This window comes from Entelurus aequoreus, linkage group LG12 (assembly GCF_033978785.1).
Source record: "Entelurus aequoreus isolate RoL-2023_Sb linkage group LG12, RoL_Eaeq_v1.1, whole genome shotgun sequence".
NCBI classification, from domain to species: Eukaryota; Metazoa; Chordata; class Actinopteri; order Syngnathiformes; family Syngnathidae; genus Entelurus; species Entelurus aequoreus.
In genome coordinates, this window is record NC_084742.1 from 5,586,162 (window position 1) to 5,639,849 (window position 53,688).

At 39.1% G+C, this 53,688-nt stretch overlaps 3 protein-coding genes across 3 annotated transcripts; all 3 read left to right on the forward strand.

Moving 5' to 3' along the window:
• The first annotated feature begins 14,896 nt into the window (after positions 1 to 14,896).
• Positions 14,897 to 19,620, forward strand: LOC133662569 (H-2 class I histocompatibility antigen, Q9 alpha chain-like). The gene is given in 7 exon segments (XM_062066683.1): positions 14,897 to 14,915; positions 15,835 to 16,081; positions 16,083 to 16,099; positions 16,272 to 16,550; positions 18,259 to 18,567; positions 18,770 to 18,862; positions 19,571 to 19,620. Coding segments are annotated over 7 exon segments (1,014 nt in total).
• Positions 19,621 to 35,423: 15,803 nt separating this feature from the next.
• Positions 35,424 to 43,022, forward strand: LOC133662570 (class I histocompatibility antigen, F10 alpha chain-like). Its single transcript, XM_062066684.1, has 8 exons — positions 35,424 to 35,478; positions 36,396 to 36,662; positions 36,835 to 37,113; positions 39,011 to 39,319; positions 39,522 to 39,614; positions 39,786 to 39,895; positions 40,314 to 40,373; positions 42,948 to 43,022. The coding sequence occupies exons 1-8, from the start codon at positions 35,424 to 35,426 to the stop codon at positions 43,020 to 43,022; spliced, it is 1,248 nt and encodes a 415-aa protein (XP_061922668.1).
• A 5,260-nt stretch (positions 43,023 to 48,282) lies between these two features.
• LOC133662571 (class I histocompatibility antigen, F10 alpha chain-like) lies at positions 48,283 to 53,125 on the forward strand. Its single transcript, XM_062066685.1, has 6 exons — positions 48,283 to 48,337; positions 49,249 to 49,515; positions 49,688 to 49,966; positions 51,775 to 52,083; positions 52,267 to 52,359; positions 53,076 to 53,125. Exons 1-6 carry the CDS (start codon positions 48,283 to 48,285, stop codon positions 53,123 to 53,125), a joined length of 1,053 nt encoding a protein of 350 aa, XP_061922669.1.
• The last annotated feature ends 563 nt before the right edge of the window (positions 53,126 to 53,688 follow it).

Sequence of the window (53,688 nt, forward strand, 5' to 3'; positions counted from 1 at the left end):
ACAACAACGCTGTCGGATCTCGAGTGTGGAATTACATAACTTGCTGTTAAAGTCGGTATACAAATAAAACGAGTAATAATGACACATTAAATAAATTATTAAAACTTTAATAAAACAAATATGTATTTAATTCCAATTATGTATTGACACATTTAATGACTTATTTAAATATATATTTATTCGTGTCCCATTTCAGTGCATCTTCCGGCTGAAAAAATGTTGAGTGAATTTGTGCAACATCGCCCTCTGCTGGACTCCAGCATTATTTTTCAATGCCGTTAACTCCACTTTCAATGAGAAGTTTAAACCGGCAACTGCAGTGTGTCACGTGTTTCAGTAAAACGTATTGTCTTCTCTCAGAAAATGTAACTTTTATGGCAAACGTGCGTCCCATTTCGCCTTTGCTGGCCCTAAAAGCCACACAAGTCACCATTCTCTCTAATTGAGTCTAAAGTTAAATATCTCTCTCTCGTCACCACTAAACATGAAAAATTCGAACTTTCTAACTCGCTCAAACTCGGCCATTTCTCCACCAATTTGAAATCTAAGAACACCAGAACGTTCCCCAAAGCCTTCAGGCGCTGGCAGTGTTGTCTAGAAGTGGATATTTCGAAGCGTCTGGCCACGATCTGACTTTGCTTGACATGATGGTTTTCTAAAATCACACAGGAGATGATTTGTCCTGAGGAAGATGGCTACCCACCAGCTGCAGCCAATGAGGTGAACTCCTTTGAAGTCACATGACAGTCCCTCCCAGCCAGAACACTTACTCATTCTCCACCAATCACCTTTCAGACACGGTACGTTCACGAACATGGGACCTCTGAAGTTAAATGTCGTTATAATACTGTAACATGTCTTTATAATATTATCCCTACGTCAAAGATGAAACGTTAAAGATGAAGTAAATGTGTGGTTGATGCTAGAACATTTAGAGTTGTGTTCTCAGATTAAGCAGTGGCTAGTAGCGTTATAATCGTTGCAGGGGGAACGATTTAAGTGAGACACACAACAGAACGCTGTCAGATCTCGAGTGTGGAATGACATAACTTGCTGTTGAAGTCGGTATAAAAATAACACGAGTAACTTTACAGATCTTCTATTTAAAGTTAATTTTGTAATGGATGAGAGTGCAACAGTACGATCTTTAAACAGTAACTGAACGTAGATTTGTTTTTAAATTAAAAAAAAAACTTTGTTACCATATTTTGTGCTTACTCATTTATTTTTGATTGTGTTTAAAGTGTACACATATTACTTCCTTTTACTAAAATAGGGACGTTTGTCGAAGATGGAACACATTATCCATAATTCCAACATTTATTATGGGTGTTCCAAAAAACAATTTTCTCCAATTGCGAACCCATTTCAAGAACCAATTAGATGTGTAATTGGAGGGTCCACTCAGGCTGTACTTGGTACTTATTTAAGTTTATTACATTACGCTGTCATTAATTTGGAAGGAAACAATTTGTACTTGTATACCTTTCTTTTATTACTTTATGAACTATTTTTTTCATCAGGAAACAACATTTCGTACTCTTGTGTCTTTTTATTACTTTTATATATTAATGACATTTATTTCCTTCTGTTTCTATTTTGCAGCAAATTGGATTAACCACACAATTTTCCCTTTGGGAATTAATAAAGTAGTTAAATAAATGTTTTACCATCTTATTAAACAAACAATTAAACATAAATAAATGAATAAATATGTTATTTATATTTTGTTGTGTTGGACAAGCTGCAACTCTGACTAATGTCAGTGCCGCGTATGGAGATTGAAGTGCAACATAGGTGGTAAAAACATGTTTTTGCACTTGATAACATTGAATATGTCCACTTTTCCTTTTTTATGTGGTGTGGATTGTCATCAAATCTGCCACTTTTGGGATGTAGTCTAATAATAGGAGGCAAATAATCAGTTATTTGGGCGTAGATTGTATCCAGTTGTAGATTTATTATTGACATGCTGTCATAAAAAGGCAGTTTATTTTAAATGCAGGTCTATTAGCTGCCCGGTAAACTGCCTGACCCAAACAGACTCAACTTGAGTCAAGTCAAGTCAAGTCAAGTCAAGTCAAGTCAAGTCAACTTTATTTATATAACACGTTTACAACAACTTTTAAATTGAACCAAAGTGCAGGTTAAAAAGCATAGAGAAAAACAAAAAACAAAGAACATAAACAATAAATGAGCCAAACAAGATAGTGCAAAAGCAATACGGCAAAAGGGGTCGAATAAAAAGTATACGAGCAGCGAGTAGGCACTGAGATGGCCTAAACATTGATTCTTAAAAAAATATATGCATATGTTTGAAAATGATGAATCGATTCTGAATCAGAATAAATTAGAATTGCGATTCGAATATGTAACTAATTTTTTCAGCACCCTTATTAATAAATACTATAACACCACAAATACTGTATACATATAATAAAAACAAAGCAAGGTCATGCTAAATAAAACAAATAAAATAAAAAAACAATATTCAGTATAAAAATAAAATACAAAACAATTCTGGAAAAAAATAATAATTATTATTTTTATAATAATGACAATAATTATTATAATTCAATTGAATAAACATAAATAAAACATTGCTATTATTAAATATGAACTTCATATATTATACATTTTAACAGAAGCATTTAAAATATGGAAATGCATTTAAAATCCTCTAGTATATAACAGAATAAAAATACAATTCAAGATAAGAAAGGTTGTGCCAAAATGTACAAATATTTCATAAATATAATTTAAAAGAAAAAATGAGGTCAGCTTATAACATAATTGTTATTTAATGTAATGATATGATGACATTGTAAATCACTAGAAAATTTAGAATTATTCAATGAAGTATTGTATAAATATTAAAAAGACTGAACTATGGGTCCCCAAACTTTTTTATATATATTCTATATTCCTCGCGCACTAATTGACTGAAAGAGTGCGCACTTGATGTCACGTTATCGACGGAAAATTTATTTTTAGACAATATGATTTGCCTGAGCGCCTAGGAGACACCGAGGGTAACAAGCGGTAGAAAATGGATTAGAAAGGACAGATTAAAAAAATTATAATGTACTCAGTGTACCATACCATACCATACCATACCATACCATACTACTTTATTTGTAGAGCCCTTTAAAAACAGCCACAGTTGAGAAACAAAAGGTTGTACACCACAAACAAGTAAAAATGTAGGAAAGCATAAAGACAAAACCTAAAACACATTTAAACATATAATTTCAAACAAAAGTCAATAATACATTTAGGAATTTAAAAATGATTTAAAAAAAACAATGAATCAAATAAAAGTGAGTTAAAATAAAAAAAATAAGATAAAACAATGTAATATCATAGTGTATGAAATAATATTATTGTTTTGTTTTAGTTTAGTGCAGGCAATCAGTCTTGGATCAGTTGTCCTTTTGTCGGGAGATTCCAAGGTTGGACTTTTTCTTGCTACATCAATTATCATAATTATGTTACATAATGAATGATCAAATGTTTGTGGTTTATTTTCCTGCTGAACGACGACTGTTCATGCTCTTTATTTCCAGCGTGGGATGTGACTGTGGTGCAATATGTGGATCACAAAGAGGCAAAACTAATGTCGCACATCAACGCCACTTTCTCCGTGCACACGTGTACGCCGTCGCCAGGCTCTGCCGTGTGCCGCAGTCCGGAGACCCACGCCGTGATCCACGCGGTACGTATTAAACCCAGCGTCATTTCCTCATCATAAACCACGGCAACCGATTTTATTCATTTTTTTAGATAGAGCATACATCTGTTGGCTTCAACGTGACTGACGCTCACTCTTGTTTTTATGTGAGTTCTATTATATTCATAGAAATGCAAATTAGCAGATATCTAAATATGTTTTTATTGTGCAGGTGAGGAGAATGGATGTGAAATATGCTCCCACAATCTTTCACTGTCTCACCGAGAGACGCAGTAAGTATTGTTATTATATTGTATTTTCAATCCAATCCAATCCACTTTATTTATATAGCACATTTAAACAACAAAAATGTATCCAAAGTTCTGCACAACAATATTAAAAACAATATTAAAAAACAATAACCAAATATTATCCTCAGCTCCACCAATGACTGAATAAAAACAAAAAATAAATAAATATAGAACCAATATAAAAACAATATAAAAATATGATTAAAAACGATTTTAAAGTGAAAAACCAATTAAAACAGTAAATAGAAATCAAAATTTATGAAAAAAAACAAAAAAAAACACAGAGGACAACAGAGGACAGAGGACCACACAACTCGCATAGTGTTAAAAGCCAAAGAATAAAAGTGGGTCTTAAGACGAGACTTTTGAACATGGAGGGGCAGAGTGTTCCAGAGCTTAGGGCCGACCACAGAGAATCAATCAATCAATCAATGAATGTTTATTTATATAGCCCTAAATAGACTTAGACTTAGACTTAGACAAACTTTAATGATCCACAAGGGAAATTGTTCAACACAGTAGCTCAGTTACAATGATGGAAAGGACAATGCAGGTATAAATAGACTAATATAGCTCTATGTAATAGAGAAGGAGGGGGGAGGTGGAGGTGTGAGAACAGGAGTAGTGGGGGGAGGGCCAGTAAGGGGTGCGTTGCTAAATCTGTTGAAAAACAAATTCAGCTCGTTGGCTCTATCTGCACCCCCATCCAGCAGTTTGGCTTTATTGTTGAAGCCTGTGATGGCCTTCATACCCTTCCAAACCTCACGAGTGTTGTTTTGTTGGAGTTTAGCTTCAAGCTTCCTTCTATAGGCATCTTTCCCTTCTTGAAGATTAACTTTGAGCTGCCACTGAATCCTCTTCAACTCGTCCCGATCACCGGATCTGAAGGCTCGCTTCTTTTTATTTAGCAGCACCTTTAGCTGGCTGGTGATCCAGGGCTTGTTATTCGGGTAACAGTGGACAGTTTTTGTCGGGATGATGGAGTCCTCACAGAAATCACAAGTGTCTCAAAGGGCTGTACAAGCCACAACGACATCCTCGGTACAGAGCCCACATACGGGCAAGGAAAACTCACCCCAGTGGGACGTCAATGTGAATGACTATGAGAAACCTTGGAGAGGACCGCATATGTGGGTAACCCCCCCCCCCCCCCCCCTCTAGGGGAGACCGAAAGCAATGGATGTCGAGTGGGTCTGACATAATATTGTGAAAGAGAAGGCCCTGTCTCCCCTGGATTTAAGTCTGGTCTTGGGCACCACGAGCTGGAGCTGGCTCTCGGACCTCAGAGCGCGCGCAGGAGTGTAAATTTGGATGAGGTCCGAGATATACTGAGGTGCCAGTCCATGTAAAGCTTTAAAAACAAACAGCAAGGTTTTAAAATCAATTCTAAAATAAACAGGGAGCCAGTGCAAACTCTGAAGAATTGGGGTTATATGCTGGCGTTTCCTGGCCCCTGTTAAAAGTCGTGCTGCCGCGTTCTGGACTAAATGCAACCGGGAGAGAGCTTTTTGGCTAATGCCAGCATAAAGTGCATTGCAGTAGTCCAGGCCACTTGAAATAAAAGCATGCACGACTTGTTCAAAAAGGTTAAAAGATAAGAATGGTTTTACCTTTACTGAAAGACGAAGATGATAAAAACACGATTTTAAAACGCCATTGACTTGTTTGTCAAGTTTAAAACCGCTGTCAATTTTAAAACGCTTTCAAACGCCTCAATCTCCCCACAGGTGAGCCATCGTCTCTCCTCGTCACGCCAGCCAATCAGAAGTTGATCAGAGTCGTCGTCGTCCCGGTCGGCCTTTTCGTCTGCGTTGTCATCGTTGTCACCTTCTTGCTGCATGTCCTGCTGACTGGTAGGTACTGGTCCTAATATTGTGTCCCTCTGGCGCTTATGGGGGCGGTATGGCGTAGTCTGGGGGCGGTACGGTATGGCGTAGTGGGTAGAGCGGCCGTGCCAGAAACCTGAGGGTTGCAGGTTCGCTGCCCGCCTCTTGACATCCAAACCGCTGCGGTTGTGTCCTTGGGCAGGACACTTCACCCTTTCCCCCGGTGCCGCTCACACTGGTGAATGATGAATGATAGGTGGTGGTCGGAGGGGCTGTTGGCGCAAACTGGCAGCCTCACTTCCGTCAGTCTACCCCAGGGCAGCTGTGGCTACAAATGTAGCTTACCACCACCAGGTGTGAATGAATGATGGGTTCCCACTTCTCTGTGAGCGCTTTGAGTATCTAACAATAGAAAAGCGCCATATAAAATCTAATCCATTATTATTATTATTATTATTAATTCCTCATCCCGCTCTTTGCCTTTGTAGTTCATCAGAGGAGAAAAGATACCGAAAAAGCAACAAAGTGAGCAGTCATCTTTTTTCAACAAGCACTTTTTGAATGATGTTTTAACTTCATTATTTTTCTTGTTTTTTTTCGTCAGATTGACCTCTTATTTGTGACGTCTCACAACACGAAGACCGACTGACCTTTCACCTTTTGTCCGTGTCAGGTGCTTTTAAACACTAATAAATATTTCTAAAACCGATTTTCTTAGCTTTGTCAGTAGCGATCCAAACAAACTTTTTGCTGCTCATTCAAACATTGCAATTAATCTCGGACCCCTCTGAAATTATTCTAATTCAGTTTAAGTCCAGTTTGCTGCACTTGAGCAATGTGTCCCCTTTAAGAAAACAATGAAGATTAGTCTTTTTTTCTTTTTTTTTCTTTAAAAACATTCTGCTTGTAAACCCTCTGTCAGGTTTAAACATCGATGACGTCCATTAAAACAGACAAGAAGCAAAGAATCAAACAGAGACAGAACTCAAGTTGTCTCAGTGAGGAGAAACGTGTACATTTGTACCCTTGTACAGTATCATTACGCTCTGCCAAAAGATTGCACGCCTCCTTCTTTTATTTGGACCTTCCCTGACCACATGGCAACAGCTGCTTCCAAAGGGACAATAAATAAACTAAATTAATAATATGATTTTTTAAATAAACTGTCAACTATAAACTGTTTTTATAGATTTTTATAGATACTGTATGCATGCTGGTTTTAGCTATTGGTCTGTTTCTAGTTTTATATTTTATTTATTTTTATTATCTTTTATTATTATTATTACAATTTTTTTTGTTTTTCTTTTTTTTTAACACTGTAGCACTTTGAGGTTGTTTGCTCAACGTAAAGTGCTTTTTACAAATAAAATCTATTATTATTATTACTATTATTAAAATTAAATTGAAAATGATAATACAGCTTGATCACTTTAGTCATATTTTTTGCACTTAATCTTCTCTATGACTTTAGCTCCAGACTCCCTATGTTTGTTTGAGATTGTCATCACTGCCACACATGGTGGAAATGTGTAAATAGATGGATAGATGAATTGATTTTTTTTTTGGCGGCCCAGGCCCTATGGTTAAGAAACACTGTTTTAAAGGACCCATTGATTTGTTTACAAAGTGACTTGAACATTCTTCCCTTCCTTATTATGTATTCTTCAGTCATTTTGTTTATTTTGTTGTTAAGCTCCTTGCTATTTACATACTGTATCTCTCATATCTCTCGCGCACTGATACACACACACACCAGGAACTTGTTGAAAGAAAAGTCTGAGTCACGTTCGCTGGTGCGGTCTCAATTTGCACCGTAAGGAAGCATCAGCTGATTTAGACAATAGAACAACACAACATCCGCTTTTGGAAGTTCACAGAGAACATGAAAGAACACTTCCTCCTCATTATAGTCTGTTGTTATTCAGCTGAAATGCTCGTGACCTTTCTTCCTCGTTGATTTTCTACATCATCCTCTTTAACTAGCAGATGACACATCATTTTCATTCGTGGTGACAAAGCAATAAAACATTGAAGACACAATAACATACATGTCACCATCTTGTACACGTACACACACACGCAGGATATGGTTAATTTTTAACATATTAAGGTTTTTTTCTGTAGGGAGTACGTTTACTCAACTATTGTCTAATATTATCACCTTGTCTAATCTTATTTTGTCAGACAATACTTGCTACTTTTGTATTTTATTAGAAAATACTGAATATTTTATTACTTTGTAACTATATTTTGTCTGGAGATACTTTTGTAACTTTGTTTTATTACGTTCTAACGTTTTTGAAGGTGAAAACAAAGTCCAAAACAATATACAACAGAAGTACGATGAAATGGAAGTTTGCTATTGAGGGCCAAATGGGACAAAATTGGATAAATAACTACATATTTAAGTAATTACCTAAATGTGTCATTCATTAATTAACATTAGAATTAAACACTGTCATTGTTGTACTCAATATTAAATTACATTTAATCATTGAATTCATTATTCATATCATTATTGCATGATTTCACAATTCAATAATTATTGACTTTAATGTTTTCATTTTTTTTTATTCATTAATGACACATTTATGTATTTATTTAAAGACATAATTATTTATTTATTTTGTCCCATTTGGCCCTTTGTAGTTAGCATGCTACTATGTAAGCCCTACTAGTGGTGCCAGGCAGGGGGGGAGCACCAAATTCTGAGCCCCCATACACAAGACCCCTATCGGGCCCTCTATATATCGGGAGAGTATTGTGGGTGGATGGTTGAGAGGTCGAAATCGGGTTTTAAAAATAAGTTTTGAATTTAGGGCATCGTATAAATACGTCCATTCAATAGAATAGGAATGTCCTGGAAATGTGGGAATTTCAGAAAATATTGATACTAGCACAATTATCCTAGATTATATGAATGGGGTTGGTATTGGATTTTTCAGAATCGGTTGAAAATTGTTGACGTGGCAACGGTTTGAATTGAGAATGGGTATTTCGGAATTCTTAGAATTTCGGGAAAACTGGGAATTTGTGCGAAAAGAAAAATGGTGATGTTGTTGTTCCAGCTCAGAAGAATGTTTTGAAGGCTGAATGGTCAAAAACGGTTGAAAAATGCGGTCTGAGAAAACTTTCCAGCAAGAGGTGAAAATATAGGGCTTTTGAAAATTGGGAATTCTGGGACTTCCTGGAATTTTTTTTAACTCGGATGAGGTAATTACAGCCTGAAAAAGGTCAATAATTCATAACGCTGATTTTGATGTATTTTTTTTTTTTGGAACAAAGACAGTTTTATTGAAAAACTCACACTATCCCTCCTTGCTGAAAAATGGACAAACTCATACATAAAAGTGTTCTAAAAGTTAAATCACACACACACTAGGTGTGGTGAAATTACCCTCCGCATTTGACCCATCCCCTTGTTCCACCCCCTGGGAGGTGAGGGGAGCAGTGAGCAGCAGCGGTGGCCACGCCCGTGAATCATTTTGGTGATTTAACCCCCAATTCCAACCCTTGATGCTGAGTGCCAAGCAGGGAGGTAATGGGTCCCATTTTTATAGTCTTTGGTATGACTCTCGACCTACCAATCTCAGGGCAGACACTCTAACCACAAGGCCACTGAGCAGGTACAAGTAAGTAAGATATTGTTGTTGTTTTTGTACTTTAAACACTTCAAATCTTTCAGCAGCTTCAGATCTGTCCATAGATTTTAGTTTTCGTTTTTCTTTTTTACGTCTTTTTTTTTTGTTTTGTTTGAAAAAATAAAAAAAGCATTAACTATTTTTTTTAAATGAGCAATATTTTCCTAAAGAATTGCTTCAAAGTGGAATATTTGATATTAGGTTTTGGCACGGGGCAGCATGGTGACGCAGTGGCTCGCGCTTGTTCCTCACTGTGAAAAAGTCCCAGGTTTGACTCCCTAGGGCAGGGGTGTCCAAAGTGCGGCCCGGGGGCCATTTGAGGCCCGCAGCTAATAGTTTACCGGCCCGCCACACGTTCTGGAAATGCTATTGCAAAAATTAAAAAAAACATTAAAAAAAGTGGAATGAGGTGAAATCTGACTAGAAAAAGTTGCAATGTTGACACAAAGCTGCCATGCAGGCTGTTTTTTTTCTTTTTTTGCCATTTCTTAAAAAAAAAGAAAAAAAGAACTCAATGTTATAATGAATTATTGACCTATTCAAGGCTCCAATTATTTCAAATATTTAACTTTAAAATGTTTTATGTGGAAAATATTGTGTGGTTGCCATACAAAAACATCAATGTTTTCTTTGACAAAAGAGCATAAAACAGACAAAATAATAGTTCAAACGTAAAATCGACAGATATATCTGAAGTTGATCTCGTAACTTAAGTGTTGAAAGTTTTAAAAAAAATTAATAAAAATGTATCACTTTATGATACAAACCTTTTTGGTCCCAAATATATTTAATGGGATTTTATTTGTCTTTTCACTGTGATTACTCAAAAAGTAATAATGAACATCAAACATTGCTTATTGAATGTTTTGGGCAGTGGGGGAAATACTGCATATTTCAGTTGTATTATAAAAAACAAAGTTGTCTTTGACAGAAAAGGCATAAAACCTTTTTTTTTTTTTTTTTTTAACTTTATTTCAACCTGAAGTTGATATACTGTAGAGATTTACTGTAAGTGTTTAAAAAAAAAATATATATATATATATATATATATATATATATATATATATATATATATATATATATATATATATATATATATATATATATATAATAATTCGACTTTTTTTTTTTTTTTTTACATTTTAATGACTTAGACCCCTTATGGTCCCCGGGAGCCCTAAAGGTAAAAAAAAAAAAAATCCATATATTTTGTTATGGTTTGAAAATGAAAAATATCAAAATGGCCCCCGCATGCTTGAATTTTTCCGTTTGCGGCCCTCAGTGGAAAAGGTTTGGACACCCCTGCCCTAGGACATGCATGCACCTGGGGATAGGCTGATTGGCAACTTAAATTGACCCTAGTGTGTGAATGTTGTCTATCTGTGTTGGCCCTGTGATGAGGTGGTGACTTGTCCAGGGTGTACCCCGCCTTCCGCCCAAATGCAGCTGGGATGGGCTCCTGAGACCCCAAGAGGGACACGTGGTAGAAAATAGATGGATGGATGGAAACTGAGCGTTTGTTTTAACGTCAATAACGTTGAAGTTACATAACCACGTGATTTGTCGACATCTAGTGGTTTAAAGGTGTCATTGCACATATAAAACCCACATTTACACACCTCTGTGAAATAAAAACCCACCACGATCATTATTAAAGAACCATGTGGATAAACCGATGTTGTTGTTGTGCTGGGACTCTTCACCCGTGAGCGTACTCCGGTTAACGTTTTTACGTTCCAACTTCTTCTTTTTGTGTAACTTTTTCAGCAGCTCTCACATTTGTTCAACAACCCTGACTCAAGGACCCCGGCACGTAAACATAGCTGCCCGGTAAACTGCCTGACTCAAACAGACTCAACTTAAAGGTGCATGACTAAATTATTAACTTGTTTACGTCAACAATAATGTAATAAATTATATTCAACAATTAACATATTAAATAGGGATCTTTGTCTTCTATTTTCATCACTGACAAAGGGAATTTATAACAATGTTTATTGCATTTAAGTCGTTTGTTAGTCAATGTTTACATTTGAATGAACAACCACACTGTATGTCCCTCGCATTAAACAGAGATTTCGCAAGTAATTACAACCACATCTATTTTTATCCTTCTATTTCGAAGGGAGATGCTTGGATCCATTCAGTATTTTTGGGGAAAGCATTATGTCAGGTTTTCAGGGTATGGAAAATATGCGTTTCAGTGGAAGTCATTGTGCGACCAAAATGTATGTAAGTGTATACTAAAGGAATACCACTGTCCACGCATGCGCGAAGAGCAGGTCACTTCCGAGACTTGCAATATTTTACGACGGACCTTCTGCTACATCATCCATTCATCCATCCATTTTCTACCGCTTGTCCCTTTTTAGGGTCGCGGGCTGCTATACATCATGTTTTGTGACATTTATGTTTTGTCAATGTTTTGTATAAAAAATAATATCTTCCCTGGGAGTATAAAGGAACAAAAATATAAACATGAACAAGGGGTAGATTTAACAAATTTAGGGAGTTTTATCGCCACATTTTCCATCACTTTTACTTTTCTGTTGTTGCAATAAATAAATCAATCAAAGTTTATTTATATAGCCTGTCAGAATAATTGTATCTAAGTTATCACAAAACTTTGTGTTGCCATGAGTTCCCGCGAGAGGACAAAAGCTGTCTTTGATCCTACCAAGCAGAAGTAAAACTCCACTGTGTACGATGAGAAGCGACATGAAGGTGTTGGTTTCTTTCTTCTATTGTAATCCACAGGAAGATTTTGTCTTGACCCGAGATCTACAAAGCGGAGAGGAAGCAGGACCTGACGCAAGCTCCAGGCATCTTTTCTTTGAACTGTTTTGTGACCGAGGGCAACGGCTGTTTACGACCCCCCTCTCCCCTTAGAAACAGCTGTTGCCATGTAATCAGGGAAAGTCCAGATAAAAGAGGAGGCGTGCAATCTTTCGTCAGAGCGTGGTGGAAGACTGTACAAAGAGTACAGCCCAGACGTTTCTCCTCAATGAGCTAAATTGAATTCTGTCTCTGTTTAATTCCTTGCTTCTTGTCTGTTTAATAGAAGTCATCCGTGTTTGAACCTGACATAGCCCTTAATCACAAATGACGCACAGTTTCCAAAATAAATACTGTATTCCTAAGTAACTTTTGTTTTGTATGTAATCTTTTTTATAATATATTGTTATTCAAATAAAGATTACAAAAGAGAAAACCATGGTAACTGGGATGGCGGGCACGATCGTAACTGCCGTAAAACCATTTGACGGAAGTGACGTGGTCTTTGCGCGTTTGTGGACCGATCGTGTCGTGACAGTCACAGGCCATCGTGAATTTCGACCCACCGACCAAACAAAACTGTTTCCACATAACACTCGCCACACGCATAAGGTGCCGTGACGAACATCGGGATTTTGAATATCAAACAAATTCTAGCGTCCAGACAGTCACACGGAATCCGATGCGCTTTGAACTTTTAATCGCCAAACTTACCCCAACAGCGGGCTCAATTTCAACAATTTAATTCCTCTCCAACTCTCAATTTTCTGTCCTCAGGCTGGTATACTTTTCGGCCACCGGGTGGCGGTAGAGACTCCATGTTTTACCTGAAGAAACCTTACTTCTGACCTTTTCACCTTATTGATCTCATCTTTACTGCTGCTTGGCTGACTTCAGTTCAGAGACGACGTGAGCTCCATTTTCAAATTTTTTATTTCATAACGGATTAAAAAACAAAGAACGTTGTTATTGTGAGAATGCTGCAGAGCATTGGCCATCCATCCATCCATTTTCTTCCGCTTATCCGAGGTCAGGTCGCGGGGGCAGCAGCCTAAGCAGGGAAGCCCAGACTACCCTCTCCCCAGCCACTTCGTCCAGCTCCTCCCGGGGGATCCCGAGGCGTTCCCAGGCCAGCCGGGAGAGATAGTCTTCCCAACCTGTCCTGGGTCTTCCCCCGTGGCCTCCTACCGGTCGAACTTGTCCGAAACACCTCCCTAGGGAGGCGTTCGGGTGGCATCCTGACCAGATGCCCAAACCACCTCATCTGGCTCCTCTCGATGTGGAGGAGCAGCGGCTTTACTTTGAGCTCCCCCCGGATGACAGAGCTACCCGGCGGAGGAAACTCATTTCGGCCGCTTGTACCCGTGATCTTGTCCTTTCGGTCATAACCCAAAGCTCATGACCATAGGTGAGGATGGGAACGTAGATCGACCGGTAAATTGAGAGCTTTGCCTTCCGGCTCAGCTCCTTCTTCACCACAACAGATCGATACAGCGTCCGTATTACTGAAGACGCCGCACCGATCCACCTTTCGATCTCACGATGCACTCTTCCCTCACTCGTGAACAAGACTCCGAGGTACTTGAACTCCTCCACTTGGGGCAAGATCTGCGGACGACCCGCAGAGCATTGTTGTTATTATTATTATTAATACTGCATCATTTTTTTCCACTCAACTACTTTCACATTTCTCAACTTATTAAAACTATTCCAGGATGAAAACATTCAGTATATTCAGACAAACAATATTACACATCCCCAAACGTATTACTTTATTATTGTATTAATAAAATATATGTATTATTATATTAAATAGTCCACATTTTCAAAACATTAATTGGGTCAAAGTCAAATAAGCTTGTACCGGTAAGTGTTTTTTGCCAACATTTCCTTACTTGACAGTGGCATAAAGATAACATCAGTCAATGTTTGGCTTCACCGTGACTCATTTTACTTTCACTTTCCTTTTCTTTGATGATTTGCCCACCAAAAGCGTCTGCCTCACACTTTTCCCCACTTTCAGCACTTTGATCAATCGCATGAATGCTTTCAAGTTAGTTATAAGAGCGGTTGCCCTTCTCGATGCAACACTGTCCGGGAATCGAACCCATGCAAGGCAGAAGCGTGTCCCGTTACTCCACCAGGGACGCCTTACGCTTGGAAGACATAATGGAGGTTCAAATTCAGAAGTGAAATAAAAAGAAGAAAAGTGGGGACGCACTTTCTGCCCTGTCAATCATTATTTGTATGCTTTCTTGAGAGGACTATAATACGATTTAAATTTCATCTTCCTTCCTCTTTCTTTCTTTTTCTTTCTATCCAATAAATAAGTGGGTGAACATTAGAAGAAAACAAACCTCTGATAGGGAAATTTGGCTGCAAACTTGACGCGCCGGTTGTTCTTGTCAGGTCACGTGATCTCCCAGAAAACGCTACTCAAGCATTTACCTGACATGGCCACAAGGGGCGCTCTCTATCGACGATGACGTCACAGAATGCTGACTCCTCATTGGCTCAGGTGGCGCATTCTTAAAAGAGCCTCGACACTTCCTTGTTGGTGTTTCCTGGTTGTTAGTCAGTTTGTCTTTCTCTGCGGGATTAAAAGTGGAAAACATCTTTTTATTTTGTGCTGACATCATGAACTTGTTTTTATTCTGTCTTTTGGTCGTGCAAATGCACAGCGGGGCGCCTGGTAAGTCCTCCTTCTTTTTTTTTTTTAATATAAATTTATAAACATTATTCATAAATCCTCTTTGTGCTTTCACTTATTCTGTGAGTTTCTACTTATTAATTCTACTCGTTCTTATCTTAATCAAGCTTATTATTACCTTATCATGATTCGTTTGAAACATATTTATTTACAAAATATAACCTGTCATTTATTTTTAATCCTAACATTTTTTACTTTGAGATAACAAGAATAACGTCATTGTTTTCATCTTCATTGTTGTTCAACTTGAACAAATTCCCTCACTTTCCTGTCATCTTTAATTGAACTGTGACTGAGGAAATTCTCCTGAAATACATCAATATTATTTTTGTGTTTTATCATTTGTTTAAACTTTGAATGGGATTTATTGAACATATCTTTTCCCACCAAAAAAGCTCATACAAATGATGTGAAAATATTTGATGTTTTATTTTTAAATGAGGACAAACAAAATGCCTAAACAAATGTTTAAATATATAAAAATAATTTTGAAAAATACAAGCTTGTTATTAAAGGTTAAACAATTTATTTAACCTCCTGTGACATAAATGTAAAATATTTATTGAGAAATGAAAGTAGTTATTAGTCTGTGTGTTGAGGTTGTGTACAACTTTGGGCGTCTACACATTTGTACTTGACATTATTCATCCTCCATTGGAGAAAAAAAATACGTTTATTTTCAAAATGTACAAACTGTCAACAGATGGCTTATTAAAATAAATGTTAGTAATATTATTATTGTGTTGTATTTTTCATAGACACCATGTGACTGTAGACTGTGATGTCTGGCAGTGTTTGATGTTCACTTTAAGACCCGACTGAAGACTGAATGACATCAAATATTCACACTGCAAGATTGTTGAACATGACACAAAATAATAAAAAGTTGCTCTTCTTTCAGTGATTCACACGCTGAAGTATTTCTACACTTCGTCCTCTCAAGTTCCAAACTTCCCAGAGTTTGTGATGGTTGGTTATGTTGATGAAGTCCAGGTGGTTCACTATGACAGCGAGAGCAGGAAAGCAGAAGCCAAACAGGACTGGATGAACCAAATCACAGAAGAGGATCCAAACTACTGGCAGAGAAACACAGAGATCTGTGTTGTTCAGGAGCAAGTCGACAAAGTCAGCATTGAAAATCTTAAGAAGTTTCAACCAAACTGGAGGTTTGTTTATCTTGAACTTTCTACTATTCAAATATATTTGAAGTACTCTTTTTATACTGTAGTAAAAACACACATTACTGCACTGACACTTGTCTCTGTCCATCCCATAATATTGTACATAAAACACATTGTGTGTGTTTCACTCTGCTTTACAACACTTTGTGTCTCTCAGGTGTTCACATTGTCCAGTGGATGTCAGGATGTGAATGGAATGATGAGACTGATGAAGTTAAAGGTTGGCATCAGCGTGGTTATGATGGAGAAGATTTCATATCGTTGGACATGAAGACATGGACATGGACTGCAGCAAAACAACAAGCTTTCCCCACCAAACTCAAGAGGGACCAGGACATACTTGGACTAGACTACCTAAAGTATTACTTCACTGAGGAATGTCCTTCTTACTTGAAGAAGTATGTGAACAATGGCAAGGAGGTCCTAATGAGAACAGGTAAAAACACACCTTGTACTTTCACCTTTTAACATGTTAGCACGCCCCCTATATGAACATTACTGACATTACACTCTGTCTCTTTATACTTTTCTTTCTCACTTTCTCTCCATCCTCTTCTTTCTCTCCATCTTTACCTTCATTCTCTTCTTTCTCTCCATCTTTACCTTTATTCTCTTCTTTCTTTCCATCTTTACCTTTATTCTCACCTTTTTTCCATCTTTACCTTAATTTTCTATTTTTCTCCATATTCACTTTCATTCTCACCTTCTCTCCATCTTTACCTTCATTCTTTTTTCTCAATCTTTACCTTTATTCTCTTCTTTCTTTCCATCTTTACCTTTATTCTCTTCTTTCTTTCCATCTTTACCTTCATTCTCTTAATCTTTACCTTTATTCTCTTCTTTCTTTCCATCTTTACCTTTATTCTGACCTTTTCTCCATCTTTACCTTCATTCTCTTTCTCTCTATCATTACCTTCATTCTTTTTTTCTCAATCTTTACCTTTATTTTCTTCTTTCTTTCCATCTTTACCTTCATTCTCTTAATGTTTAACTTTATTCTCTTCTTTCTTTCCATCTTTACCTTTATTCTCTTCTTTCTTTCCATCTTTACATTCATTCTTTTAATCTTTACCTTTATTCTCTTCTTTCTTTCCATCTTTACCTTTATTCTCTTCTTTCTTTCCATCTTTACCTTTATTTTCACCTTTTCTCTATCTTTACTTTTATTCTCACCTTCCCTCCATCTTTACCTTCATTCTCTTTCTCTCCATCTTTACCTTCATTCTTTTTTTCTCAATCTTTACCTTTATTCTCTTCTTTCTTTCCATCTTTACCTTCATTCTCTTAATCTTTACCTTTATTCTCTTCTTTCTTTCCATCGTTACCTTTATTCTCACTTTTTCTCCATCTTTACCTTCATTCTCTTTCTCTCCATCATTACCTTCATTCTTTTTTTCTCAATCTTTACCTTTATTCTCTTCTTTCTTTCCATCTTTACCTTCATTCTCTTAATCTTTACCTTTATTCTCACCTTTTCCCCATCTTTACTTTCATTCTCACCTTCTCTCCATCTTTACCTTCATTCTCTTTATCTCCATCTTTACCTTCATTCTTTTTTTCTCAATCTTTACATTTATTCTCTTCTTTCTTTCCATCTTTACTTTCATTCACTTTTTTCTCTGATCTTTTCTTTCATTCTTTTTCTTCTCACAATCTTTACCTTCATTCTTCTTTTTTTCCATATTTACCTCCACTCACACCTTCTCTCCATCTTTACCTTCATTCTCTCTTTTCCCCTTCATTCTTTCTTTTTTCTCTCCACTTTTACCTTCTCTCTCTTTTTTCTCTCCATCTTCATGCTCACATTCACTCCATCTTTAACTTCATTCTCTTTCTTTCCATATTTACATTTATTCTCACCTTCTCTCCATCTTCATCTCCGTTCACACCTTCCATCCATCTTCACCTCCGTTCACACCATCTTTACCTCCATTTCCAACTTCTCTCCATTTTCACTTCCGTTCACAACTTCTCTCCATCTTCACCTCCGTTCACAACTTCTCTCCATTTTACCTCTGTTCACACCTCTCCATTGTATCTTCTTTTTGTCCATTTCTTTCCATCTTCACCTCCGTTCACACCTTCTCTCCATCTTCACCTCCGTTCTCACCTTCTGTCCACACGTGACATCACTTCCTGTGCAGAGCTTCCAGAGGTGTTCCTCCTCCAGAAGACGCCGTCCTCTCCGGTCACCTGCATGGCGACAGGTTTCTACCCCGACCTAGCCGACCTGTTTTGGAGGAAAGACGGCGAGCAGATGTTCGAGGACGTGGAGCACGGAGAGCTGCTCCCCAACCACGACGGAACCTTCCAGATGTCGGTGGAGCTGAAAGTGGAGGTGACGGCCGACGTGGAGGGCAAGTACGAATGTGTGTTCCAGCTGTCTGGCGTCAAGGAGGACTTGGTCACCAAGCTGGAGAGAAGAAGCATCCTGAGCAACGCAAGCCATGAAGGTGAGAAAGACACATTTAGTTGGAGATGTTTCCTATCACAAGTCCACCTGTCGCCATTATTGATCCGTGTGGCCGTTATTGATCCATGTCGCCATTATTAATCCATGTCACCATGACAACGCTTAACGTCTGCATGCAAAGTAGTCATGAAGGTTTCCTCTTCATGCTTTGTCACTCCACTTGTGCTTTTTGCTCTCAACAGACCACTGGAGCGTCGCCATCGGTGCCACGGCGGCGGTCTTGGCTGTGGCGGCCCTCCTGGCGGCCATCTTCCTCGTCAGGCGACACAGACAAGGTGAGGAACACAGATTTCCTTCTTTTACTTGTCATTATTTTTTTTCTTCTTCTTTTCTTCTTTTTCTTTTCATTCTTCACTTTCTTTTTCTTCTTTCACCCTTTCTCTTTTTCTTCTTCTTCCCCTTTTTCTTATTCTTTTTTTTCCTTTTTCTTCCTCCTCCTCCTCCTCCTCCTCAAAGATCCACAGAGACAGAGCACCCACTCTCACATAGAAACACAGCGTGGCGTGAGGAAAAAGTCCATTTCACCTTTTGTTTCTCTGTCATTTCAGCCAAATACGATCCAGCTCGTAAGTAAAACATATTTTCTTTGAGCCGCAAGAAACAAAGCCGTGGTGAAGCATCACTCATATGAAGGTCTGATGCAGACGTTTGTGACAAGTTTAGCCTGAAAATCCCAACTTTCACTATAAAAGACAGATTTCCATCCATCAATACGCCACACTTTATATCGAACTTTTGACATGAGTCCTCATGATGAGGATCGACCAAATGAGACATCAAGTGTGCACATTCAGGTTTGCTGACTCATCAAGAATGTATCTTAGTCAGGAAGTAGAAGATCAGCACTCTGCTTCTTGATGTTTCTAAGTCACCCCTCAAAGATCTGATGTGAGTGATGAGCCACCTTCTGGATGTTCTTCCTCCACCAGTGTGAGGTGTTTGCTTAGCGGGAGTAACCGGCTCACGGTGCGTTTGTCCCACAGCTCGCCACGGCGGGGCCGAGCTCCCCGAGAACATGCCGGCTGAAGGCTGAGTGGGACGCGGTGAGTTAGCTCACATGGACTGTTTGCACCTCCCAATGTTCTTGGGACTTTGTGTGAAGAAGATTTTCAACTTGGATTCATGTGTGTTTGTTGGGAATGTGCTGAGTCATCTTCTTCCTCCAGGATGCTTTGTGCACAGAGAGATGTCTCCATGGCTGAGGCACGTCATCACACTTGGAGATGAGATGGAGATGTGCTTTCTTCTTCATCCGACTGCTTCTCTTGTTATACCATAGATTCTTCTTTGGCTGTTGGTGGCTTGATTAGAAAAATAAGTTGGTTGCTATGAAATCATTCGGGGCTCACGTTTCATCACCTTGACATCATGACAAGGATTTCCTCTTTCTTTGAATCACCGCTGCTTGTGATCAATATCACATTGTGTCACATCTCTGTCAATAAATTCCGTTTGTTGTCCGCCACGGGCAAGACCAAAGAGCTGCCGAAGATTGTAGACCCGCACAAGACCGGAATGGACGACAAGACCATCAGCTTGACCAACTGCAGGCATAATGCCGGGTTTATTTTGTAACATGTGCTTTTATTTTGACACTGATCAAACCGGATCACGTGCACATAAAAAAAATATTATCTTAGCATCAGTGTTCACTAATGATGACAAAGACAAAAAGGTTGTGAAATCTTCCCAAATTGTAAAAGACATAAAGACAAATTCCATCAAAGACAAAATAAAAACCATAGTAATGACTTTTTTTCCCTAAATTTTTATCCTTTGCACGTTTCATGTTGTTTTGTATGTTGGTTTTTTTTGGTAATTATTTTGCTTCAATTTATAAAGACTGTTGGAAAATTAAAGTGAACAAATATGTTCATGTACATATTTTGAAAAACATGTTTATGTTACACCCCTGTAGAGGGGGGAATATTGAACAGAAACACGGACACGATGTTCACTCATTCAAGTCCAGTCTGTAATGGCTGAATGAAAAAACGTGTCTCCCCAGGCAAAAGTAGTTGAAACCCGATCAGTAACTAAAACAACAATTAAGCATTTTTAAAACGCAGGTACTAAAGAAAAACAACATAAAACCAGGAAGTATTTTCCAAACAAGCATTAGAATGTTTTTGACACAGATTACTATTTTTTTAATTTGTCTTTTTAGACTCTTTTGCACCAGGCAACAGTAATAGATGGCAGATCACCTTATCACAGCTTGGTTTGTCTTCATACCCTTTTTTAAACTTTGTAAAGTAATTAGTTATGATGTTCTTTCTCCCTTTTTTTCTTACTTTTACCAGATACTATAATAAATTAAAGCTTTGTTTTTCTTCCTTCTCGTTTACTGTCTGCATGTTCATATTTACAGCAATTTTATAACTACTACACACTCCCCCTCAATATAGATGTCGTCCTCGACATTCATCGAGTAAGGCAGTCACATAGTATACAATTCAGATTCTCAGCAGTTCGTGCATAGACAATCGGCCCACCCAAAGTCCTTGCGCTTAACCGGTAACGTCTATTCTAAATCGCAGCTGTTTCAACAGTCCAGGACGAGTGTGCGTGTGTATTAACACTGCTTTCGCAAAAGTCCATGAGTGTAGCAGGATGTGTGTGTTTGTGTGCACTCTGCTTTCGCGACGGTCCATGAGTGTAGTGGGATGTGTGTATGTTTGTGAGCACTCTGTTTTCGCAAAAGTCCATGAGTGTAGTGGGATGTGTGTATGTTTGTGAGCACTCTGTTTTCGCAAAAGTCCATGTGAGTGTGAATGTGCGTGTCAAAGAGTCCATGAATGTATGTGTATGTATATGGGTGTGATGTGTTCAGTTTCACAAGAGTCCATGTGAGTGGTTACCCGTACAGAAGCACAGGTTGGTAGGTGGGGGCCTGAACATAATCTGGCCACCGGGTCCCTGGTTGATAGGCTCCGTAATGTTGCATTGGGTACATGGATCTGGCTGGGACATCCATATTGTAGCAGGCTGGATTACCAAACTCATCATAGGTGAATAACTTTGGTGGTCGTCGTTCCCTCTTTGAGCGTTCTTGTGCTTGTCTGTTGTCACTGTGGCTTTCATGTGCAGGGAGTGACAGAGGTGGCAGCACAGGGTCATTTCCAAGAATTCCAAGTCTCTCAGGTGCCTCATCGCTATTCAGCAAATCAATCCTGCTGTGATCCTCCTCCGGCTGTAGCAGTCTTTCCTGTTCCTCTCCTTGTTTGTCATGTGTTCTTGTAGGTTCAGTGCCTACCGACTGGCCAGTATGCTCCTCTTCATTACATGTCTGCGGCTGGGCATCTTGAGGAGGTTGTGGAGGTAGGTAATAAAACCAGTCATCCTCTGAGTCCTCATCACTGTCATCCTCTTGCTGAGTATTGATCGTCCCCTCATTTGTTGTTTTTTTTCTCTGCGGTCTAGCAACTTTTAGGGGAACTTCCAAGGGCAGGTGATCGCACGGGAGCAAGAGATTGCGGTGTAATATCCTGTTATCTCTCCCTTTTCCTTGTTCCGGTACAACTTCGTAAACTGGAGCATCCTTATTCACCCTACGAACAACCTTGTGGATAATTTCCTCCCAATGGCTGCGTAGCTTGCCAGTTCCTCCTCTTGGGGTCAAGTTCCTGACCAGAACACGGTCTCCTGGTTCCAACTCTGAGCTCCTCACTTTGCGATCATGGTTTCTTTTTCCTCTTTCAGCTGACTTTTTTGCATTGTTCTTTGTAATTTCGTAGGCTTCCTGCATCCCTTTTCGCCACTTCCGCATGTACTCTCTGTGGTCAGGTGTACCTGTTGCTGGTGTCAGTCGGAAGAGTATGTCGACAGGTAGTCTTGGCGTCCTCCCAAAAAGAAGATAAAATGGAGAAAAGCCAGTGACTTCACATCTTGTACTATTATATGCAAAAACCAACTTATTCAATGAGTCTTTCCAGCTTGATTTCTCTTTTTCTGTCAGTGTTCTCAGCATCTGTATGAGTGTACGATTAAAACGTTCGACTTGTCCATTTCCTTCAGGGTGGTAGGGCGTTGTTCGCGAACCTAACACTCCAGAGGTCTTTTTCAGCTGTGCTATGAGCTGGTTTTGAAATTCACCACCTTGATCATGATGGATACGTCGAGGGAATCCAAATTTCAGTGCATAATCATTGAAAAGTTTATCTGCCACTGTTTTTGCTGACTTGTTGGTTGTAGCGTACGCTTGGGCAAATCTTGAGAAATGGTCAATAATTACCAAAATGTACTCATACCCGCCTGCACTCTGGTCAACATGTAGAAAATCAATGGAGACTAACTCAAAGGGCTGAGTTGTGACAATGTTGGTTATGGGTGCCTTAATCTCTCGGCTGGGCTTCTTGTTTTTCAAACATGAACAGCTTCGAGCCACATAGTGTTGAATGTCCTGTTGCATATAGGGCCAAAAGAAGCGTTCTCTTACCAGCGATGTGGTTCGGTCAATCCCTTGGTGCCCCATATCATCATGCAGCTCCTTCAGAACAGTTGCTTTGTACTTTTCTGGCAAAACGAGCTGTGTTCGTGTAGCTGTTTTTCGACGCAGGACGCCGTCATCATCCAAGGTAAGTTTTTCCCATTCACTCATCAGTCTTTTACTCTGCGCACTGAATGATTTTAACTGTTTGTTTTCAGGTCTCTTATTTAACTGACGACACTCCATCACTGGGCCGATATTTTTATCTTCCTTCTGAGCATGACAAATCTTCGCTAGCGAGAGAGGCTGATGTTCTGGCTTGTTGATGTCTTTACACTGAGCAGACAGAGCCATGGACCACACTGTGTTAGAATTTGGGTCCTCAATTGACTGTACGACTGCTTGTACCGAACGAGATGACATTTCCTCAGTACAGTCTTTAAACATTGTCTCAATATCCAATGGCATCCTCGAGAGTGTGTCGGCATCAACGTTTTCTTTTCCTGGCCTGTATCGAATGGTGAGGTGAAAATCCGCTAATTCAGCAACCCACCTGCATCCAGTTGCATTTAGTTTAGCTGTAGACAAGACATATGTGAGCGGATTATTGTCCGTGTACACAGTGCATGATGAACTGATCAAATAGTCCCTGAATTTTTCACACACGGCCCACTTAAGGGCGAGGAACTCTAGTTTTCCAGAATGAAAATGGTAGTTCTTCTCGGATGTGGTGAGGGCTCTGGACGCATATGCTATTACACGCAGTTTTTCTTCCTGTTCCTGATACAAAACTGCACCCAGGCCCAGGTTGGAAGCGTCTGTGTGTAAAACAAAAGGTTTGTTAAAGTCAGGAAAGGCAAGGATTGGTGGTTCAACTAAGTGGTCCAACAGTTCCTCAAGTAAGTGTTGATGTTTTTCTGTCCATACAATGGGCTGGTTGGATGGCGCGCCATTGTGTTTTCTTGTAAGCTGTCTTGTTCTTTTAGCACGTTCGTCAGTCTTTTGTACATCAGCAGGGGTTCTCATGAGGTCATAGAGAGGGGCAGCGATTTGAGAAAAATCCCGAATATACTGACGGTAATAACTCAGGAGACCCATGATAGCTCTTAATTCTCCCACATTACTCACTGTTACTGGAGGGGTGGTGCAGGGCCGTTCAAAGACTGTCGCTGGATAAACTGCTTGAACTTGCTGTACCGTCCCAATAACAGTTCTGCCAGTGAGCACGATGTCATGATCTGTTGGGTTTTGCACGTCGACAAGTATGAATGGTTTTGCAGCCTTCCTCAACATCACAACAGTGTCAGTAAACTCAAGGCCCTCTGGCCATTGTGGATTAACACTAGGCTCAAAGATCAGCGTTGTCTCCTTTTGTAAAGGTGCAGTCAAAACTCGACACTCTACTTTTACAGAGGTGTGTCTGGGGATGTGCACTCGCTCTCTGGTCGTCTTAACTGCATACTCCCGAGGTTGCTGCTCAGCAGTAATTTGCTCTAAAAAAACTTCAGCCTGATCCATCCCAAAGCCAGGAAAAGCTGCTTGGACAGTTTTGATTAGCTGCTGTTTATTGGTGGCATTATCCTGCTGCAGTTCAGTAGCAACTATCAGTCCAATCACATTTGAGCCAATGATAGGTTGAGAAAGACTGTTACCTTTAATGATCAGGGTGGGAACAATGACCTCTGCTGTAGGGACTCCTTCTGAAGCTAATTTAAATGTCACCTCTATCCATCCTGTGTATGGCATGTCTCCCCCATTAGCTGCAATGAGGTTTAAAGTTTCATCAGCTTCAAGAAGTTCAGAAATGTCCCTTAATGTTACATGTGGTAAGTGCTCTGTTTTCCATTGTTCACTCACTACAGTCACTTGTGAGCCAGAGTCCCACAGAGCTCTAACCTGCTGACCTTGAATATGGCAGTCAATTAAATATCTCCTTCCAACTAGTGGAGCGACTTTGACCTGTTTTCTCTTTTGTGGTGTAGTTTGGACTGTATTGCATGAGGTTGTTGTACATTGATTCCTGTGGACTTCCCTATGTTCATGTTGACATGTTTTTGAACAGTATAACACACCTTTACATGTTGCACATTGTCTCAGCCTCACATTTCTTCCACGTACACCACACTTTGCACAGACTTGGGGCACGATTGATGAGACGGTCACTCCCTGCCCCGCTGGGGTGACCCTTGCCCATTTAAACCACTCCCTCTGAATGGACCTGATCTTCCCATTCTGCAACCAGCTGCGAAGTGTTCACTACTGCCACACTTGAAGCAGTGAATGCAATCTTCAGTGTTTGTCTGCTGGCAAGCATAACATCTTATTCTACGGCGTGGTGCAGGTGTGGGCGGAGCATATTGATTGCCAAACCTTTGGTTGAGTTGAGGATAGCAGTGTTGTGCTGCGGGGGCAGGAGTGGCCCAGTGTCTCTGTGGTGGGTGATAGTGAACTGGTGCTGACTGATGTGGAGGGCAGTCTGGTGCAGCTGATGGATCTGGGTGCTGTCTGGGGAAGTAAGAAGGCTGCTGCATAGACTCTTTAATGGAAGCCACTTCAGCTTTAAGATCTTTTAAGAGGGACATGTTAGCTTTCATCTCCTGCAGTTCTGTGAGAATATCAGTTTGATTCTTATTGTGGCTTGTTTTCTCCTTCTTTTCAGCTGGAGTGTGGTCAGACTGAGCAGAGTGAACAGCTACAGGTCGCTGTGGTGTTTTCATTTTTTTCTTGTCTTGCCTCTCACTTTCGTAGGCACATGCAGTATTCAGTTTCTCAAACAGGAGTTCATCAGGAACACGAGCTTGCTCTAGATATGGTTGGAGATCCCGTTTGATATTATCATTCTGCAAGCCAGTCATAACTGAGTGAAGGAACATGTTCTGCACTAGCACTGGGTCGTACCTTAAGCCTGACTCCGCCTCCTGTGAGGCAAACAGAATCTTCTGTCTTAGATCGAGAGCACGGATGAGGAAGTTTTGAGAAGTCTCTTTTGTGCCTTGGACTTCAGATGACAGCTGCTTATATAATTCTGTGGCACTCTTTTCTTGGTAATGACAGCGGAGTATTCTTCTCAAAGTCGGTAACGTGAGGTCACTTTTCCCCTCTAAGTAGCTGCGTAACTGCATTCCTGGAACAATGGCTCTTATGACAGCATCAACAATTTCAGTCTCTGGGAAACCTTTGAGAAGGCCATGCTCAATCTGTCGGGCTAAGCTGGAAAATGTGAGGCGGTCCTTTTGTCCTGGTTCTCCAATTTGTCCAGCTATTTTAAATTCTTTGTGCCAGGAGATAGGGGTTTGAGGTCCTTTTGGCTCTTCCTTTGGTACTACCTTATTACAGATCTTGTCTACTTCGTCTTTGAAGGAGAGGAGCTCTGCCATTCCCATATCCTCGAGTTGCTCTAGCTCCTCTCTCTGCAGGTGGTTACTTATCATTGTAATTAACGATGCTCTATTTTTTCCTTCCACATGTTTAAGAGCATCTCCAGCAATAGCAAGAGAGACACACAGTTCTTTTAGATTGTCTGCTGACAGTTTACATAAAAGTCCAATTAGTTCCAACTGCAATGTCTCTATCTCAGTTGACTCCATTATTGCTGTGGCAACGACTCAGTGTACTGTTGCAGTGGTAGTTTGTGTGCTAAACCTTGGCAATGGCGCTCCTGGTGCTTTAAGTCCACCTCAGATTGCTTGTGCTGTGTTGTAGACACTCCAACCGTCACCGTTTCAGTCACTGGATGCTGCCTCCCTGGGTAAGTTGAACGGGACTGAATGAGAGCTGGGGACGTCTGTCGCTGGCAGAAGTCGAACCTCGTCTCACCCGATCCCAGCGGTGCCTCCAAAATGTTACACCCCTGTAGAGGGGGGAATATTGAACAGAAACACGGACACGATGTTCACTCATTCAAGTCCAGTCTGTAATGGCTGAATGAAAAAACGTGTCTCCCCAGGCAAAAGTAGTTGAAACCCGATCAGTAACTAAAACAACAATTAAGCATTTTTAAAACGCAGGTACTAAAGAAAAACAACATAAAACCAGGAAGTATTTTCCAAACAAGCATTAGAATGTTTTTGACACAGATTACTATTTTTTTAATTTGTCTTTTTAGACTCTTTTGCACCAGGCAACAGTAATAGATGGCAGATCACCTTATCACAGCTTGGTTTGTCTTCATACCCTTTTTTAAACTTTGTAAAGTAATTAGTTATGATGTTCTTTCTCCCTTTTTTTCTTACTTTTACCAGATACTATAATAAATTAAAGCTTTGTTTTTCTTCCTTCTCGTTTACTGTCTGCATGTTCATATTTACAGCAATTTTATAACTACTACATTTACTTGCATTTTCTGATTGTTTGACTTTATTTGTGTCATAGTTTTTGTTGAAATAAAGTTTGACAAAAAAAAAGCCGTGATTGGTCAGCTTGTCACATCATTTCCGGGGTTTTGCACAGCCCACCTTTGCTAACGTCTTCTAAGTGAATTGACTGAATTCTGTTACAAATTCCCACTTTTTCATTTGTGTTTTATCTTTATCAATGTGTGTTTTATATACCTGCCACATGTCTTATCTGTGTACTTTCAGCCATAGCATTGTTTTCAGTATTTACTCATGATTATTGCATTTGTCTTAAAGCACAGATCAAAATTGGCAACCATAAATCATGAAGCATTCGATACAATGTCAATACATCTTTCTATTCTATTCTAACCTAATTCTAGATTGTGGCAGACTACATGTAATATGTAAAATTGTCAATTGTTCTTTGAGTGCAATAAGAAAAGTGTACGCCAGGCCATGCCTTATTTTTGGTTTGTTAGTGTTTTTCCATGTTTAATGTTGAGTTCCTGTCCTGCACACCTTTTTTGTAGTTCCACTTCCCTTTGAGTGTCCTGCAGCAGCTTTATTTTGTCTCCCTGTGTTTAGTCGTCGCTATTTAAGTCTACGGTGCACTGCAAAAACTGATATCTAAGTAAGATTAAATATCTCAAATAAGGGTGACATTTGCTTATTTTCTGTCTGATAAGATAATTCTTCTCACTAAGCAGATTTTATGTTAGAGTGTTTTACTTGTTTTAGGTGTGTTGGTCCTAAATGATCTCAGTAAGATATTACAGCTTGTTGCTGAGATTTGATGACCTATATTTAGTAAAACATGCTTGAAACTAGAATATCAACTGTTGCAAAGCTGTGTCATCAACACTCACAAGTATAAAACTACATTTTTAAAGTAATAATTTCTTACTTCAAGCATGAAAAAAAAAAAATCATGCGCATATCATTATGTCAAGATAATGGCACTAGCATTTACTTCATTTAAGAATATTTTTCAACATATTGGACAAAAAGGTCTCTTTTTCTATCAAGAAAAGTGCACTTGTTATTAGTGAGAATATACTTATTTTAAGGTATTTTTGGGTTCATTGAGGTTAGCTAATTTTACTTGTTTTGGAAAGTCCTGACAAGCCACATTTTCTTGTTCTATTGGCAGATAATTTTGCTTAGTTCAAGTAAAATACCCCTCATTTTAGTATTTTTTTTTTCTTGTTTTTGAACACTGACTTTTTGCAGTGTGCTGTGGTCTTTGTCGGGAGATTGTTAAAAGTATGTATGCTGTTGAACGCTGTTCCCTCGTCTGACGCTTCCAAGTAAGTATGTTTCCGCATAGTCTTTTTTTCAATGCCGATAACTCCACTTTAAATGAGAAGTTTAAACCGGCAACTGCAGTGAATGGTGAGTCATGTGTTTCAGTAAAACGTAGATATATTTGGCTCTCTCAGAAAATGTAACTTTTATGGCAAACGTGCGCCCTTCTCTCTAATTGAGTCAAAAGTTAAATATCTCCCTCTCGTCACCACTAAACATGAAAAATACGAACTTTCTAACTCGCTCAAACTCGGCCATTTCTCCACCAATTTGAAATCTAAGAACACCAGAACGTTCCCCAAAGGCTTCAGGCGCTGACAGTGTTTTCTAGAAGTGGATATTTCGAAGCGTCTGGCCACGATCTGACTTTGCTTGACATGATGGTTTTCTAAAATCACACAGGAGATGCTTTGTCCTGAGGAAGATGGCTACCCACCAGCTGCAGCCAATGAGGGGAACTCCTTTGAAGTCACATGACAGTCCCTCCCAGCCACAAAGCTTCCTAATTCTCCACCAATCACCTTTCAGACACGGTACGTTCACGAACATGGGAACTCCGAAGTTAAATGTCGTTATAATACATGTCTTTATAATATTATCCCTAGGTCAAAGATGAAACATTAAAGATGAAGTAAATGTGTGGTTTATGGTAGAACATTTAGAGTTGTGTTCTCAGATTTAGCAGTGGCCAGTAGCGTTATAAAAACGTCCTAAAGTAAACACGTTGCAGGGGGAACTATTTAAGTGAGACACACAACAACGCTGTCGGATCTCGAGTGTGGAATTACATAACTTGTTGTTAAAGTCGGTATACAAATAAAACGAGTAATAATGACACATTAAATAAATTATTAAAACTTTAATAAAACGAATATGTATTTAATTCCAATTATGTATTGACACATTTAAGGACTTATTTAAATATATATTTAATCGTGTCCCATTTCAGTGCATCTTCCGGCTGAAAAAATGTTGAGTGAATTTGTGCAACATCGCCCTCTGCTGGACTCCAGCATTATTTTTCAATGCCGTTAACTCCACTTTCAATGAGAAGTTTAAACCGGCAACTGCAGTGTGTCACGTGTTTCAGTAAAACGTATTGTCTTCTCTCAGAAAATGTAACTTTTATGGCAAACGTGCGTCCCATTTCGCCTTTGCTGGCCCTAAAAGCCACACAAGTCACCATTCTCTCTAATTGAGTCTAAAGTTAAATATCTCTCTCTCGTCACCACTAAACATGAAAAATTCGAACTTTGTAACTCGCTCAAACTCGGCCATTTCTCCACCAATTTGAAATCTAAGAACACCAGAACGTTCCCCAAAGCCTTCAGGCGCTGGCGTTGTTGTCTAGAAGTGGATATTTCGAAGCGTCTGGCCACGATCTGACTTTGCTTGACATGATGGTTTTCTAAAATCACACAGGAGATGCTTTGTCCTGAGGAAGATGGCTACCCACCAGCTGCAGCCAATGAGGGGAACTCCTTTGAAGTCACATGACAGTCCCTCCCAGCCACAACACTTCCTCATTCTCCACCAATCACCTTTCAGACACGGTACGTTCACGAACATGGGACCTCTGAAGTTAAATGTCGTTATAATACTGTAACATGTCTTTATAATATTATCCCTACGTCAAAGATGAAACGTTAAAGATGAAGTAAATGTGTGGTTGATGCTAGAACATTTAGAGTTGTGTTCTCAGATTAAGCAGTGGCCAGTAGCGTTATAATCGTTGCAGGGGGAATGATTTAAGTGAGACACACAACAGAACGCTGTCAGATCTCGAGTGTGGAATGACATAACTTGCTGTTGAAGTCGGTATAAAAATAACACGAGTAACTTTACAGATCTTATATTTAAAGTTAATTTTTGTAACGGATGAGAGTGCAACAGTACGATCTTTAAACAGTAACTGAACGTAGATTTTTTTTTTTAAATTTTTTGTAAACTTTGTTACTATATTTTGTGCTTACTTATTTATTTTTGATTGTGTTTAAAGTGTACACAGATTACATCATTTTACTAAAATAGGGACATTTGTCGAAGATGGAACACATTATCCACAATTCCAACATTTATTATGGGTGTTCCAAAAAACAATTTTCTCCAATTGCGAACCCATTTCAAGAACCAATTAGATGTGTAATTGGAGGGTCCACTCAGACTGTACTTGGTACTTATTTAAGTTTATTACATTACGCTGTCATTAATTTGGAAGGAAACAATTTGTACCAGTATACCTTTCTTTTATTACTTTATGAACTATTTTTTTCATCGGGAAACAACATTTCGTACTCTTGTGTCTTTTTATTACTTTTATTTATTAATGACATTTATTTCCTTCTGTTTCTATTTTGCAGCAAATTGGATTAACCACACAATTTTCCCTTTGGGAATTAATAAAGTAGTTAAATAAGTGTTTTACCATGTTATTAAACAAACAATTAAACATAAATAAATGAATAAATATGTTATTTATATTTTGTTGTGTTGGACAAGCTGCTACTCTGACTAATGTCAGTGCCGCGTATGGAGATTGAAGTGCAACATAGGTGGTAAAAACATGTTTTTGCACTTGATAACATTGAATATGTCCACTTTTCCTTTTTTATGTGGTGTGGATTGTCATCAAATCTGCCACTTTTGGGATGTAGTCTAATAATAGGAGGAAAATAATCAGTTTTTGGGCGTAGATTGTATCCAGTTGTAGATTTATTTTTGACATGCTGTCATAAAAAGGCAGATTATTTTAAATGCAGGTCTATTAGCTGCCCGGTAAACTGCCTGACTCAAACAGACTCAACTTAAGTCAAGTCAAGTCAACTTTATTTATATAGCACGTTTACAACAACTTTTAAATTGAACCAAAGTGCTGTACAGGTTAAAAAGCATAGAGCAAAAAAACCAACAAAGAACATAAACAATAAATGAGCCAAACAAGATAGTGCAAAAGCAATACGGCAAAAGGGGTCGAATAAAAAGTAAAAATGGCAAAATAAAAATAATAATAATAAAAGTGCGACAAATTGAAAAAAAACTAAATCGAAGGGGGTCGGGGGTGAGGGGGGACTAGAAATAGTGGCCCAGTGGGCGAACTCAGCTCAGGTCAAAGGCCAGCAAGAAGAGGTAGGTCTTAAGAAGGGTTTTGAAGACCCCCAGGCTCTGGGCTGACTTAAACAACTTAAATGTGCATGACTCAATTATTAACTGGTTTACGTCAACAATAATGTAATGAATTATATTCAACAATTAACATATTAAATAGGGATCTTTATCTTCTATTTTCATCATTGACAAAGGGAATTTATAACAATGTTTATTGCATTTAAGTCGTTTGTTAGTCGATGTTTACATTTGAATGAACAACCACACTGTATGTCCCTCGCATTAACCAGAGATTTCGCAAGTAATTACACCCACATCTATTTTTCTCCTTCTATTTCGAAGGGAGATGCTTGGATCCATTCAGTATTTGTGGGGAAAGCATTATGTCAGGTTTTCAGTGTGTTGAAAATATGCGTTTCAGTGGAAGTCATTGTGCGACCAGAATGTATGTAAGTGTATACTAAAGGAATACCACTGTCCACGCATGCGTGAAGAGCAGGTCACTTCTGAGACTTGCAATATTTTACGACGGAGCTTCTGCTACATCATCCATCCATCCATCCATTTTCTACCGCTTGTCCCTTTTTGGGGTCATGGGCTGCTATACATCATGTTTTGTGACATTTATGTTTTGTCAATGTTTTGTATAAAAATAATATCTTACCTGGGAGTATAAAGGAACAAAAATATAAACATGAACAAGGGGTAGATTGAACAAATTTAGGGAGTTTTATCGCCACATTTTCCATCACTTTTACTTTTCTGTCGTTGCAATAAATCAATCAATCAAAGTTTATTTATAAAGCCTGTCAGAATAATTGTATCTAAGTTATCACAAAACTTTGTGTTGCCATGAGTTCCCGGCGAGAGGACAAAAGCTGTCTTTGATCCTACCAAGCAGAAGGCTAGTGAAACTCCACTGTGTACGATGAGAAGCGACATGAGGGTGTTGGTTTCTTTCTTCTATTGTAATCCACAGGAAGATATTGTCTTGACCCGAGATCTACAAAGCGGAGAGGAAGCAGGACCTGACGCAAGCTCCAGGCATCTTTTCTTTGAACTGTTTTGTGACCAAGGGCAACGGCTGTTTACGACCCCCCTCTCCTCTTAGAAACAGCTGTTGCCATGTAATCAGGGAAAGTCCAAATAAAAGAGGAGGCGTGCAATCTTTCGTCAGAGCGTGGTGGAAGACTGTAGAAAGAGTACAGCCCAGACGTTTCTCCTCAGTGGGCTAAATTGAATTCTGTCTCTGTTTAATTCCTTGCTTCTTGTCTGTTTAATAGAAGTCATCAGTGTTTGAACCTGACATAGCCCTTAATCACAAATGACGCACAGTTTCCAAAATAAATACTGTATTCCTAAGTAACTTTTGTTTTGTTTTGTATGTAATCTTTTTTTATAAAATATTGTTATTCAAATAAAGATTACAGAAGAGAAAACCATGGTAACTGGGATGGCAGGCACGATCGTAACTGCCGTAAAACCATTTGACGGAAGTGACGTGGTCTTTGCGCGTTTGTGGACCGATCGTGTAGTGACAGTCACAGGCCATCGTGAATTTCGACCCAACGACCAAACAAAACTGTTTCCACATAACACTCGCCACACGCATAAGGTGCCGTGACGAACATCGGGATTTTGAACATCAAACAAATTGTAGCGTCCAGACAGTCACACGGAATCCGATGCGCTTTGAACTTTTAATCGCCAAATTTACCCCAACAATTTAATTCCTCTCCAACACTGTCATTCTTCTGTCCTCAGGCTGGTATACTTTTCGGCCACCGGGTGGCGGTAGAGACTCCATGTTTTACCTGAAGAAACCTTACTTCTGACCTTTTCACCTTATTGATCTCATCTTTACTGCTGCTTGGCTGACTTCAGTTCAGAGACGACATGAGCTCCATTTTCACATTTTTTATTTCATAACGGATTAAAAAACAAAGGACGTTGTTATTGTGAGAATGCTGCAGAGCATTGTCCATCCATCCATCCATTTTCTTCCGCTTATCCGAGGTCAGGTCGCGGGGGCAGCAGCCTAAGCAGGGAAGCCCAGACTACCCTCTCCCCAGCCACTTCGTCCAGCTCCTCCCGGGGGATCCCGAGGCGTTCCCAGGCCAGCCGGGAGAGATAGTCTTCCCAACCTGTCCTAGGTCTTCCCCTGTGGCCTCCTACCGGTCGAACTTGTCCGAAACACCTCCCTAGGGAGGCGTTCGGGTGGCATCCTGACCAGATGCCCAAACCACCTCATCTGGCTCCTCTCGATGTGGAGGAGCAGCGGCTTTACTTTGAGCTCCCCCCGGATGACAGAGCTACCCGGCGGAGGAAACTCATTTCGGCCGCTTGTACCCGTGATCTTGTCCTTTCGGTCATAACCCAAAGCTCATGACCATAGGTGAGGATGGGAACGTAGATCGACCGGTAAATTGAGAGCTTTGCCTTCCGGCTCAGCTCCTTCTTCACCACAACGGATCGATACAGCGTCCGCATTACTGAAGACGCCGCACCGATCCACCTGTCGATCTCACGATGCACTCTTCCCTCACTCGTGAACAAGACTCCGAGGTACTTGAACTCCTCCACTTGGGACAAGATCTGCGGACGACCCGCAGAGCATTGTTGTTATTATTATTATTAATACTGCATCATTTTTTTCCACACTCAACTACTTTCACATTTCTCAACTTATTAAAACTATTCCAGGATGAAAACATTCAGTATATTCAGACAAACAATATTACACATCCCCAAACTTATTACTTTATTATTGTATTAATAAAATATATGTATTATTATATTAAATAGTCCACATTTTCAAAACATTAATTGGGTCAAAGTCAAATAAGCTTGTAAGTGTTTTTTGCCAACATTTCCTTACTTGACAGTGGCATAAAGATAACAGCAGTCAATGTTTGGCTTCACCGTGTCTAATTTTACTTTCACTTTCCTTTTCTTTGATGATTTGCCCACCAAAAGCGTCTGCCTCACACTTTTCCCCACTTTCAGCACTTTGATCAATCGCATGAATGCTTTCAAGTTAGTTATAAGAGCGGTCGCCCTTCTCGATGCAACACTGTCCGGGAATCGAACCCATGCAAGGCAGAAGCGTGTCCCGTTACTCCACCAGGGACGCCTTACGCTTGGAAGACATAATGGAGGTTCAAATTCAGAAGTGAAATAAAAAGAACAAAAGTGGGGACGCACTTTCTGCCCTGTCAATCATTATTTGTATGCTTTCTTGAGAGGACTAACACGATCACTGATTGGATGTTCAACCTTTTCATTACTTTTAACTCTAAATTTCATCTTCCTTCCTCTTTCTTTCTTTTTCTGTCTATCCATCCAATAAATAAGTGGGTGAACATTAGAAGAAAACAAACCTCTGATAGGGAAATTTGGCTGCAAACTTGACGCGCCGGTTGTTCTTGTCAGGTCACGTGATTTCCCAGAAAACGCTACTGAAGCATTTACCTGACATGGCCACAAGGGGCGCTCTCTATCAAAGATGACGTCACAAAATGCTGACTCCTCATTGGCTCAGGTGGCGCATTCTTAAAAGAGCCTCGACACTTCCTTGTTGGTGTTTCCTGGTTGTTAGTCAGTTTGTCTTTCTCTGCGGGATTAAAAGTGGAAAACATCTTTTTATTTTGTGCTGACATCATGAACTTGTTTTTATTCTGTCTTTTGGTCGTGCAAATGCACAGCGGGGCGCCTGGTAAGTCCTCCTTCTTTTTTTTTTTATATAAATTTATAAACATTATTCATAAATCCTCTTTGTGCCTTCAGTTATTCTGTGAGTTTCTAGTTATTAATTCTACTCGTTCTTATCTCATTCAAGCTTATTATTACCTTATCATGATTCGTTTGAAACATGTTTATTTACAAAATATAACCTGTCATTTATTTTTAATCCTAACATTTTTTACTTTGAGATAACAAGAATAACGTCATTGTTTTCATTTTCATTGTTGTTCAACTTGAACAAATTCACTCACTTTCCTGTCATCTTTAATTTAACTGTGACTGAGGAAATTCTCCTGAAATACATCAATATTATTTTTGTGTTTTATCATTTGTTTAAACTTTGAATGGGATTTATTGAACATATCATTTCCCACTAAAAAAGCTCATACAAATTATGTGAAAATAATTGATGTCTTTTCTTTTAATTAGGACAAACAAAATGCCTAAACAAATGTTTAGATATACACAAATAATTTTGAAAAATACAAACTTGTTATTAAAGGTTAAACAATTTATTTAACCTCCTGTGACATAAATGTAAAATATTTATTGAGAAATGAAAGTAGTTATTAGTCTGTGTGTTGAGGGTGTGTACAACTTTGGGCGTCTACACATTTGTACTTGACATTATTCATCCTCCATTGGAGAAAAAAAATACGTTTATTTTCAAAATGTACAAACTGTCAACAGATGGCTTATTAAAATAAATGTTAGTAATATTATTATTGTGTTGTATTTTTCATAAACACCATGTGACTGTAGACTGTGATGTCTGGCAGTGTTTGATGTTCACTTTAAGACCCGACTGAAGACTGAATGACATCAAATATTCACACTGCAAGATTGTTGAACATGACACAAAATAATAAAAAGTTGCTCTTCTTTCAGTGATTCACACGCTGAAGTATTTCTACACTTCGTCCTCTCAAGTTCCAAACTTCCCAGAGTTTGTGATGGTTGGTTATGTTGATGAAGTCCAGGTGGTTCACTGTGACAGCGAGAGCAGGAAAGCAGAAGCCAAACAGGACTGGATGAACCAAATCACAGAAGAGGATCCAAACTACTGGCAGAGAAACACAGAGATCTGTGTTGCTGCTGAGCAAGTCAACAAAGTCAACATTGAAATTCTTAAGAAGCGTTTCAACCAAACTGGAGGTTTGTTTATCTTGAACTTTCTACTATTCAAATATATTTGATGTACTCTTTTTATACTGTAGTAAAAACACACATTACTGCACTGACACTTGTCTCTGTCCATCCCATAATATTCTACATAAAACACATTGTGTGTGTTTCACTCTGCTTTACAACACTTTGTGTCTCTCAGGTGTTCACATTGTCCAGAGGATGTATGGATGTGAATGGAATGATGAGACTGATGAAGTTAAAGGTTGGTATCAGCGTGGTTATGATGGAGAAGATTTCATATCGTTGGACATGAAGACATGGACATGGACTGCAGCAAAACAACAAGCTTTCCCCACCAAACTCAAGTGGGACCAGGACACACATCTAATAAACCACCATAAGTATTACTACACTGAGGATTGTCCTTCTTACCTGAAGAAGTATGTGAAGTATGGCAAGGAGGTCCTAATGAGAACAGGTAAAAACACACCTTGTACTTTCACCTTTTAACATGTTAGCACGCCCCCTATAGGAACATTACTGACATTACACTCTGTCTCTTTATACTTTTCTTTGTCACTTTCTCTCCATCCTCTTCTTTCTCTCCATCTTTACCTTCATTCTCTTCTTTCTCTCCATCGTTACCTTCATTCTCTTCTTTCTCTCCATCGGTACCTTCATTCTCTTCTTTCTCTCCATCTTTACCTTTATTCTCTTCTTTCTTTCCATCTTTACCTTTATTCTCTTCTTTCTTTCCATCTTTACCTTTATTCTCACCTTTTTTCCATCTTTACCTTAATTTTCTATTTTTCTCCATATTTACTTTCATTCTCACCTTCTCCATCTTTACCTTCATTCTTTTTTCTCAATCTTTACCCTTATTCTCTTCTTTCTTTCCATCTTTACCTTTATTCTCTTCTTTCTTTCCATCTTTACCTTTATTCTCACCTTTTCTCTATCTTTACTTTCATTCTCTTTCTCTCCATCTTTGCCTTCATTCTTTTTTTCTCTCAATCTTTACCTTTATTCTCTTCTTTCTTTCCATCTTTACCTTCATTCTCTTAATCTTTACCTTTATTCTCTTCTTTCTTTCCATCTTTACCTTTATTCTCACCTTTTCTCCATCTTTACCTTCATTCTCTTTCTCTCTATCATTACCTTCATTCTTTTTTTCTCAATCTTTACCTTTATTTTCTTCTTTCTTTCCATCTTTACCTTCATTCTCTTAATCTTTACCTTTATTCTCTTCTTTCTTTCCATCTTTACCTTCATTCTCTTAATCTTTACCTTTATTCTCTTCTGTCTTTCCATCTTTACCTTTATTCTCTTCTTTCTTTCCATCTTTACCTTTATTCTCACCTTTTCTCTATCTTTACTTTTATTCTCACCTTCCCTCCATCTTTACCTTCATTCTCTTTCTCTCCATCTTTACCTTCATTCTTTTTTTCTCAATCTTTACCTTTATTCTCTTCTTTCTTTCCATCTTTACCTTCATTCTCTTAATCTTTACCTTTATTCTCTTCTTTCTTTCCATCATTACCTTTATTTTCACCTTTTCTCCATCTTTACCTTCATTCTCTTTCTCTCCATCATTACCTTCATTCGTTTTTTCTCAATCTTTACCTTTATTCTCTTCTTTCTTTCCATCTTTACCTTCATTCTCTTAATCTTTACCTTTATTCTCACCTTTTCCCCATCTTTACTTTCATTCTCACCTTCTCTCCATCTTTACCTTCATTCTCTTTATCTCCATCTTTACCTTCATTCTTTTTTTCTCAATCTTTACATTTATTCTCTTCTTTCTTTCCATCTTTACTTTCATTCACTTTTTTGTCTGATCTTTTCTTTCATTCTTTTTCTTCTCACAATCTTTACCTTCATTCTTCTTTTTTTCCATCTTTACCTCCACTCACACCTTCTCTCCATCTTTACCTTCATTCTCTCTTTTCCCCTTCATTCTTTCTTTTTTCTCTCCACTTGTACCTTCTCTCTCTCTTTTCTCTCCATCTTCATGCTCACATTCACTCCATCTTTAACTTCATTCTCTTTCTTTCCATATTTACATTTATTCTCACCTTCTCTCCATCTTCATCTCCGTTCACACCTTCCATCCATCTTCACCTCCGTTCACACCATCTTTACCTCCATTTCCAACTTCTCTCCATTTTCACTTCCGTTCACAACTTCTCTCCATCTTCACCTCCGTTCACAACTTCTCTCCATTTTACCTCTGTTCACACCTCTCCATTGTATCTTCTTTTTGTCCTTTTCTTTCTGTCTTCACCTCCGTTCACACCTTCTCTCCATCTTCACCTCTGTTCTCACTTTCTCTCCACGTTGTCTTCTGTCCACACGTGACATCACTTCCTGTGCAGAGCTTCCAGAGGTGTTCCTCCTCCAGAAGACGCCGTCCTCTCCGGTCACCTGCATGGCGACAGGTTTCTACCCCGACCTAGCCGACCTGTTTTGGAGGAAAGACGGCGAGCAGATGTTCGAGGACGTGGAGCACGGAGAGCTGCTCCCCAACCACGACGGAACCTTCCAGATGTCGGTGGGGCTGAAAGTGGAGGTGACGGCCGACGTGGAGGGCAAGTACGAATGTGTGTTCCAGCTGTCTGGCGTCGAGGAGGACTTGGTCACCAAGCTGGAGAGAAGAAGCATCCTGAGCAACGCAAGCCATGAAGGTGAGAAAGACACATTTAGTTGGAGATGTTTCCTATCACAAGTCCACCTCTCGCCATTAATGATCCGTGTCGGCATTATTGATCCGTGTTGTCGTTATTGATCCGTGTCACCATGACAACGCTTAACGTCTGCATGCAAAGTAGTCATGAAGGTTTCCTCTTCATGCTTTGTCACTCCACTTGTGCTTTTTGCTCTCAACAGACCACTGGAGCGTCGCCATCGGTGCCACGGCGGCGGTCGTGGCTGTGGCGGCCCTCCTGGCGGCCATCTTCCTCGTCAGGCGACACAGACAAGGTGAGGAACACAGATTTCCTTCTTTTACTTGTCATTATTTTTTTTCTTCTTCTTTTCTTCTTTTTCTTTTCATTCTTCACTTTCTTTTTCTTCTTTCGCCCTTTCTCTTTTTCTTCTTCTTCCCCTTTTTCTTATTTTTTTCCCCCTTTTTCCTCCTCCTCCTCCTCAAAGATCCACAGAGACAGAGCACCCACTCTCACATAGAAACACAGCGTGGCGTGAGGAAAAAGTACATTTCACCTTTTGTTTCTCTGTCATTTCAGCCCAATACGATCCAGCTCGTAAGTAAAACATATTTTCTTTGAGCCGCAAGAAACAAAGCCGTGGTGAAGCATCACTCATATGAAGGTCTGATGCAGACGTTTGTGACAAGTTTAGCCTGAAAATCTCAACTTTCACAATAAAAGACAGAGTTTCCATCCATCAATATGCCACACTTTATATCGAACTTTTGACATGAGTCCTCATGATGAGGATCGACCATATGAGACATCAAGTGTGCACATTCAGGTTTGCTGACTCATCAAGAATGTATCTTAGTCAGGAAGTAGAAGATCAGCACTCTGCTTCTTGATGTTTCTAAGTCACCCCTCAAAGATCTGATGTGAGTGATGAGGCACCTTCTGGATGTTCTTCCTCCACCAGTGTGAGGTGTTTGCTTAGCGGGAGTAACCGGCTCACGGTGCGTTTGTCCCACAGCTCGCCACGGCGGGGCCGAGCTCCCCGAGGACATGCCGGCTGAAGGCTGAGTGGGACGCGGTGAGTTAGCTTACATGGACTGTTTGCATCTCTAAATGTTCTTGGGACTTTGTGTGAAGAAGATGTTCAACTTGGATTCATGTGTGTTTGTTGGGAATGTGCTGAGTCATCTTCTTCCTCCAGGATGCTTTGTGCACAGAGAGATGTCTCCATGGCTGAGGCACGTCATCACACTTGGAGATGAGATGGAGATGTGCTTTCTTCTTCATCCGACTGCTTCTCTTGTTATACCATAGATTCTTCTTTGGCTGTTGGTGGCTTGATTAGAAAAATAAGTTGGTTGCTATGAAATCATTCGGGGCTCACGTTTCATCACTTTGACATCATGACAAGGATTTCCTCTGTCTTTGAATCACCGCTGCTTGTGATCAATATCACATTGTGTCACATCTCTGTCAATAAATTCCGTTTGTTGTCCGCCACGGGCAAGACCAAAGAGCTGCCGAAGATTGTAGACCCGCACAAGACCGGAATGGACTACAAGACCATCAGCTTGACCAACTGCAGGCATAATGCCGTGTTGATTTTGTAACATGTGCTTTTATTTTGACACTGATCAAACCGGATCACATGCACATAAAAAAAATATTATCTTAGCATCAGCGTTCACTAATGATGACAAAGACAAAAAGGTTGTGAAATCTTCCCCGATTGTAAAATACATAAAGACAAATTCCATCAAAGACAAAATAAAAACCATAGTAATGACTCTTTTTTTCCCTAAATTTTTATCCTTTGCACGTTTCATGTTTTTTTGTATGTTCTATTTTTTTGGTAATTATTTTGCTTCAATTTATAAAGACTGTTGGAAAATTAAAGTGAACAAATATGTTCATGTACATATTTTGAAAAACGTGTTTACTTGCATTTTCTGATTGTTTGACTTTATTTGTGTCATAGTTTTTGTTTAAATAAAGTTTGACAAAAAAAAAGCCGTGATTGGTCAGCTTGTCACATCATTTCCGGGGTTTTGCACAGCCCACCTTTGCTAACGTCTTCTAAGTGAATTGACTGAATTCTGTTACAAATTCCCACTTTTTCATTTGTGTTTTATCTTTATCAATGTGTGTTTTATATACCTGCCACATGTCTTATCGGTGTACTTTCAGCCATAGCATTGTTTTCAGTATTTACTCATGATTATTGCATTTGTCTTAAAGCACAGATCAAAATTGGCAACCATAAATCATGAAGCATTCGATACAATGTCAATACATCTTTCTATTCTATTCTAACCTAATTCTAGATTGTGGCAGACTACATGTAATATGTAAAATTGTCAATTGTTCTTTGAGTGCAATAAGAAAAGTGTACGCCAGGCCTTGCCTTATTTTTGGTTTGTTAGTGTTTTTCCATGTTTAATGTTGAGTTCCTGTCCTGCACACCTTTTTTGTAGTTCCACTTCCTTTTGAGTGTCCTGCAGCAGCTTTATTTTGTCTCCCTGTGTTTAGTCGTCGCTATTTAAGTCTACGGTGCACTGCAAAAACCGATATCTAAGTAAGAATAAATATCTCAAATAAGGGTGACATTTGCTTATTTTCTGTCTGATAAGATAATTCTTCTCACTAAGCAGATTTTATGTTAGAGTGTTTTACTTGTTTTAAGTGTGTTGGTCCTAAATGATCTCAGTAAGATATTACAGCTTGTTGCTGAGATTTGATGACCTATATTGAGTAAAACATGCTTGAAACTAGAATATCAACTGTTGCAAAGCTGTGTTATCAACACTCACAAGTATAAAACTACTTTTTTAAAGTAATAATTTCTTACTTCAAGCATGAAGAAAAAAAATCATGCGCATATCATTATGTCAAGATAATGGCACTAGCATTTACTTCATTTAAGAATATTTTTCAACATATTGGACAAAAAGGTCTCTTTTTTTCTATCAAGAAAAGTGCACTTGTTATTAGTGAGAATATACTTATTTTAAGGTATTTTTGGGTTCATTGACGTTAGCTAATTTTACTTGTTTTGGAAAGTCCTGACAAGCCAAATTTTCTTGTTCTATTGGCAGATAATTTTGCTTAGTTCAAGTAAAATACCCCTCATTTTTGTATTTTTTTTTCTTGTTTTTGAACACTGACTTTTTGCAGTGTGCTGTGGTCTTTGTCGGGAGATTGTTAAAAGTATGTATGCTGTTGAACGCTGTTCCCTCGTCTGACGCTTCCAAGTAAGTATGTTTCCGCATAGTATTATTTTTCAATGCCGATAACTTCACTTTAAATGAGAAGTTTAAACCGGCAACTGCAGTGAATGGTGCGTCATGTGTTTCAGTAAAACGTAGATATATTTGGCTCTCTCAGAAAATGTAACTTTTATGGCAAACGTGCGCCCTTCTCTCTAATTGAGACAAAAGTTAAATATCTCCCTCTCGTCACCACTAAACATGAAAAATTCGAACTTTCTAACTCGCTCAAACTCGGCCATTTCTCCACCAATTTGAAATCTAAGAACACCAGAACGTTCCCCAAAGGCTTCAGGCGCTGACGTTGTTTTCTAAAAGTGGATATTTCGAAGCGTCTGGCCACGATCTGACTTTGCTTGACATGATGGTTTTCTAAAATCACACAGGAGATGCTTTGTCCTGAGGAAGATGGCTACCCACCAGCTGCAGCCAATGAGGTGAACTCCTATGAAGTCACATGACAGTCCCTCCCAGCCACAACACTTCCTCATTCTCCACCAATCACCTTTCAGACACGGTACGTTCACGAGCATGGGACCTCTGAAGTTAAATGTCGTTATAATACTGTAACATGTCTTTATAATATTATCCCTACGTCAAAGATGAAACGTTAAAGATGAAGTAAATGTGTGGTTGATGCTAGAACATTTAGAGTTGTGTTCTCAGATTAAGCAGTGGCTAGTAGCGTTATAATCGTTGCAGGGGGAATGATTTAAGTGAGACACACAACAGAACGCTGTCAGATCTCGAGTGTGGAATGACATAACTTGCTGTTGAAGTCGGTATAAAAATAACACGAGTAACTTTACAGATCTTATATTTAAAGTTAATTTTTGTAACGGATGAGAGTGCAACAGTACGATCTTTAAACAGTAACTGAACGTAGATTTTTTTTTAAAAATTTTTTGTAAACTTTGTTACCATATTTTGTGCTTACTTATTTATTTTTGATTGTGTTTAAAGTGTACACAGATTGTCGTTTGTCGAAGATGGAACACATTATCCACAATTCCAACATTTATTATGGGTGTTCCAAAAAACAATTTTCCCCAATTGCAAACCCATTTCAAGAACCAATTAGATGTGTAATTGGAGGGTCCACTCAGGCTGTACTTGGTACTTATTTAAGTTTATTACATTACGCTGTCATTAATTTGGAAGGAAACAATTTGTACTAGTATACCTTTCTTTTATTACTTTATGAACTATTTTTTTCATCAGGAAACAACATTTCGTACTCTTGTGTCTTTTTATTACTTTTATATATTAATGACATTTATTTCCTTCTGTTTCTATTTTGCAGCAAATTGGATTAACCACACAATTTTCCCTTTGGGAATTAATAAAGTAGTTAAATAAGTGTTTTACCATCTTATTAAACAAACAATTTAACATAAATAAATGAATAAATATGTTATTTATATTTTGTTGTGTTGGACAAGCTGCTACTCTGACTAATGTCAGTGCCGCGTATGGAGATTGAAGTGCAACATAGGTGGTAAAAACATGTTTTTGCACTTGATAACATTGAATATGTCCACTTTTCCTTTTTTATGTGGTGTGGATTGTCATCAAATCTGCCACTTTTGGGATGTAGTCTAATAATAGGAGGCAAATAATCAGTCAATTGGGCGTAGATTGTATCCAGTTGTAGATTTATTTTTGACATGCTGTCATAAAAAGGCAGTTTATTTTAAATGCAGGTCTATTAGCTGCCCGGTAAACTGCCTGACTCAAACAGACTCAACTTAAGTCAAGTCAAGTCAACTTTATTTATAGAGCACGTTTACAACAACTTTTAAATTGAACCAAAGTGCTGTACAGGTTAAAAAGCATAGAGCAAAAAAACAAACAAGGAACATAAACAATAAATGAGCCAAACAAGATAGTGCAAAAGCAATACGGCAAAAGGGGTCGAATAAAAAGTAAAAATTGCAAAATAAAAATAATAATAATAAAAGTGCGACAAATTGAAAAAAAACTAAAGCGAAGGGGGTCGGGGGTGAGGGGGGACTAGAAATAGTGGCCCAGTGGGCGGACTCAGCTCAGGTCAAAGGCCAGCAAGAAGAGGTAGGTCTTAAGAAGGGTTTTGAAGACCCCCAGGCTCTGGGCTGACTTAAACAACTTAAATGTGCATGACTCAATTATTAACTGGTTTACGTCAACAATAATGTAATAAATTATATTCAACAATTAACATATTAAATAGGGATCTTTATCTTCTATTTTCATCATTGACAAAGAGAATTTATAACAATGTTTATTGCATTTAAGTCGTTTGTTAGTCAATGTTTACATTTGAATGAACAACCACACTGCATGTCCCTCGCATTAACCAGAGATTTCGCAAGTAATTACACCCACATCTATTTTTCTCCTTCTATTTCGAAGGGAGATGCTTGGTTCCATTCAGTATTTTTGGGGAAACATTATGTCAGGTTTTCAGGGTATGGAAAATATGCATTTCAGTGGAAGTCATTGTGCGACCAAAATGTATGTAAGTGTATACTAAAGGAATACCACTGTCCACGCATGCGCGAAGAGCAGGTCACTTCCGAGACTTGCAATATTTTACGACGGAGCTTCTGCTACATCATCCATCCATCCATCCATTTTCTACCGCTTGTCCCTTTTTGGGGTCGCGGGCTGCTATACATCATGTTTTGTGACATTTATGTTTTGTCAATGTTTTGTATAAAAATAATATCTTACCTGGGAGTATAAAGGAACAAAAATATAAACATGAACAAGGGGTAGATTTAACAAATTTAGGGAGTTTTATCGCCACATTTTCCATCACTTTTACTTTTGTGTCGTTGCAATAAATAAATCAATCAAAGTTTATTTATATAGCCTGTCAGAATAATTGTATCTAAGTTATCACAAAACTTTGTGTTGCCATGAGTTCCCGTCGAGAGGACAAAAGCTGTCTTTGATCCTACCAAGCAGAAGGCTTGTAAAACTCCACTGTGTACGATGAGAAGCGACATGAAGGTGTTGGTTTCTTTCTTCTATTGTAATCCACAGGAAGATTTTGTCTTGACCCGAGATCTACAAAGCAGAGAGGAAGCAGGACCTGACGCAAGCTCCAGGCATCTTTTCTTTGAACTCTTTTGTGACCGAGGGCAACGGCTGTTTACGACCCCCCTCTCCCCTTAGAAACAGCTGTTGCCATGTAATCAGGGAAAGTCCAAATAAAGGAGGAGGCGTGCAATCTTTCGTCAGAGCGTGGTGGAAGACTGTACAAAGAGTACAGCCCAGACGTCTCTCCTCAGTGGGCTAAATTTAATTCTGTTTAATTCCTTGCTTCTTGTCTGTTTAATAGAAGTCATCAGTGTTTGAACCTGACATAGCCCTTAATCACAAATGACGCACAGTTTCCAAAATAAATACTGTATTCCTAAGTAACTTTTGTTTTGTTTTGTATGTAATCTTTTTTATAATATATTGTTATTCAAATAAAGATTACAAAAGAGAAAACCATGGTAACTGGGATGGCGGGCACGATCGTAACTGCCGTAAAACCATTTGACGGAAGTGACGTGGTCTTTGCGCGTTTGTGGACCGATCGTGTAGTGACAGTCACAGGCCATCGTGAATTTCGACCCACCGACCGAACAAAACTGTTTCCACATAACACTCGCCACACGCATAAGGTGCCGTGACGAACATCGGGATTTTGAATATCAAACAAATTGTAGCGTCCAGACAGTCACACGGAATCCGATGCGCTTTGAACTTTTAATCGCCAAATTTACCCCAACAATTTAATTCCTCTCCAACACTGTCATTCTTCTGTCCTCAGGCTGGTATACTTTTTGGCCACCGGGTGGCGGTAGAGACTCCATGTTTTACCTGAAAAAACCTTACTTCTGACCTTTTCACCTTATTGATCTCATCTTTACTGCTGCTTGGCTGACTTCAGTTCAGAGACGACATGAGCTCCATTTTCAAATTTTTTTATTTCATAACGGATTAAAAAACAAAGGACGTTGTTATTGTGAGAATGCTGCAGAGCATTGTCCATCCATCCATCCATCTTCTTCCGCTTATCCGAGGTCAGGTCGCGGGGGCAGCAGCCTAAGCAGGGAAGCCCAGACTACCCTCTCCCCAGCCACTTCGTCCAGCTCCTCCCGGGGGATCCCGAGGCGTTCCCAGGCCAGCCGGGAGAGATAGTCTTCCCAACCTGTCCTGGGTCTTCCCCCGTGGCCTCCTACCGGTCGAACTTGTCCGAAACACCTCCCTAGGGAGGCGTTCGGGTGGCATCCTGACCAGATGCCCAAACCACCTCATCTGGCTCCTCTCGATGTGGAGGAGCAGCGGCTTTACTTTGAGCTCCCCCCGGATGACAGAGCTTCTCACCCTATCTCTAAGGGAGAGCCCCTCCACCCGGCGGAGGAAACTCATTTCGGCCGCTTGTACCCGTGATCTTGTCCTTTCGGTCATAACCCAAAGCTCATGACCATAGGTGAGGATGGGAACGTAGATCGACCGGTAAATTGAGAGCTTTGCCTTCCGGCTCAGCTCCTTCTTCACCACAACAGATCGATACAGCGTCCGCATTACTGAAGACGCCGCACCGATCCGCCTGTCGATCTCACGATGCACTCTTCCCTCACTCGTGAACAAGACTCCGAGGTACTTGAACTCCTCCACTTGGGACAAGATCTGCGGACGACCCGCAGAGCATTGTTGTTATTATTATTATTAATACTGCATCATTTTTTTCCACACTCAACTACTTTCACATTTCTCAACTTATTAAAACTATTCCAGGATGAAAACATTCAGTATATTCAGACAAACAATATTACACATCCCCAAACGTATTACTTTATTATTGTATTAATAAAATATATGTATTATTATATTAAATAGTCCACATTTTCAAAACATTAATTGGGTCAAAGTCAAATAAGCTTGTAAGTGTTTTTTGACAACATGTCCTTACTTGACAGTGGCATAAAGATAACAGCAGTCAATGTTTGGCTTCACCGTGTCTAATTTTACTTTCACTTTCCTTTTCTTTGATGATTTGCCCACCAAAAGCGTCTGCCTCACACTTTTCCCCACTTTCAGCACTTTGATCAATCGCATGAATGCTTTCAAGTTAGTTATAAGAGCGGTTGCCCTTCTCGATGCAACACTGTCCGGGAATCGAACCCATGCAAGGCAGAAGCGTGTCCCGTTACACCACCAGGGACGCCTTACGCTTGGAAGACATAATGGAGGTTCAAATTCAGAAGTGAAATAAAAAGAAGAAAAGTGGGGACGCACTTTCTGCCCTGTCAATCATTATTTGTATGCTTTCTTGAGAGGACTATAATACGATCACTGATTGGATGTTCAACCTTTTCATTACTTTTAACTCTAAATTTCATCTTCCTTCCTCTTTCTTTCTATCCAATAAATAAGTTGGTGAACATTCGAAGAAAACAAACCTCTGATAGGGAAATTTGGCTGCAAACTTGACGCGCCGGTTGTTCTTGTCAGGTCACGTGATTTCCCAGAAAACGCTACTGAAGCATTTACCTGACATGGCCACAAGGGGCGCTCTCTATCAAAGATGACGTCACAAAATGCTGACTCCTCATTGGCTCAGGTGACGCATTCTTAAAAGAGCCTCGACACTTCCTTGTTGGTGTTTCCTGGTTGTTAGTCAGTTTGTCTTTCTCTGCGGGATTAAAAGTGGAAAACATCTTTTTATTTTGTGCTGACATCATGAACTTGTTTTTATTCTGTCTTCTGGTCGTGCAAATGCACAGCGGGGCGCCTGGTAAGTCCTCCTTCTTTTTTTTTTTTTATATAAATTTATAAACATTATTCATAAATCCTCTTTGTGCCTTCACTTATTCTGTGAGTTTCTAGTTATTAATTCTACTCGTTCTTATCTTAATCAAGCTTATTGTTACCTTATCATGATTCGTTTGAAACATATTTATTTACAAAATATAACCTGTCATTTATTTTTAATCCTAACATTTTTTACTTTGAGATAACAAGAATAACGTCATTGTTTTCATCTTCATTGTTGTTCAACTTGAACAAATTCCCTCACTTTCCTGTCATCTTTAATTGAACTGTGACTGAGGAAATTCTCCTGAAATACATCAATATTATTTTTGTGTTTTATCATTTGTTTAAACTTTGAATGGGATTTATTGAACATATCATTTCCCACTAAAAAAGCTCATACAAATGATAATTGATGTCTTTTCTTTTAATTAGGACAAACAAAATGCCTAAACAAATGTTTAGATATACACAAATAATTTTGAAAAATACAAACTTGTTATTAAAGGTTAAACAATTTATTTAACCTCCTGTGACATAAATGTAAAATATTTATTGAGAAATGAAAGTAGTTATTAGTCTGTGTGTTGAGTTTGTGTACAACTTTGGGCGTCTACACATTTGTACTTGACATTATTCATCCTCCATTGGAGAAAAAAAATATGTTTATCTTCAAAATGTACAAACTGTCAACAGATGGCTTATTAAAATAAATGTTAGTAATATTATTATTGTGTTGTATTTTTCATAGACACCATGTGACTGTAGACTGTGATGTCTGGCAGTGTTTGATGTTCACTTTAAGACCCGACTGAAGACTGAATGACATCAAATATTCACACTGCAAGATTGTTGAAAATGACACAAAATAATAAAAAGTTGCTCTTCTTTCAGTGATTCACACGCTGAAGTATTTCTACACTTCATCCTCTCAAGTTCCAAACTTCCCAGAGTTTGTGATTGTTGGTTATGTTGATGAAGTCCAGGTGGTTCACTATGACAGCGAGAGCAGGAAAGCAGAAGCCAAACAGGACTGGATGAACCAAATCACAGAAGAGGATCCAAACTACTGGCAGAGAGAAACAGAGAACTGTGTTGTTGCTGAGCAAGTCAACAAAGTCAGCATTGAAATTCTTAAGAAGCGTTTCAACCAAACTGGAGGTTTGTTTATCTTGAACTTTCTACTATTCAAATATATTTGAAGTACTCTTTTTATACTGTAGTAAAAACACACATTACTGCACTGACACTTGTCTCTGTCCATCCCATAATATTCTACATAAAACACATTGTGTGTGTTTCACTCTGCTTTACAACACTTTGTGTCTCTCAGGTGTTCACATTGTCCAGTGGATGTATGGATGTGAATGGAATGATGAGACTGATGAAGTTAAAGGTTGGCGTCAGGAAGGTTATGATGGAGAAGATTTCATGTCGTTGGACATGAAGACATGGACATGGACTGCAGCAAAACAACAAGCTTTCCCCTCCAAACTCAAGTGGGACCAGGACACACATCTAATAAACAACCAAAAGTATTACTTCACTGAGCTATGTCCTTCTTACTTGAAGAAGTATGTGAAGTATGGCAAGGAGGTCCTAATGAGAACAGGTAAAAACACACCTTGTACTTTCACCTTTTAACATGTTAGCACGCCCCCTATAGGAACATTACTGACATTACACTCTGTCTCTTTATACTTTTCTTTGTCACTTTCTCTCCATTCTCTTCTTTCTCTCCATCTTTACCTTCATTCTCTTCTTTCTCTCCATCTTTACCTTTATTCTCTTCTTTCTTTCCATCTTTACCTTTATTCTCACCTTTTTTCCATCTTTACCTTAATTTTCTATTTTTCTCCATATTTACTTTCATTCTCACCTTCTCTCCATCTTTACCTTCTATCTTTTTTCTCAATCTTTACCTTTATTCTCTTCTTTCTTTCCATCTTTACCTTTATTCTCTTCTTTCTTTCCATCTTTACCTTTATTCTCACCTTTTCTCTATCTTTACTATCATTCTCTTTCTCTCCATCTTTGCCTTCATTATTTTTTTCTCAATCTTTACCTTTATTCTCTTCTTTCTTTCCATCTTTACCTTCATTCTCTTAATCTTTACCTTTATTCTCTTCTTTCTTTCCATCTTTACCTTTATTCTCATCTTTTCTCCATCTTTTACCTTCATTCTCTTTCTCTCTATCATTACCTTCATTCTTTTTTTCTCAATCTTTACCTTTATTTTCTTCTTTCTTTCCATCTTTACCTTCATTCTCTTAATCTTTACCTTTATTCTCTTCTTTCTTTCCATCTTTACCTTCATTCTCTTAATCTTTACCTTTATTCTCTTCTTTCTTTCCATCTTTACCTTTATTCTCTTCTTTCTTTCCATCTTTACCTTTATTCTCACCTTTTCTCTATCTTTACTTTTATTCTCACCTTCCCTCCATCTTTACCTTCATTCTCTTTCTCTCCATCTTTACCTTCATTCTTTTTTTCTCAATCTTTACCTTTATTCTCTTCTTTCTTTCCATCTTTACCATCATTCTCTTAATCTTTACCTTTATTCTCTTCTTTCTTTCCATCGTTACCTTTATTCTCACCTTTTCTCCATCTTTACCTTCATTCTCTTTCTCTCCATCATTACCTTCATTCTTTTTTTCTCAATCTTTACCTTTATTCTCTTCTTTCTTTCCATCTTTACCTTCATTCTCTTAATCTTTACCTGTATTCTCACCTTTTCCCCATCTTTACTTTCATTCTCACCTTCTCTCCATCTTTACCTTCATTCTCTTTATCTCCATCTTTACCTTCATTCTTTTTTTCTCAATCTTTACATTTATTCTCTTCTTTCTTTCCATCTTTACTTTCATTCACTTTTTTCTCTGATCTTTTCTTTCATTCTTTTTCTTCTCACAATCTTTACCTTCATTCTTCTTTTTTTCCATCTTTACCTCCACTCACACCTTCTCTCCATCTTTACCTTCATTCTCTCTTTTCCCCTTCATTCTTTCTTTTTTCTCTCCACTTTTACCTTCTCTCTCTCTTTTCTCTCCATCTTCATGCTCACATTCACTCCATCTTTAACTTCATTCTCTTTCTTTCCATATTTACATTTATTCTCACCTTCTCTCCATCTTCATCTCCGTTCACACCTTCCATCCATCTTCACCTCCGTTCACACCATCTTTACCTCCATTTCCAACTTCTCTCCATTTTCACTTCCGTTCACAACTTCTCTCCATCTTCACCTCCGTTCACAACTTCTCTCCATTTTACCTCTGTTCACACCTCTCCATTGTATCTTCTTTTTGTCCTTTTCTTTCCGTCTTCACCTCCGTTCACACCTTCTCTCCATCTTCACCTCTGTTCTCACCTTCTCTCCACGTTGTCTTCTGTCCACACGTGACATCACTTCCTGTGCAGAGCTTCCAGAGGTGTTCCTCCTCCAGAAGACGCCGTCCTCTCCGGTCACCTGCATGGCGACAGGTTTCTACCCCGACCTAGCCGACCTGTTTTGGAGGAAAGACGGCGAGCAGATGTTCGAGGACGTGGAGCACGGAGAGCTGCTCCCCAACCACGACGGAACCTTCCAGATGTCGGTGGGGCTGAAAGTGGAGGTGACGGCCGACGTGGAGGGCAAGTACGAATGTGTGTTCCAGCTGTCTGGCGTCGAGGAGGACTTGGTCACCAAGCTGGAGAGAAGAAGCATCCTGAGCAACGCAAGCCATGAAGGTGAGAAAGACACATTTAGTTGGAGATGTTTCCTATCACAAGTCCACCTGTCGCCATTAATGATCCGTGTCGCCGTTATTGATCCGTGTCACCATGACAACGCTTGACGTCTGCATGCAAAGTAGTCATGAAGGTTTCCTCTTCATGCTTTGTCACTCCACTTGTGCTTTTTGCTCTCAACAGACCACTGGAGCATCGCCATCGGTGCCACGGCGGCGGTCGTGGCTGTGGCGGCCCTCCTGGCGGCCATCTTCCTCGTCAGGCGACACAGACAAGGTGAGGAACACAGATTGCCTTCTTTTACTTGTCATTGTTGTTTTTCTTCTTCTTTTCTTGTTTTTCTTTTCATTCTTCACTTTCTTTTTCTCTTCATTCTTCACTTTCTTTTTCTTCTTCTTCTTCTTCCCCTTCCCCTTTTTCTTATTCTTTTTTTTCCTTTTTCTTCCTCCTCCTCCTCCTCAAAGATCCACAGAGACAGAGCACCCACTCTTACATAGAAACACAGCGTGACGTGAGGAAAAAGTCCATTTCACCTTTTGTTTCTCTGTCATTTCAGCCAAATACGATCCAGCTCGTAAGTAAAACATATTTTCTTTGAGCCGCAAGAAACAAAGCCGCGGTGAAGCATCACTCATATGAAGGTCTGATGCAGACGTTTGTGACAAGTTTAGCCTGAAAATCCCAACTTTCACAATAAAAGACAGAGTTTCCATCCATCAATACGCCACACTTTATATCGAACTTTTGACATGAGTCCTCATGATGAGGATCGACCAAATGAGACATCAAGTGTGCACATTCAGGTTTGCTGACTCATCAAGAATGTATCCTAGTCAGGAAGTAGAAGATCAGCACTCTGCTTCTTGATGTTTCTAAGTCACCCCTCAAAGATCTGATGTGAGTGATGAGGCACCTTCTGGATGTTCTTCCTCCACCAGTGTGAGGTGTTTGCTTAGCGGGAGTAACCGGCTCACGGTGCGTTTGTCCCACAGCTCGCCACGGCGGGGCCGAGCCCCCTGAGAACATGCCGGCTGAAGGCTGAGTGGGACGCGGTGAGTTAGCTCACATGGACTGTTTGCATCTCTAAATGTTCTTGGGACTTTGTGTGAAGAAGATGTTCAACTTGGATTCATGTGTGTTTGTTGGGAATGTGCTGAGTCATCTTCTTCCTCCAGGATGCTTTGTGCACAGAGAGATGTCTCCATGGCTGAGGCACGTCATCACACTTGGAGATGAGATGGAGATGTGCTTTCTTCTTCATCCGACTGCTTCTCTTGTTATACCATAGATTCTTCTTTGGCTGTTGGTGGCTTGATTAGAAAAATAAGTTGGTTGCTATGAAATCATTCGGGGCTCACGTTTCATCACCTTGACATCATGACAAGGATTTCCTCTTTCTTTGAATCACCGCTGCTTGTGATCAATATCACATTGTGTCACATCTCTGTCAAAAAATTCCGTTTGTTGTCCGCCACGGGCAAGACCAAAGAGCTGCCGAAGATTGTAGACCCGCACAAGACCGGAATGGACTACAAGACCATCAGCTTGACCAACTGCAGGCATAATGCCGGGTTTATTTTGTAACATGTGCTTTTATTTTGACAC

What these genes read in the sequence shown, in the direction of transcription:
- LOC133662570 (XM_062066684.1), top strand. Translation starts at nt 35,424, where the DNA reads ATGAACTTGTTTTTATTCTGTCTTTTGGTCGTGCAAATGCACAGCGGG. An exon ending in GGAGGTCCTAATGAGAACAG is followed by an intron (nt 37,114 to 39,010) that starts GTAAAAACACAC and finishes CTTCCTGTGCAG; the next exon opens with AGCTTCCAGAGGTGTTCCTC. An exon ending in CGTCAGGCGACACAGACAAG is followed by an intron (nt 39,615 to 39,785) that starts GTGAGGAACACA and finishes TCCTCCTCAAAG; the next exon opens with ATCCACAGAGACAGAGCACC.
- LOC133662571 (XM_062066685.1), top strand. Translation starts at nt 48,283, where the DNA reads ATGAACTTGTTTTTATTCTGTCTTCTGGTCGTGCAAATGCACAGCGGG. An exon ending in AATGCACAGCGGGGCGCCTG is followed by an intron (nt 48,338 to 49,248) that starts GTAAGTCCTCCT and finishes CTCTTCTTTCAG; the next exon opens with TGATTCACACGCTGAAGTAT. An exon ending in GAGCAACGCAAGCCATGAAG is followed by an intron (nt 52,084 to 52,266) that starts GTGAGAAAGACA and finishes TGCTCTCAACAG; the next exon opens with ACCACTGGAGCATCGCCATC.